This window comes from Triticum aestivum, chromosome 2D (genome assembly GCF_018294505.1).
Source record: "Triticum aestivum cultivar Chinese Spring chromosome 2D, IWGSC CS RefSeq v2.1, whole genome shotgun sequence".
NCBI lineage: Eukaryota > Viridiplantae > Streptophyta > Magnoliopsida > Poales > Poaceae > Triticum > Triticum aestivum.
The window spans coordinates 26,470,819-26,542,907 of NC_057799.1; the positions used below are offsets into that span (position 1 = coordinate 26,470,819).

General features: G+C 46.9%; 2 protein-coding genes across 2 annotated transcripts; both read right to left on the reverse strand.

The window, feature by feature from the left end:
* Nucleotides 1-6,899: 6,899 nt before the first annotated feature.
* On the reverse strand, nucleotides 6,900-11,567 carry LOC123051221 (uncharacterized). Its single transcript, XM_044474032.1, has 7 exons — nucleotides 11,228-11,567; nucleotides 9,825-10,481; nucleotides 8,734-9,641; nucleotides 8,577-8,652; nucleotides 8,126-8,478; nucleotides 7,433-7,531; nucleotides 6,900-7,342 (listed from the first exon to the last, which is right to left on the reverse strand). The coding sequence occupies exons 2-7, from the start codon at nucleotides 10,399-10,401 to the stop codon at nucleotides 7,190-7,192; spliced, it is 2,166 nt and encodes a 721-aa protein (XP_044329967.1). The 5' UTR covers nucleotides 10,402-10,481; nucleotides 11,228-11,567; the 3' UTR covers nucleotides 6,900-7,189.
* A 44,745-nt stretch (nucleotides 11,568-56,312) lies between these two features.
* LOC123048440 (BTB/POZ and MATH domain-containing protein 1-like) lies at nucleotides 56,313-57,429 on the reverse strand. The gene is made up of 2 exons (XM_044471541.1): nucleotides 57,151-57,429; nucleotides 56,313-57,110 (listed from the first exon to the last, which is right to left on the reverse strand). The coding sequence occupies exons 1-2, from the start codon at nucleotides 57,391-57,393 to the stop codon at nucleotides 56,313-56,315; spliced, it is 1,041 nt and encodes a 346-aa protein (XP_044327476.1). The 5' UTR covers nucleotides 57,394-57,429.
* Nucleotides 57,430-72,089: the final 14,660 nt, after the last annotated feature.

The following is a 72,089-nucleotide window of genomic DNA, read 5'->3' on the forward strand; positions in this document are numbered from 1 at the left end:
TACCCAGGTGCTACTGCGAGCATTAGTAAGGTACACATCAATAACATGTATATCACATATACCTTTATTAACCTTGCCATCCTTCTTATCCGCCAAATACTTGGGGCAGTTCCGCTTCCAGTGACCAGTCTGCTTGCAGTAGAAGCACTCAGTTTCAGGCTTAGGTCCAGACTTGGGTTTCTTCTCCTGAACAGCAACTTGCTTGCTGTTCTTCTTGAAGTTCCCCTTCTTCTTCCCTTTGCCCTTTTTCTTGAAACTAGTGGTCTTACTGACCATCAACACTTGATGCTCCTTTTTGATTTCTACCTCCGCTGCCTTTAGTATTGCGAAGAGCTCGGGAATTGTCTTATTCATCCCTTGCATATTATAGTTCATCACGAAGCTCTTGTAGCTTGGTGGCAGTGATTGAAGAATTCTGTCAATGACGCTATCATCCGGAAGATTAACTCCCAGTTGAATCAAGTGATTATTATACCCAGACATTTTGAGTATATGCTCACTGACAGAACTATTCTCTTCCATCTTGCAGCTGTAGAACTTATTGGAGACTTCATATCTCTCAATCCGGGCATTTGCTTGAAATATTAACTTCAACTCTTGGAACATCTCATATGCTCCATGACGTTCAAAACGTCGTTGAAGACCCGGTTCTAAGCCGTAAAGCATGGCACACTGAACTATCGAGTAGTCATCAGCTTTGCTCTGCCAGACGTTCATAACTTCTAGTGTTGCTCTTGCAGGAGGCCTGGCACCTAGCGGTGCTTCCAAGACATAATTCTTCTGTGCAGCAATGAGGATAATCCTCAAGTTACGGACCCAGTCCATGTAATTGCTACCATCATCTTTCAACTTTGCTTTCTCAAGGAACGCATTAAAATTCAACGGAACAACAGCACGGGCCATTTATCTACAATTAACATAGACAAGCAAGATACTATCAGGTACTAAGTTCATGATAAATTCAAGTTCAATTAATCATATTACTTAAGAACTCCCACTTAGATAGACATCCCTCTAATCATCTAAGTGATTACGTGATCCAAATCAACTAAACCATGTCCGATCATCACGTGAGATGGAGTAGTTTCAATGGTGAACATCACTATGTTGATCATATCTACTATATGATTCACGCTCGACCTTTCGGTCTCTGTGTTCCGAGGCCATATCTGCATATGTTAGGCTCGTCAAGTTTAACCTGAGTATTCCGCGTGTGCAACTGTTTTGCACCCGTTGTATTTGAACGTAGAGCCTATCACACCCGATCATCACGTGGTGTCTCAGCACGAAGAACTTTCGCAACGGTGCATACTCAGGGAGAACACTTTTATCTTGAAATTTTAGTGAGAGATCATCTTATAATGCTACCGTCAATCAAAGCAAGATAAGATGCATAAAAGATTAACATCACATGCAATCAATATAAGTGATATGATATGGCCATCATCATCTTGTGCTTGTGATCTCCATCTCCGAAGCACCATCATGATCACCATCGTCATCGGCGCGACACCTTGATCTCCATCGTAGTATCATTGTCGTCTCGCCAGCTTATTGCTTTTACGACTATCGCTACCGCTTAGTGATAAAGTAAAACAATTACATGGCGATTGCATTGCATACAATAAAGCGACAACCATATGGCTCCTGCCAGTTGCCGATAACTCGGTTACAAAACATGATCATCTCATACAATAAAATATAGCATCATGTCTTGACCATATCACATCACAACATGCCCTGCAAAAACAAGTTAGACGTCCTCTACTTTGTTGTTGCAAGTTTTACGTGGCTGCTACGGGCTTAGCAAGAACCGTTCTTACCTACGCATCAAAACCACAACGATAGTTTGTCAAGTTGGTGCTGTTTTAACCTTCGCAAGGACCGGGCGTAGCCACACTCAGTTCAACTAAAGTGAGAGAGACAGACACCCGCCAGTCACCTTTAAGCAATGAGTGCTCGCAACGGTGAAACCAGTCTCGCGTAAGCGTACGCGTAATGTCGGTCCGGGCCGCTTCATCTCACAATACCGCCGAACCAAAGTATGACATGCTGGTAAGCAGTATGACTTATATCGCCCACAACTCACTTGTGTTCTACTCATGCATAGCATCAACGCATAAAACCAGGCTCGGATGCCACTGTTGGGGAACGTAGTAATTTCAAAAAAATTCCTACTCACACGCAAGATCATGGTGATGTATAGCAACGAGAGGGGAGAGTGTTGTCCACGTACCCTCGTAGACCGAAAGCGGAAGCGTTAACACAACGCGGTTGATGTAGTCGTACGTCTTCACGATCCGACCGATCAAGTACCGAACGCACGGCACCTCCGAGTTCAGCACACGTTCAGCTCGATGACGTCCCTCGAACTCCGATCCAGCCGAGTGTTGAGGGAGAGTTTCGTCAGCACGACGGCGTGGTGACGATGATGATGTTCTACCGACGCAGGGCTTCGCCTAAGCTCCGCTACGATATTATCGAGGTGTAATATGGTGGAGGGGGGCACCGCACACGGCTAAAATATCGTATATCAATTGTGTGTCTAGAGGTGCCCCCCTGCCCCCGTATATAAAGGAGCAAGGGGGAGGCCGCCGGCCTAGGAGGTGTGGCGCGCCAGGAGGAGTCCTACTCCTACCGGGAGTAGGACTCCCCCCCTTTCCTTGTTGGACTAGGAGTGGAAGAGGGGAAGAGGTGGAGGGGAGGAAGGAAGGGGGGCGCCGCCCCCCTCTCCTTGTCCTATTCGGACTGGGGGGGAAGGGGGGCGCGGCCCTGCCCTAGCCTCCTCTCCTCTCTTCCACCTAGGCCCACTAAGGCCCATTAAGTTACCGGGGGGTTCCGGTAACCTCCCGGTACTCCGGAAAAATCCCGATTTCACCCGAAACACTTCCAATGTCCAAACATAGGCTTCCAATATATCAATCTTTATGTCTCGACCATTTCGAGACTCCTCGTCATGTCCGTGATCACATCCGGGACTCCGAACAACCTTCGGTACATCAAAACATATAAACTCATAATATAACTGTCATCGTAACTTTAAGCGTGCGGACCCTACGGGTTCGAGAACTATGTAGACATGACCGAGACACCTCTCCGGTCAATAACCAGTAGCGGAACCTGGTTGCTCATATTGGTTCCCACATATTCTACGAAGATCTTTATCGGTCAGACCGCATAACAACATACGTTGTTCCCTTTGTCATCGGTATGTTACTTGCCCGAGATTCGATCGTCGGTATCTCGATACCTAGTTCAATCTCGTTACCGGCAAGTCTCTTTACTCGTTCCGTAATACATCATCCCGCAACTAACTCATTAGTCACAATGCTTGCAAGGCTTATAGTGATGTGCATTACCGAGTGGGCCCAGAGATACCTCTCCGACAATCGGAGTGACAAATCCTAATCTCAAAATACGCCAACCCAACAAGTACCTTTGGAGACACCTGTAGAGCACCTTTATAATCACCCAATTACGTTGTGACGTTTGGTAGCACACAAAGTGTTCCTCCGGTAAACGGGAGTTGCATAATCTCATAGTCATAGGAACATGTATAAGTCTTGAAGAAAGCAATAGCAACATACTAAACGATCGAGGGCTAAGCTAACGGAATGGGTCAAGTCAATCACGTCATTCTCCTAATGAGGTGATCCCGTTAATCAAATGACAACTCATGTCTATGGCTAGGAAACATAACCATCTTTGATTAACGAGCTAGTCAAGTAGAGGCATACTAGTGACACTCTGTTTGTCTATGTATTCACACATGTATTATGTTTCCGGTTAATACAATTCTAGCATGAATAATAAACATTTATCATGATATAAGGAAATAAATAATACTTTATTATTGCCTCTAGGGCATATTTCCTTCACTAGCGGCAATAATAAAGTTGTTATTTATATTTCCTTATATCATGATAAATGTTTATTATTCATGCTAGAATTGTATTAACCAGAAACTTAGTACATGTGTGAATACATAGACAAACAGAGTGTCCCTAGTGTGCCTCTACTTGACTAGCTTGTTAATCAAAGATGGTTAAGTTTCCTAGCCATAGACATGAGTTGTCATTTGATGAACGGGATCACATCATTAGAGAATGATGTGATGGACAAGACACATTCGTTAGCTTAGTACTATGATCATTTAGTTTATTGCTATTGCTTTCTTCATGACTTATACATGTTCCTATGACTATGAGATTATGCAACTCCCGGATACCGGAGGAACACTTAGTGTGCTATCAAACGTCACAACGTAACTAGGTGATTATAAAGATGCTCTATAGGTGTCTCCGATGGTATCTGTTGAGTTGGCATAGATCGAGATTAGGATTTGTCACTCCGAATGTCGGAGAGGTATCTCTGGGTCATCTCGGTAATGCACATCACTATAAGCCTTGCAAGCAATGTGACTAATGAGTTAGTTGCGGGATGATGCATTACGGAACGAGTAAAGAGACTTGCCGGTAACGAGATTGACCTAGGTATGAGGATACCGACGATTGAATCTCGGGCAAGTAACATACCGATGACAAAGGAAACAACATATGTTGTTATGCGGTTTGACCGATAAAGATCTTCGTAGAATATGTAGGAGCCAATATGAGCATCCTGGTTCCGCTATTGGTTATTGACCGGAGATATGTCTCGGTCATGTCTACATAGTTCTCGAACCCGTAGGGTCCGCACGCTTAACGTTCGATGATGATTGGTATGATGAGTTTATGTGATATGATGTACCGAAGGTTGTTCGGAGTCCCGGATGAGATCACGGACATGACGAGGAGTCTCGAAATGGTCGAGACATAAAGATTGATATATTGGACCATGTTGTTCGGACATCGGAAATGTTCCGGAGAGTTTCGGATAAAACCGGAGTGCCGGAAGGGGTTACCGGGAGAACTAATGGGCCTTAGTGGGAAGAGAGGAAGGGCCAGGAGGGGCTGGCCGCCCTCCCCCTCCTTGGGTCCGAATTGGACTAGGGGAAGGGGGCAGCGCCCCCCTTTCCTTCCCTTCCCCCTCTTCCTTCCTTTCCCCTCTCTCCCTCTTGGTGGATTCCTACTAGGACTTGGAGTCGTAGTAGGATTTCCCTCTTGGGGCGCGCCATAGGGGTCGGCCGGCCCTCCCCTCCTCCCTCCTTTATATACGGGGGAGGGGGGCACCCCATAGACAGACAAGTTGATCTTTAGCCGTGTGCGGTGCCCCCCTCCACAGTTTTCCATCTCGGTCATATCGTCGTAGTGCTTAGGCGAAGCCCCGCGCCGGTAACTTCATCATCACCGTCACCACGCCGTCCTGCTGACGAAACTCTCCCTCGGCCTCAGCTGGATCTAGAGTTCGAGGGACATCACCGAGCTGAACGTGTGCAGATCGCGGAGGTGCCGTGCATTCGGTACTTGATCGGTTGGACCGCGAAGACGTTCGACTACATCAACCGCGTTACTAAATGCTTCCGCTTTCGGTCTACGAGGGTACGTGGACACACTCTCTCCGCTCGTTGCTATGCTTCTCCTAGATAGATCTTGCGTGGTCGTAGGCAAATTTTTTAAAATACTACGTTCCCCAACACATAACACCAGACCCCAAGGGATGGCCTTCCGCCACCGACGCCGCTATAGCTATGTGCAACACCACCAACACAAAAGGCAGGAAGAAGACCACAATTCCAACACGAGGACACGCAAAGCCCCCGCCCAGATCCGAAGGACCCGACACGGCAGAAACACCGACTACAAGATCCAACACCGATAGCCAAGAGAATGACTGCTCAATGGGAGATTTGTAGGAAATTGTTTCGTCCTGCCTTCGCCACCACTAGAGCTGAAGTCATATACAACCAAAATTCTATCTAAGACACCTAGACTATTGTGCAACCGTGGAAACAAGCTTTCATGGCTCCCCTTCCTCCCACCGCCGCCTAGGAAACTTTTTCGTCCTGCCTTCGCCACCACCAAAGCGTAAGTCATGGACAACCAAAATTCTAACTAAGATACCTAGACTATTGAGCGCCCACGAAAACAAGCTATCATGGTTCCCCTCCCGCATGGCGTCGCCGGCGCATGCGACAGTGGTGAGGGAACCATAATGGCACTGAAATATGGGGTGTGTGCTTGCTCCTCTCGTTGGGTCTCCTCTAGGTGCTACACATAGGGTTTGTTTATGTCCAGGTTGACTGGTTTTCTTACAGTCTTTTTTTTGCGAATAATGGTTTTCTTAAATTCAAATCAACCCAGAAAATAAAATCCAATTTTAATTCAGTGAAAAGTGTATCTTGCAATTTTTCATATACATTTCTAGAAAAAATTGGAAGTTGCACTTTTATTACTAAACTAAAGTATCACTTTTCAAAGTTGATTGAGACTGAGAATCAAAAATCTCACTCAACTCAGAATTAGGAAAATCGTTACACATATTCACACATGTGATTGTTTTTTTATTAAATATGAAAAAAAATAACTTAGTATGTCTATTTTCTTTTCTTTTACATTTACATGGGTGAATAACTTACTACCCCTGCACAGTTAGTTATCATCATCAATACCGTTAAGAATTAATTAACTCTAATCACAAAAAAAGAATTAATTAACTCTGGTTAATTAGCAATAACTCATGTTTTCCCTCTAACCACTGGCTGTCACAATTTAGATCCCACAACTTTATGAAGTGCCTTTTGAATTCAACGAGCTAGTCAGAACAATACTTTTACAGATAAAGTATACAAGAAACAAGGTTACGGCCTGAGCAACCGGTATTTCTACTCTCAGCCCAAGACCACTCTTGTTGAATGATGAACGATTGACCCCCTGTAGTGCGCACCAGCAATTCAAAAACAGTGTCATGGCTAAAACAGAGGAATCCACAAACATAGTGTCATGGCTAGAACAGAGGAATCCACATGGCTAAACAATCAGTTGTACAATCAAATTGCAGAAGTTGATTCTTGTCTACAAATTACAGCAAGTGGAGCTTTGATGGAACAGTTTCAGAAGCCACTTCATATGGACTCTAGCATCTAAACATACAGCGGGAGGGAAACATTCCCCAGTTACTTGGTTCCCGACTAGGGCCGCCTATCTCTCTTTTGAAAAAAATAAAAACAGGGCCATCTTGTTTGATTCTTCATTGTCAAAGATCAACTTATTACAACAAAATTGCCTGATGCAATCAGCCCAAATAATGTTTATGACTCACCCTCGCATGCAGAAGGGGAGGTCTGTACATCACTAAACACATTAACATAGCAGAGCGTTCCTCCAGCTTCATCCGCGAACGTTATCTTCCTACGTTTCCTCGGCAATTCTGGATGCGAAGCAGCCTTCTTTCCCTCTAGTGTCTGTCATTAAGATTTTAACAATGTAAGCTGATAGTTCAGAAAACACTTCAATACTATGTATTAAACAATCTTAAAAGCAGAGATACCAACCAATATTTTACAAAAACGATTGCAATCTTTGTTCATTATTGTCAACCATTTCCTTGTAGTTCTCTCCACCTTTAATGCGTCCTCGGATGCTGCTCTCATCTGTGAATGATAATCGTAAGATATCAGTCAAATATCTGACCAGACTAGAGTTGGGCCTCATCTACTCATCAAGCAGCTGTGAACTTCAGACAGTAATTCATGATCTTACAATATCTTAAGCTCTGATAAGCTAAACAAGTCCCACCTAATTCAGAGGGAAAAAGGTAGAATTGCGCTAATTAATGCACAGACAGGAGAAAGCACATATTAAGTAGGAGTAAATCAATAATTGATAAGGCGTGTGATCTTTTCAGTTCAAACATATGGTTTACATGAGAACCACAAATGTAAATCAATAGTAATTCTGCTGTACAAGAAACTAACTTTGTACAGATCATAGCATCAAATTACTAGTAACAGAAGGAGCTTTAGCCTTATATTATGTACTATTATACATAGAAGCAGCTGACAGGAAAAAACAGAGGAACACAGAAGACAAATCTTAAATACATCTTTTTGTGCTCCGAAGTCAATATATGGTGTAACTTCATCAAACAACAATTTTTTGTGTTATTTTGTTGTATCATCAATCAGTTGCACAGCAGTAAAATCAAATGAGCTCACAGGTAACTGTTATATTTAATAATATCTCACCTCAGCAGTGTTAAAATTGGGAAGCAAAGAATGTGCTTCTGACGACAAATTTTCGTCCACTAAACTTCTCATGTGCTTCAAGCTCCTGATAAGATTTGCTGCAATGCTCTCCATATCATGCATCTGCCTTTGTGAAAACTCAACAGCTTTCTCAGTGTCCAAAAGAACAGATGAACTTATCAGCTCAGGAGATGGGGATTCAGTTGACTTAAGAACTCCTTTGCTTGTAAAGGAGATAGAAGTTCTGCTCTTAAGTTTCCTGTCTGTGGTTAATATAGATCGGTATTGCTTGTTTGTTGTCTGAGGTAATGATTGATTACTTGCATCACAATCTTCAAGATTAATCTTTCTCTCTGAAATCAGCAATGGTAACATGAACAATAAGAAATACTATAATAATTAACCACTTTGCTAAAAAAACAAAACACTACAGATGGCATAGATTGCTTACCAAGCCTTTGGACTCCACACAAATCAATACCAGCCAAAGCATTGCAAAACTTCTCCTGAGAAGTTGGCGACATAATCTGAAGAAAATAGAAGGATAGTTTGATGAGAAACTAGTTCATAACTATTCTTTGAAACTTGATTTAAAGAGCTCTGCAGACCTTTCTCTGGGACAACAGTTTTTTTGGAGTATGATCTTCAATTGATCCTTCGTCAATGAAAAAATCAGACGCCCTAGTTTGCCCATTAGAAATTTCTTGTGTTTCTTCAGGATTAGAGGAGCTATCTGATATTGCATGTCCAGTTTTGCCCATGTTAACACAAGCCTGGAATAACTTTTGTTGAACAACATATGCTTCTCTTGATTCTTGATCATTAACAGATCTACAAATGTCAACATTCACTGTACCACTTAAGTGATTCATATCCTTTGACGACCCCTCCATGTTGGCAAGTAAGAGGCGACCATTATGTGAAACTTCTGTTGGAGTCACAGCAGTATCTGGAACTCCGACAGAAGCTTTTGTTTCAAAACACTTCCGCTGCACATTATTATTCATAGCACCATAAACTATATTTTCTAGCCGCCCATCTTGAGTGTCAAAATTGGCAGTATGAGCCAAATCAAGAGTCTTATCAAAAGCAAAATTGTAGCCTGTGGCTGCTTGTTCAACATTCATATGCGGTAATATATCCTTTGTTTTCACACCATGGCAGACTAGTGAATCTAATTGACCCTCCACCAGCATCTGCACAACCTCCTCATGCGAAGTGCAAATCCTGTCTGTGCTTCCACATAAATCAGGTTGGATGACCACCGATGTGCACCTCACATCTGTGTAATTACTTGTATCATCTAAAGATTTATGATGGTTGCTCACTTCATCAATGGGACCTAGTGAAGAAAAATTGTTATTAGTCTTTTTCTGTTCCACACTGTCATACAAATGCGCTTTGGCTTCAGAAACATCTGCTTCAGTTGGTTGGGTGATGAAACCAGGCTGCTGTCCACAGTTATCTTCGATGGGAAACTGATGCAGCACAACAGATGAATGGTCACAGGTGTGTTCTGCAAGTACAGAACAAAAACAATATATATCAATGTTTATGAAAAAGCGATCCAAAAAAGGCGAACTTCAAGAAAAAAGTACTAGCTGAATGACAGAAGTCGCTGTGAGGATTGATCTTCAATATTGAGATAACAAAGAACTGGAATATAAGAATTGTATTTTGTTTGGCTAACAATACTCACCAATAGCAATTCTCGAGTGCTCTTGATCTACAGCTCTTCTTTCAAGCTTCTGTGTCACTAAGTCATGCAGTTTTGACTCGAATAGGGAAGTTTGTACAAGACTAATTTCATCTCTCTTTGTTGATGTATCTAGTTTTGTAGCATGTGGAGAAGATGATGTATCCGTCTTTCTTTTCGCCTTAGAAGGGGGTATCTTTTCTTTCTTCTGTTTCAAAGCAATAAGAGGCTCATCAAGATCAACTTCCTCGTTTGATCTTTCAATCCCAAGACCCCCACACTGAGACTGATCCTTAGTGCCAGATCCTTCAGAAATAGTTTTTGGAGCCTTCTTATTCTTAACTTTAAACCGAGTTCTTCGATCCTTGCGAGACACATTGCGAGAATCTTCTTCATCGGAACTATCATCAACCGAAGCAACATTAAGTTCTGAGGGTGAAGGAGAGGCAACTTCTTCAGAATCAGTTATCTCAGTCTCGGAATCTTCTTCATAATCATCATTGTATATTACACGGGTGTTCTTGCATCTTTCAGATCTTCTGAGAGTCGAAACTATTTTGTGAGCCAAATCTACAGACATTGTGGCCAAATGACAGTCTACAGATTGAGTGCCTTATTTGCAGCCAAATCTAGTCAGAGAAGTGAAGGTTAAAAGGATCCCTGCAGACATGAAAACAACAGCTGTTATAATCAAGTAAATGTTGCATAAAAGCATCAATATCTTCACTAGAAATGAAGTCATCTTTGAGAAACAGACACCACATTATGATATTCATGCAAGCATCTTTTACACCTGAAGCATCACAATATGTTTGAGAACATTGCAATTAGCTTGTGTGTTCTTCGTAAGAGAGCAGAAGAAGAAGAAATAGCTTAACACAACATTAAAAAAAAACAGAACATACAAGTAAAATCTTGTACTACAAATAAACTGTGCTTCCAGTGGGGGGGGGGGGGGGTGAGTTGAGAACATGGAACAGACAATTTATATAGAAATGGACAAAGTTGCAGCCGTTTATTATCAAAAATCACGAATTCCCCTGTGGTCGTCAAGAGGGAAATCCATCAAATTTGCAGCATCAATCTTACAAGTAGAAAACAGTCAATAATCACGAATTCCTCGACAAGCCGCCCTGCTCTGAGCTAAGAAGTGTGCCTCCAGAGCCTGCTGTCAGTCCATGACCCACCCACCCACCCACCCGCCTAGAGTGCTTGCTACGTACTCCCTCCCTCCCTACGTACTAAAGTTAGTACAAAGTTGAGTCATCTAATCTATTTTGGAACGGAGGGAGCAGTACTAACTATGGCAGATTGAGAGTCAACGCAGCCCACACACAGATCTGCTACGATTCATTTCATCGGCCTGAGACGCGAAAAATAAACACAGATCTGGACCCTGCCGGTACCTGAACCTGAAGAACCCCCGGTCCCGGGTAAATCGAGGAAAAAGCCGCGGGACGGCCGGTGACGAACTGGAAGAGGGCGACCGCCCGCTCCGTCAGGGGAGGCGCTGACCTTGAGGTTGAGGAGGGAGGGACGGAGGGAGCGGCGGCGGCGGCGAGCGGAGATCTCGGTGTCGGAACTGGAACCCTACTCTGCTTCTCGACTCCCGATATCGGCGTATGTATGAGGAGGATGCCTGGCGCGGAGGGAGGCAGAGCGAGGGAAAGTTGGCGCCAGGAGGAGAGGGGGTTTGGTGTTCGCTGGCGGGAAAGGGGAGCAAAATTTTGTGGCGGCTGGCGGCAGCGGCGCGCTTCGACACGGTTTTTTGGACTTTGGCGGAGAGAGACGTGGAGGGGGGAGGAGGAGAGCGCCCGCCGGGCTACACGTCAGCCCAACTCACTGACTTTGGGCCGGTTCTGCATTTATATTTATATGGTTTTAACAAGTTATCTTCTTTTTTCTTTTTCTCCGACACATGTCCACGTTTTTTATATGCATTATACAGTTTTCATACATATCAGAAAAAATCAATTATACATTTTTTATTTAAAAAAATACGTGATTATCATTTTTTTAATATCTACATTTTTAATATACATTTTACATTTTCTTATACATATAAAACATTTTTATATACATTGAGCATTTTTAAATACCTGAATAACATTTTTCGAATATTTTTTTGAACTTTTTTATACATGTTAAACATTTTCTAAATACCCATTCAAACAAATGTATGATACAGAACATTATTTGAAAACTGTGCCAACACTTTTTTACGAGCCATACCAAAAACGAGCGAGCGACTGAACTAGTGAGGAAGTGACATCGCTAACGGGTCCCTCCTATACGCGTGAGCCCTTTAGGCGAGACGGATGCTAGTCTTGCTTTTTTTTATAAACACCTGTAACTTTATTCATGCCCATAACAATTACAGGTAGTCTTGCTATAAGCAAGATATAACATCCGCGTCTCGTTAGAGTCTTTTAGCCTCTTGCATGCGAGCATGGCGGGCCGTGGCCCAACTTGGTGCTACGCCTGGCTAGACTCACTTGCCTGTCTGGCTTACTATTCTAAGAAAAAACTACTCGTTTTCAGCAAAACAAACGACCCTCTGGTTTTCTATAGATTAAAAAGTTGTAAATTCAATTATTTTGCATATATACATTTTTTTTTGAAATTTTGAAAAATACTTGCGAATTTAAAAAATAAGTTTGTAAAAGATGCATTTGAACAAGATCATAATCTGAAGGGAAAAATGAACTTGAAAATAGTTCACGATTTGAAAATGTTTATGAATTTGAGAAAGTTTCTCAATTTGAAAAAAGTTCACGGACCTAAAAACCATTCAAAAAATTAAAACAACGAACAAAAAGAAAAAGAGAATGCAAATATGGAATAGAAAAAAAAACAAACATAAAACTATAAGAAAAAAAACCCTATTGGAAGCTTCTGAAAAACAGTCAGAAGCTTCCCAAAACCGGAATCAGTTTCTACCATTTATGATCAGACCCATTTACTAGGGGGGGGGGGGGGGGGTGTGCCCCGTACGGAAACATCTATAACTGGGCCTTAAATGCCAAATATCGTTTACTGGTGTGGATTTTGTCGTGTGGTGTTCTGGACATATACACAGTTTTAGTTTCTAACTTTCTATGCGTGGGTTGTTTTCATCATCCTTTACCTGCGTTCCCTTCTCTTGCAAGAAGGCCAAAGACCGTATATTAAAGACGATCAACTTTATTAGAACATCCTTATGGAAATTAAAAATTATGTTGGAGATCGTTGCAGAAATTAAAAAATTTCTACGCATCACCAAGAACAATTTATGGAGTCTTCTAGCAACGAGAGGGAAAGGAGTGCATCTACATACCCTTGTAGATCGCGCGCGGAAGCGTTCAAGAGAACGGGGTTGATGGAGTCGTACTCGTCGTGATCCAAATCACCGATGATCCTAGCGCCGAACGGACGGCACCTCCGCGTTCAACACACGTACGGAGCGGGGACGTCACCTCCTTCTTGATCCAGCAAGGGGGGAGGAGAAGTTGATGGAGATCCAGCAGCACGACGGCGTGGTGGTGGAAGTAGCGGGATCCCGGCAGGGCTTTGCCAAGCGCAAGCGGGGAGGAAGAGGTGTCACGGGAGGGAGGGAGGCGCCAGGGCTTGGGGTGCTGCTCCCATGCGCCTCCCCACTATATATAAGGGTGGAGGGGGCTGGTTTCTTGCCCTCCAAGTCCATTGGGGCGTTGGGCAAAGGTGGGGGAAAGAAATCCCATCATTTCCCTTCCCACCGATTGTTATCCCCCTTTTTTAGGGATCTTGATCTTATCCCTTCAGGATATGATCTTATTCCTTCTAAGGTAGGATCTTGGTGCGCCTTGACCAGGGGCGTGGGGCCTTTCCCCCACTACCCACGTTCATGTGGGTCCCCCATGCAGGTGGGCCCCACTTCGGAACCTTCTAGAACCTTCCCGGTACAATACCGAAAAATCCCGAACATTTTCCGGTGGCCAAAATAGGACTTCCCATATATAAATCTTTACCTCCGGACCATTCCGGAACTCCTCGTGACGTCCGGGATCTCATCCGGGACTCCGAACAACTTTCGGTTAACCGCATACTAATATCTCTACAACTCTAGCGTCACCGAACCTTAAGTGTGTAGACCCTACGGGTTCGGGAGACATGCAGACATGATCGAGACGACTCTCCGGTCAATAACCAACAGCGGGATCTGGATACCCATGTTGGCTCCCACATGTTCCACGGTGATCTCATCGGATGAACCCACGATGTCGAGGATTCAATCAATCCCGTATACAATTCCCTTTGTCAATCGGTACGTTACTTGCCCGAGATTCGATCGTCGGTATCCCAATACCTTGTTCAATCTCGTTACCGGCAAGTCACTTTACTCGTACCGTAATGCATGATCCCGTGACCAAACACTTGGTCACATTGAGCTCATTATGATGATGCATTACCGAGTGGGCCAGAGATACCTCTCCGTCATACGGAGTGACAAATCCCAGTCTCGATTCGTGCCAACCAACAGACACTTTCGGAGATACCCGTAGTGCACCTTTATAGCCACCCAGTTTACGTTGTGACGTTTGGCACACCCAAAGCACTCCTATGGTATCCGGGAGTTGCACAATCTCATGGTCTAAGGAAATGATACTTGACATTTGGAAAAGCTCTAGCAGACGAACTACACGATCTTGTGCTATGCTTAGGATTGGGTCTTGTCCATCACATCATTCTCCTAATGATGTGATCCCGTTATCAATGACATCCAATGTCCATAGTCAGGGAACCGTAACCATCTATTGATCAACGAGCTAGTCAACTAGAGGCTCACTAGGGACATGTTGTGGTCTATGTATTCACACATGTATTACGGTTTCCGGATAACACAATTATAGCATGAACAATAGACAATTATCATGAACAAGGAAATATAATAATAACCATTTTATTATTGCCTCTAGGGCATATTTCCAACAAATTACACATAGGTCTTTGAAGAAATCTACGTCATCTTCCTCCTGCTGTTGTAGGCACGTTGTGAGTGAAATTCAATACTGCCTCTGGACCTCCGAAGCACCATCAGAGTTAGGAAAATGATGTTGATGCAGCAGCTAGAAAGTCGTCGGTTGGAGCCAGAAGACGTGGCGACAACGATGTGGAACACATCGCCCTTCATGAGAAGAAGGAGACAAACTGGATTGGACAACCAACCGAGAGCCGATCAGACAGTTTCAGGGGGACCTAACTTCACAAGTTGCACAATGATGCATAAATTGGCTGAACATCAACAGATTGGGAAGGAGCTTGAGGCCCAAGAAACACGAAGTGACGTCATCCGCTCCACCAGAATACGCCTTCGAATTACATGCATGACACAAAGACACAAAACAAATCCACCACTCTAGAAGAAGAACGGACAAACAATCCCATGCCCTTATGTATGATGTCGACAAGAACATCGCCGCGTGAGGTGGACGAGGAGTTGGGGAAACCATATTCTTGATATGCACGACACCACCATCGTCTCCACAACGCCACCACTGGGAAACCAAACTCAAACCCGAAGGGAGTAAACTATAGCGCCCAACACAAATCCGAGGTCCCCGGTCCCTTTGGCATAGGCCCCTCCACGACCACAGAAGGAGCACGTGTAGCAGTAGCAATGTAACATCCCAAATTTTTTAAAAATTGAGAATGTTAATTAGTTAAATTAGAAAAAAAGTAAAACTTGCCTGTGTTTCTTCAATATTAAACAAGAGAGAATTGAAGGTCTTTCCCAAATATTAATTTTGGATCTTATTTGGATTTTATTATTAGAAAAAATCCACCTCAAGAGAAAAAATAAATGAGAGAAGGTAATATGACTAATTCATTATAAAAAGGTCGGAATGTTATAATATTATTTAAATATTTGTTTGGGAGTTCAAAAATATTCTGGGCATTATTTAGAACACTAAATTAATTTATAGGGAAGTTTTATAAAGCTCAAAATACAGTTTATAAAAAAATTATATATGTTTTAAATAACTTTTGGGCTGGAAGTGTATTCCTAAGCTCTAATTATTATGCCGTATATATGTGTGTTTTTGTTTAACTTTCCAATATGTGAAGGTTTGATTTAAAGTCAGAAGTAGAAAATAAAAAGGACATTAGAAAACCTAAATTTTGTCACTCGGGTCGCAACCCAGTACTGCAAGCCCGCAACTCGTAGCTTTTTTTTGTTTTTGAGAAACACCTATAATTTATTCATGCTCATAACAATTATAGGTACACTGATTTGGATCTAAGATCCAAGAAAATACAAAGTAACACCTATGACTAAGAGTTATAATGAAATCTCCTGGAAACACTATCTTCACTGTATCAATCTCTGCTAGAAGAAATACTCCAAAAACCTCGGTAAAAAGGCTGCAATTGAACTGGAGCAACGATGTTGTCATTCATTATGAACATTACCAATTATTATTTTTAAAACTTGTAGCTATTCACCGCGTGCCTGCAGCGCAGCCGCAGATCATATTTGACGCTTGCAAGCCTCAAAACGACGTGGCTTCGCTCAAGCTCGGCCTCCCGACCCCCAGTTTGGGCCGGCCAACGGTCGCTCAGCTGTTTCTTTTTCTTTCTCTTTCTCTTTTCCTTTTTTCTCTTTTTTATTCTTTCTTTCATGTACTATTATACAAAGTTCATTGCGTTTTTATATACAAAAATGTTCATCGTATATATTAAGGAAATATTCAGCCTATATTAAGCAAATGTTCAAGATATTTAAAAAAATGATCATTGTGTATTTCAAAATTATTCAGCGTATCTCACAAAAATGTTCATTGCGTACTTTAAAATTATTCAGCGTATATCACAAAAATGTTCAATGTGTAAATATTGAATATTGTTCAGTGTATATCACAAAAGAAATCAATGCATTTCTAAATATTGTTCAGCATATATCACAAAAATGTTCAGAGTATATTTTAAAGATTGTTCAGCGTATATCACAAAACTATTCAATATATATTTAAGAATTGTTCATCATATATAAAAAATTCAATAAATGTTTGCAATTTCAAAGGATTTTTTTGTTCTTGTTTCTCAATTTTTTGATCACTTCTTCCAAAAATGTTCATGTTTTGTAAGTTTGTTTGAATTCAAAATTCACTTGCTAATTTCCAACATTGTTCACGTTTTTTTAAATTGTTCACAATTGTTTTCCAAAAAATGCTGAGAAATCTGAAATAAACTGAAACTGCCGCTGAGCTTAGTCCTTAAGTTTAGTATTGCATTTTAGCCACAGTCAGTCGCCGTCTCTACTCGCTAGCAATGCAGCTATCCATCAGGAGGTCAGGAGTTCGACTCCCACCCGTACCATTTCATTTTTTTAGACATTTGTACATTCGTTCAACGCCTGCAAATGGGCCTGCCCTTTTGCGCTCCTCTTCAGCGAAAGCTCACCTATTGGATGCAGATGGGCGTCCAGTAGGAGCTCTCGCAGCAACCCAACCAACCCTCTCTTCATTTCCATCGACCCACAGCCCATTTCCAATCCTAGTACTATGAATTAATAAATTTTGCGGTGCAGCGATTAGGATTGATGGCCTAAATCCAATACAAAATTTGTATGAATATTTTAGTATAGATATCGTTTTTTAGACATTTGTACATTCGTTCAACGCCTGCAAATGGGCCTGCCCTTTTGCGCTCCTCTTCAGCGAAAGCTCACCTATTGGATGCAGATGGGCGTCCAGTAGGAGCTCTCGCAGCAACCCAACCAACCCTCTCTTCATTTCCATCGACCCACAGCCCATTTCCAATCCTAGTACTATGAATTAATAAATTTTGCGGTGCACCGATTAGGATTGATGGCCTAAATCCAATACAAAATTTGTATGAATATTTTAGTATAGATATCGTTCTCTAGATTTGCCACGAGCCACGCCTAGTGTTTATTTATAGTCTTTACGACAGATGAAGTGCTGTAGGGTGGAACCCTAGATGGAGATCTTTCACAAATTGGAGGGGAAGTCCCCAAGAACACGAAGAACACAAGAGAGGGAAACACTCAAATTGACTAGATCCAATCACACATATGCTAGATCCAATCACACAAAGAGAGATACAATGATTCAAAGACAACAAAGGAAAGATACAAGGTACTAGTTTATCCCAATCCTATGAGGAATGAGGTCTTGAAGGGGGCCACCCATGAGGGGGTCTTGAGGTTGGTCACTCCAAGAGGAGGTCTTGATCTCCTAGTCGAGTGGATCCATGGAGCAAAGCTCACATATGTCTGTCATATACTTTGCTATCCTCTAAATGAGCTAGGTGGGGGAGGGGGGGTACTTATAGTCTAGGGGCGAAATAAGAGGTGGAGATGGGTACATGGGCAAAAGCCCAACAAGGCACGCAGGCCCTCGGAGTGGTCCGGGCACCCGGGGGTCCTAGGCCCGGGCACCCGGGGTAGACGCAGGGGCCTGGGCGGTCGAGGCCGGGCACCCTGGGCCATTCGGCCGGGCACCCGGGGCCGGCTGAAGAGGGGCGGGGCACCCGGGCAGGTGGCAGCAGCACCAACGGGAGGGGGCCGGGCACCCGGAGGGCGGCTGGGCGCAGGCGGCCGGGCACCCGGGGGCCAAGGCCGGGCACCCGCGGGTGGCTGGGGGCAGCGCCGGGTGTTGGGGAACATAGTAATTTCAAAAAAATTCCTACGCACACGCAAGATCATGGTGATGCATAGCAACGAGAGGGGAGAGTGTGTCCACGTATCCTCGTAGACCGAAAACGGAAGCGTTAGCACAACGCGGTTGATGTAGTCGTACGTCTTCACGATCCGACCAATCAAGTACCGAACGCACGACACCTCCGACTTCAGCACACGTTCAACTCGATGACGTCCCTCGAACTCCGATCCAGCCGAGCTTTGAGGGAGAGTTCCGTCAGCACGACGGCGTGGTGACGATGATGATGTTCTACCGACGCAGGGCTTCGCCCAAGCACCGCTACGATATGACCGAGGTGGATTATGATGGAGGGGGCACCGCACACGGCTAAGAGATCCAAGGGATCAATTGTTGTGTCTCTAGGGGGTGCCTCCCTCCCCGTATATAAAGGAGTGGAGGAGGGGGAGGGGCCGACCACCCTTGGCGCGCCCCATGAGGAGTCCTACTCCCACTGGGAGTAGGACTCCCCCCTTCCATGTTGGAGTAGGAGAGGAGAGGGAAGGAGAGAGAGGGGGAAAGGAAAGGGGGTGCGCCGCCCCCCTCCTTGTCCAATTCGGACTGGGGGGGGGGGGAGGGGCGCGCGGCTGCCCCTTGGCCGCCTCTCCTCTTCCACCACTTGGGCCCATGAGGCCCAATAACCTCCGGGGGGGGGGTTCCGGTAACCCCCCGGTACTCCGGTATATATCCGATAACCCCCGGAACCATTCTGGTGTCCGAATATAGTCGTCCAATATATCAATCTTCATGTCTCGACCATTTCGAGACTCCTCGTCATGTCCGTGATCACATCCGGGACTCCGAACTACCTTCGGTACATCAAAACACATAAACTCATAATATAACCGTCATCGAACTTTAAGCGTGCGGACCCTACGGGTTCGAGAACTATGTATACATGACGAGACACGTCTCCGGTCAATAACCAATAGCGGAACCTGGATGCTCATATTGGCTCCCACATATTCTACGAAGATCTTTATCGGTCAAACCGCATAACAACATACGTTGTTCCCTTTGTCATCGGTATGTTACTTGCCCGAGATTCGATCGTCGGTATCTCAATACCTAGTTCAATCTCGTTACCGGCAAGTCTCTTTACTCGTTCCGTAATACATCATCCCGCAACTAACTCATTAGTTACAATGCTTGCAAGGCTTATAGTGATGTGCATTACCGAGTGGGCCCAGAGATACCTCTCCGACAATCGGAGTGACAAATCCTAATCTCGAAATACGCCAACCCAACAAGTACCTTCGGAGACACCTGTAGAGCACCTTTATAATCACCCAGTTACGTTGTGACGTTTGGTAGCACACAAAGTGTTCCTCCGGTAAACGGGAGTTGCATAATCTCATAGTCATAGGAACATGTATAAGTCATGAAGAAAGCAATAGCAACATACTAAACGATCAAGTGCTAAGCTAACGGAATGGGTCAAGTCAATCACATCATTCTCCTAATGATGTGATCCCGTTAATCAAATGACAACTCATGTCAATGGCTAGGAAACTTAACCATCTTTGATCAACGAGCTAGTCAAGTAGAGGCATACTAGTGACACTCTGTTTGTCTATGTATTCACACATGTATTATGTTTCCGGTTAATACAATTCTAGCATGAATAATAAACATTTATCATGATATAAGGAAATAAATAATAACTTTATTATTGCCTCTAGGGCATATTTCCTTCAGTCTCCCACTTGCACTAGAGTCAATAATCTAGTTCACATCGCCATGTGATTTAACATCAATAGTTCACATCTTTATGTGGTTAACACCCATAGTTCACATCGATATGTGACCAACATCCAAAGGGTTGACTAGAGTCAGTAATCTAGTTCACATCGCTATGTGATTAACACCCAAAGAGTACTAAGGTGTGATCATGTTTTGCTTGTGAGATAATTTAGTCAACGGGTCTGTCACATTCAGATCCGTAAGTATTTTGCAAATTTCTATGTCTACAATGCTCTGCACGGAGCTACTCTAGCTAATAGCTCCCACTTTCAATATGTATCCAGATTGAGACTTAGAGTCATCTGGATCAGTGTCAAAACTTGCATCGACGTAACCCTTTACGACGAACCTTTTGTCACCTCCATAATCGAGAAACATATCCTTATTCCACTAAGGATAATTTTGACCGCTGTCCAGTGATCTACTCCTAGATCACTATTGTACTCCCTTGCCAAACTCAGTGGTAGGGTATACAATAGATCTGGTACACAGCATGGCATACTTTATAGAACCTATGGCTGAGGCATAGGGAATGACTTTCATTCTCTTTCTATCTTCTGCCGTGGTCGGGCTTTGAGTCTTACTCAATTTCACACCTTGTAACACAGGCAAGAACTCTTTCTTTGACTGTTCCATTTTGAACTATTTCAAAATCTTGTCAAGGTATGTACTCATTGAAAAAACCTTTACCAAGCGTCTTGATCTATTTCTATAGATCTTGATGCTCAATATGTAAGCAGCTTCACCGAGGTCTTTCTTTGAAAAAACTCCTTTCAAATACTCCTTTATGCTTTCTAGAAAATTCTACATTATTTCCGATCAACAATATGTCATTCACATATACTTATCAGAAATGTTGTAGTGCTCCCACTCACTTTCTTGTAAATATAGGCTTCACTGCAAGTCTGTATAAAACTATATGCTTTGATCAACTCATCAAAGCGTATATTCCAACTCTGCGATGCTTGCACCAGTCCATAGATGGATCGCTAGAGCTTGCACATTTTGTTAGCACTTTTAGGATCGACAAAACTTTCTGGTTGCATCATATACAACTCTTCTTTAAGAAATCCATTAAGGAATGTAGTTTTGATATCGATTTGCCAGATTTCATAAAATGTGGCAATTTTCTAACATGATTCAGACAGACTTAAGCATCGCTATGAGTGAGAAAATCTCATAGTAGTCAACACCTTGAACTTTGTCAAAAACCTTTTCCGACAAGTCTAGCTTTGTAGATAGTAACACTACTATCAGCGTCCTTCTTCCTCTTGAAGATCCATTTTATTCTCTATGGCTTGCCGATCATCGGGCAAGTCAACCAAAGTCCACACTTTGTTCTCATACATGGATCCCATCTCAGATTTCATGGCCTTAAGCCATTTCGCGGAATCTGGGCTCATCACCGCTTCCTCATAGTTCGTAGGTTCGTCATGGTCAAGTAACATGACCTCCAGAACAGGATTACGGTACCACTCTGGTGCGGATCTCACTCTGGTTGACCTACGAGGTTCGGTAGTAACTTGATCTGAAGTTACATGATCATCATCATTAGCTTCCTCACTAATTGGTGTAGGAGTCACAGGAACAGATTTCTGTGATTAACTACTTTCCAATAAGGGAGCAGGTACAGTTACCTCATCAAGTTCTACTTTCCTCCCACTCACTTCTTTCGAGAGAAACTCCTTCTCTAGAAAGGATCCATTCTTAGCAACGAATGTCTTGCCTTCGGATCTGTGATAGAAGGTGTACCCAACATTTTCTTTTGGGTATCCTATAAAGAGGCCCTTCTCCGATTTGGATTCGAGCTTATCAGGTTGAAACTTTTTCACATAAGCATCGTATCCCCAAACTTTAAGAAACGACGGCTTAGGTTTCTTGCTAAACCATAACTCATACGGTGTCGTCTCAACGGATTTAGATGGTGCCCTATTTTAACGTGAATGCAGCTGTCTCTAATGCATAACCCCAAAACTATAGTGGTAAATCGGTAAGAAACATCATAGATTGCACTATATCCAATAAAGTACGGTTATGACGTTCGGACACACCATTATGCTGTGGTGTTCCAGGTGGCACGAATTTGTGAAACTATTCCACATTGTTTTAATTGAAGACCATACTCGTAACTCAAATATTTGTCTCCGCGATCAGATCGTAGAAACTTTATTTTCTTGTCACGATGATTTTCCACTTCACTCTAAAATTCTTTGAACTTTTCAAATGTTTCAGACTTATGTTTCATCAAGTAGATATACCCATATCTGCTCAAATCATCTGTGAAGGTCAGAAAATAACGATACCCGCCACGAGCTTCAACACTCATCGGACCGCATACATCAGTATGTATTATTTCCAGTAAGTCAATTGCTCGCTCCATTGTTCCGGAGAACGGAGTCTTAGTCATCTTGCCCATGAGGCATGGTTCGCAAGCATCAAGTGATTCATAATCAAGTGATTCCAAAAGCCCATCAACATGGAGTTTCTTCATGCGCTTTACACCAATATGACCTAAACGGCAGTGCCACAAATAAGTTGCACTATCATTATTAACTTTGCATCTTTTGGCTTCAATATTATGAATACGTGTATCACTACAATCGAGATCCAACAAACCATTTTCATTGGGTGTATGACCATAGAAGGTTTTATTCATGTAAACAGAACAACAATTATTCTCTAATTTAAATGAATAACTGTATTGCAATAAACATGATCAAATCATATTCATGCTCAACGCAAACACCAAATAACATTTATTTAGGTTCAACACTAATCCCGAAAGTATAGGGAGTGTGCGATGATGATCATATCAATCTTGGAACTACTTCCAACACACATCGTCACCTCGCCCTTAGCTAGTTTCTGTTCATTTTGCAACTCTCGTTTCGAGTTACTACTTTTAGCAACTGAACCATTATCAAATACCGAGGGGTTGCTATAAACACTAGTAAAGTACACATCAATAACATGCATATCAAATATACCTATGTTCACTTTGCCATCCTTCTTATCCGCCAATTACTTGGGGTAGTTCCGCTTCCAGTGACCAGTTCCTTTGCAGCAGAGGCACTTAGTCTCAGGCTTAGGTCCAGACTTGGGCTTCTTCACTTGAGCAGCAACTTGTTTGCCGTTCTTCTTGAAGTTCCCCTTCTTCCCTTTGCCCCTTTTCTTGAAACAAGTGGTCTTGTCAACCATCAACACTTGATGTTTTTCTTGATTTCTACCTTCGCCGATTTTAGCATTGCGAAGAGCTTGGGAATTGTTTTCGTCATCCCTTGCATACTATAGTTCATCACAAAGTTCTACTAACTTGGTGATGGTGACTAGAGAATTCTGTCAATCACTATTTTATCTGGAAGATTAACTCCCACTTGATTCAAGCGATTGTAGTACCCAGACAATCTGAGCACATGCTCACTGCTTGAGCTATTCTCCTCCATCTTTTAGCTATAGAATTTGTTGGAGACTTCATATCTCTCAACTCGGGTATTTGCTTGAAATATTAACTTCAACTCCTGGAACATCTCATATGGTCCATGACGTTCAAAACGTCTTTGAAGTCCCGATTCTAAGCCATTAAGCATGGTGCACTAAATTATCAAGTAGTCATCATATTGAGCTAGCCAAACGTTCATAATGTCTGCATTTGCTCCTGCAATAGGTCTGTCACCTAGCGGTGCATCAAGGACATAATTCTTCTATGCAGCAATGAGGATAATCCTCAGATCACGGATCCAATCCGCATCATTGCTACTAACATCTTTCAACGTAGTTTTTCTCTAGGAACATATCAAAAATAAAACATAAGGGAAGCAACAACGCGAGCTATTGATCTACAACATAAATATGCTAATACTACCAGGACTAAGTTCATGATAAATTGAAGTTCAATTAATCATATTACTTAAGAACTCCCACTTAGATAGGCATCCCTCTAATCATCTAAGTGATCACGTGATCCAAATCAACTAAACGATAACCGATCATCACGTGAAATGAGTAGTTTTCAATGGTGAACATCACTATGTTGATCATATCTACTATATGATTCACGCTCGACCTTTCGGTCTCAGTGTTCCGAGGCCATATCTGCATATGCTAGGCTCGTCAAGTTTAACCTGAGTATTCTGCGTGTGCAAAACTGGCTTGCACCCGTTGTAGATGGACGTAGAGCTTATCACACCCAATCATCACATGGTGTCTGGGCACGACGAACTTTGGCAATGGTGCATACTCAGGGAGAACACTTTTATCTTGAAATTTAGTGAGAGATCATCTTATATTGCTACCGTCAATCAAAGCAAGATAAGATGCATAAAAATAAACATCACATGCAATCAATATAAGTGATATGATATGGCCATCATCATCTTGTGCTTGTGATCTCCATCTCCGAAGCACCGTCATGATCACCATCGTCACCGGCGTGACACCTTGATCTCCATCGTAGCATCGTTGTCGTCTCGCCAACTATTGCTTCTACGACTATTGCTACCGCTTAGTGATAAAGTAAAGCAATTACAGGGCGATTGCATTGCATACAATAAAGCGACAACCATATGGCTCCTGCCAGTTGCCGATAACTCGGTTACAAAACATGATTATCTCATACAATAAAATATATCATCATGCCTTGACCATATCACATCACAACATGCCCTGCAAAAACAAGTTAGACGTCCTCTACTTTGTTGTTGCAAGTTTTACGTGGCTGCTACGGGCTGAGCAAGAACCGTTCTTACCTACGCATCAAAACCACAACGATAGTTCGTCAAGTTAGTGCTGTTTTAACCTTCTCAAGGACCGGGCGTAGCCACACTCGGTTCAACTAAAGTTGGAGAAACTGACACCCGCCAGCCACCTGTGTGCAAAGCACGTCGGTAGAACCAGTATCGCGTAAGCGTACGCGTAATGTTGGTCCGAGCCGTTTCATCCAACAATACCGCCGAACCAAAGTGTGACATGCTGGTAAGCAGTATGACTTGTATCGCCCACAACTCACTTGTGTTCTACTCATGCATATAACATCTACGCATAAAACCAGGCTCGGATGCCACTGTTGGGGAACGTAGTAATTTCAAAAAAATTCCTACGCACACGCAAGATCATGGTGATGCATAGCAACGAGAGGGGAGAGTGTGTCCACGTACCCTCGTAGACCGAAAGCGGAAGCGTTAGCACAACACGGTTGATGTAGTCGTACGTCTTCACGATCCGACCGATCAAGTACCGAACGCACGGCACCTCCGAGTTCAACACACGTTCAACTCGATGACGTCCCTCGAACTCCGATCCAGCCGAGCTTTGAGGGAGAGTTCCGTCAGCACAACGGCGTGGTGACGATGATGATGTTCTACCGACGCAGGGCTTTGCCTAAGCACCGGTACGATATGACCGAGGTGGATTATGGTGGAGGGGGGCACCGCACACGGCTAAGAGATCCAAGGGATCAATTGTTGTGTCTCTAGGGGGTGCCTCCCTCCCCGTATATAAAGGAGTGGAGGAGGCGGAGGGGGCCGGCCACCCTTTGGCGCGCCCCATGAGGAGTCCTACCCCCACTGGGAGTAGGACTCCCCCCTTCCATGTTGGAGTAGGAGAGGAGAGGGAAGGAGAGAGAGGGGGAAAGGAAAGGGGGGGCGCCGCCCCCTCCTTGTCCAATTCGGCCTTGGGGGGAGGGGCGCGCGGCTGCCCCTTGGCCGCCTCTCCTCTTCCACCACTTGGGCCCATGAGGCCCAATAACCTCCGGGGGGGGGGGGGGGGGGGGTTCCGGTAACCCCCCGGTACTCCGGTATATATCCAATAACCCCCGGAACCATTCCGGTGTCCGAATATAGTCGTCCAATATATCAATCTTCATGTCTCGACCATTTCGAGACTCCTCGTCATGTCCGTGATCACATCCGGGACTCGGAACTACCTTCGGTACATCAAAACACATAAACTCATAATATAACCGTCATCGAACTTTAAGCGTGCGGACCCTACGGGTTCGAGAACTATGTAGACATGACCGAGACACGTCTCCGGTCAATAACCAATAGCGGAACCTGGATGCTCATATTGGCTCCCACATATTCTACGAAAATCTTTATCGGTCAAACCGCATAACAACATACGTTGTTCCCTTTGTCATCGGTATGTTACTTGCCCGAGATTTGATTGTCGGTATCTCAATACCTAGTTCAATCTCGTTTCCGGCAAGTCTCTTTACTCGTTCCGTAATACATCATCCCGCAACTAACTCATTAGTTGCAATGCTTGCAAGGCTTAAGTGATGTGCATTACCGAGTGGGCCCAGAGATACCTCTTCGACAATCGGAGTGACAAATCCTAATCTCGAAATACGCCAACCCAACAAGTACCTTCGGAGACACCTATAGAGCACCTTTATAATCACCCAGTTACGTTGTGACGTTTGGTAGCACACAAAGTGTTCCTCCAGTAAACGGGAGTTGCATAATCTCATAGTCATAGGAACATGTATAAGTCATGAAGAAAGCAATAGCAACATACTAAACGATCAAGTGCTAAGCTAACGGAATGGGTCAAGTCAATCACATTATTCTCCTAATGATGTGATCCCGTTTATCAAATGACAACTCATGTCTATGGCTAGGAAACTTAACCATCTTTGATCAACGAGCTAGTCAGGTAGAGGCATACTAGTGACACTATGTTTTGTCTATGTATTCACACATGTATTATGTTTCCGGTTAATACAATTCTAGCATGAATAATAAAAATTTATCATGATATAAGGAAATAAATAATAACTTTATTATTGCCTCTAGGGCATATTTCCTTCACCGGGGTGGTGCAGGCACCCGGGCCCTCCATGGCCGGGCACCCGGGGCCGGCTGGGAGCGGCGCTAGGGGAGGGGCCGGGCCTCCGGGGCCAAAGTGCCTGGGCACCCGGGCCCTCCATGGCCGGGCACCCGGGGCCGGCTGGGAGCGGCGCCAGGGGAGGGGCCGGGCCTCCGGGGCCAAAGTGCTCGGGCACTCGGGGTGTCCAGGACTCCTCCTTCTTCTCTCTTGTCGCGCGTCCATCTTCCTTCTCCTCCGTAGGTCTCCGGTGAACTTGGTGATCCCTCCGTGCTTTCTCATGACGATCTCCGGAGTACCTAAGAATGCATAATGTTTCCATTTGAGGTAGAATCCGACTCTCATGTGAATCCGAATGAAACTCGAAGAGGAAAGAGTTCACCTCGATTTCGATGGCGCGTGCACGAGCTCTCGTCGTATGTCCTCTCTGTGCTTGCGGTGGCGGTGTGACGTCCATGGGGATAGTCAAGGGATGCTCCGCATCATCTCCCCCCCTTGGGAGATATCCGTCCACGGATCGTGATCTTCATCACCATGGGAAAGAGCGGGCGTTGTCGTGTAGAAGTGGACAACCACCAAGCACTTGTCATGTTGAAGCTCGAAATGGTCACTCTCCAATGTCGCATCGTCTTGTAAGTCCTTCAAAAGGAGCAAAGATAACAAGCACTTGGAAAAACAAATGTGGTAGGCATTAAAGCAAAACCAAGCATTCAAGAGGTGATTCACCCAACAAGTGTTGTCATCAAGCATAGCATATGGTTTGACAAAGAAGTGTTCATGGCATTTAAGCATATAAATTGAGCACATGGAAGAGCATCATGGAAACAATCATGCAAAGGTGAGGAAAAGGTGCTAATATGTTGGACATGAGAATAAGCATATACCTCAAGCCCATAGCAAGCATGCATAAGACTCTCAATGAACGGTCTATGGTAGGCATAAGAGTCATTCACAACACCAAAGAAGATGATATGTCTAAACACATGCAAGTGCAAGACAATCCAAGCATAATGTGCATAGGGTGTAGTGAAAATCGAGTGGCACTCAACACAATAGAAAGAGCAATTGTTCATCATGTGTGAGGCAATCAAATCAATCATGTGACAAGCAATGGTACATGGCATATGTGAAGTAATGACATTGTTGCAACCAAACATATGATAGGAGCAAGTAATCCAAGAATTGGATGCAACATGAGAAAGCCTAGAAATCAAGTCGTGCAAGCTAGTAGTGCGAAGATGCAACATACTAGAAGAAATCATGGCAATCATGTCATGTGAGCGAATAATAGGCATAGGCAATGCACATGAAATATCACAAGCACGAACACAAAGCAAGATCATAGTATCATCATAGGCATAGGGCACAAAGGAAACATGGCAATAACAAGCAATATCTCCACCAAGCATGCAAACACACATACAAGTAGTAGAATCAATCATCATGTGTAATGCAAAGCATGGGTCACAAATGCATGGCAAAGGCATAGGAATGAGCATATCATGCAAAGTGAACATGGCAATATGTGCATATAATAGGTAATGGACAATAACCCAAAACCATGTGAGAGCCATGTAGAAGAAATGCGCGAAGTCTTTGCGCGAAGAGAGCGGTGGGAAAGACAATCCATGGGATCCCGAGTCATCATTGCTCTCTAGAGCTCGTTTTGTCAACTCATGGGATTGTGAGGTTGACAAGTATTCATGGGTACCTACACAAAAGAGACACAAACCAAAGAAGTTGTGTGCGTGGCAAATGTACACATCATCCATCATGATGTGTATGTGCATGTGTGAGTTAGCACGAGATAAGCATCGCTCAAAGAAATTTGATGCATGGTATAAGAACATGTCATCCATCATGAAAGAATAGTTGTTATGTATAACACGATGGGGATGCAAATTTAGCCTACAAGTATATGGCACATCACTAGCATGTTTATTCATGGGGAGCATATGGTGCACACAAGTATTGGGATCATGTAATGGGTAGGATGAATCAAAATCTCCTAAAATGTATGAGGAAACTATGGGGGTCTCCTCATGAGCAATAGTGGAAACATCATATGGAGAATATGAACAACATCCAAAACAATGCATATCCGAAGCTAGGTGGTCATGGCATGGCATATGAGATAAATGATGCAAAGGGAGCATATCAATATCATCACAAGAAAAACAAATGCCAATAACCATGGGCTTGTCATCTATGCCATATGTGCAAATTGGGTTTATGTTGATGGCATATGCATAGTCACTACGATGAGATTGCAAATATGACATATTGTTGATCTCATGCATAGCATATGACAAGTCAAGCGGATTGTCAAACATGATGTGACCGAGAGAATTATCACAAGAAATCCTATGTAACATGGCATCACGACGAATAGACTCGACATGGCAATCATCAAACTCATCATAAATGGGTAAATCATTGCATGGGGAAGTCGAACTAGCATGAAGCATGACAATAGGTGGATCAACATCATGCAAGCAATCAATGTCAAGAATGTCACTAGTGGGACAAGAGCATCACCTTCACCCATGTTACCTTTGTCGTTCCACTCAAGTGGTGTAGGTGAGGTGGCAAAGACCAAATGGTGGTCATCATCTTCATCCTGATGGAACCATGTGGGGGGTGCATCATATTCCACCATGGCCATCGTCTTGTCCAAAGGGATGACGAAGTCATCGAAGATCGGCGCATCATCATATATGGGACCTAGCACCAAATGAGAAGACACAATAGAGGAAGAGGTTAAGTTGTTAGAAATCGAAATGGCCTCACATGCCTTATCAACTACCTCACTCTCTCTATGTGGTGGTGGCTCACTCACTCCCTCAAGGTAGGTGCACTCAATGTTACATATGGTGGAGTCACTCATCTCACTCAAGTGGTGGGGGTTGTGGCTCTCCTCACAGGGGAATTGTGGCAACTTATCATATATGGGGCTAGTGGTGAAGGCGCTGTCACTCTCCATATGGTGGCCTAAGTCACTTAATTCATCATACGTCGCCGTGGTCGAAGGGAAAATCCCATGATCAATCATCTCGTTGTCGTCACCGTGGATGAAGGCCGAAGATGGCACCTCATCGCTCTCCTCCATGACCGAAGGGAAAATCCCATGCTCGATCATCTTCCTTGAGGGGCTTCCGAAGATGGAAGTGTCGCCCTTGCTCGTAGGTGATCGCCTTGTACTTGATGATGTCGAAGTAGGCGTACTCGTGGGAAGTAGGCGAAGATGCCTTACGTCCGAAGGCGAAGATGCCTTGATAACACTTGGCGAAGATGCCGAAGTAGGCGTGGTAGCCGGAGCTTCCTCTTGGTGGTGCTTGTCTCACGGTCTTCTCTTGTGCTCATGAAGTTTGGCCATAGCTTGATGTAGAGCTTTTTGGGACTTGTAGGTGTACGCATCGCGAGCATCTTCATCTTGATGGTGTTGTAGTGCTTGAGCTCGATGGCGTTCCTGAGATTGGCCACTTGAGCGTCGTCGCCTTGAAGATGACGAAGGGGAAGAAGACTTGTAGTTGGCCACCATGTCTCGTACTTGATCCCTTTGTTTGGCCAACTTGGTGTCGAGGTAGTACCTTATCTTTGCTTCGTTTTGGCGAATGTCGATGGAGAGTCGCTCAATGCCTTGCATTGCTTGTTGTAGTACGAAGATGGAAGTTTTGGTTATGTAGATGTTCGCGTTGTCGTTGTCGTGGAAGACCGGAGATGAAATGCCTTGCCTATCCATCACAAGACTCGAGCAAATGTGAGTGGTAGAAAGAAAAGAACTAGACCAATGTACCTTATCCAATGTTGAAGATGGATCAATGATCACTCAATAATGTAACAAGGAAATAGCACAATTGGTACCGGATCTTGTCAACTCTCACACCTACACAAGTAAGGCTTATGGTGGAGCTTGATGAGGATAGTGGCACAAAAATTTGATGCAAAATGTTAGCAAGAGTCAATAATGTTGGAAAAGATTCACAAATTCGCAAGTGAAACAAGTAGACCAATAGCAATATGTGGCACACTGAAACACACACACGGATAGATAAATGGGGTCGTGCAACCAAGGAATGAGCACAAAATGTGGAATCCACGGAAAACGCTCGTGTTGCACAACTCAAGGGAGATGCTAGCACGATTTCTCAATAGGCGGATACGACACTTGTGCACAACCTATTAGATGCAAAATGTATGAGCTTTCTATCCCAAGTATGATATGTGTATGATGTTCCCGTTGTTCTTCTCAAGATGATCCAAGATGATCGGCTATGACAATCTTATGTGCAATGTGGTATGATGCTATGGCACTTGCTTACAAGCTCTTTGCTCTCTTTTCTTTTGCTTAAAAGCTTATTCTCTCTTTGTTTTTTTATGGCCACTTATGCGAAATGCACAAACCAAGATAGCAATTGTGTATATGCGGGAACAATCTTGTGGCACAAGGGATGATATGATGATACCAAGATGATACCAATATGATATGGTATGTATGCAATGGAAGGTATGGATCACTAATGTGCACAAGTAACGTTGCCGGCAATACTCAAAGGCTAGTCTCGATAGGCAAGTGACGCAAAATGGGCTAAGGGGTGAACAATGTAATGGCAAGAATGTACAATGAAGGGATACCACGATACCAAGATGATATAGAGGTTACCGTTCTTGCTTACGGTTAGGTTGTCAAAATGGTGAAGTGGTCGATGTCGAAGACGACCTCGTGGCGATGATGAGTGGCGGTGTTCTTGATGTAGATACCAAGATGATGTAGACCCGTCCCTAAGTAGCCGAAACTCCTTAGGAAACGGTAAAACCGCAAACTCAAAATCTCCAAAGGCAAATGTCAAATGGTGGTAGCGGAATGCGATGGTGGTTCCGGAATTAGCAATGCAGAAGTGGTGTTGGTGGTAGATAGTCCTGGCCATCTCAGGCCCGGCCCTGACGGCCCACCCAGGCCCGAACCTAAAATCCAGGGCCTAGGCCCGATGGGCTTGCCCGTGGGCCGGGCTTGGGCCTGAGTTTTGAGCCCACCAGCAGGGCCTGGACGGGCTTGGGCTTGGCATATTGGCATTTTAAGGAAGAGGCCCGGCCCATGGCCCTAAGCCCTAAGGGCTTTTCAGTGCTTTTTACTGGATGGGCCGGGCTTGGGCTTGAAAAGTAGGCCCGATGGTAGGGCTTGGGAGGGCCTGGGCCTCAGTTTTTTGTCGTGGGCTTTTTTAGGCCCGGCCCAAGCCCAGCCCGGCCCGGCCCATGGCCAGATATAGTGGTAGATGACGAAGCAACCGTCCCTAAGTAGCCGAAACACCTTAGGGGACTAAAGTCACCATTCAAGTAACCACAAATGCTATATGGGTCAAAATTGGGTTAGGTTGCGGAAAGCTATGATGGTTTGGCGGATGATATGGTGGATGGTCTATGCAAAGATGCCAAATTTTGATGGAGTCTGTCGGTGTCAAAACCGGCGGATCTCGGGTAGGGGGTCCCGAACTGTGCGTCTAAGGCGGATGGTAACAGGAGGCGGGGGACACGATGTTTACCCAGGTTCGGGCCCTCTCGATGGAGGTAATACCCTACTTCCTGCTTGATTGATCTTGATGATATGAGTATTACAAGAGTTGATCTACCACGAGATCGTAGAGGCTAAACCCTAGAAGCTAGCCTATGGTATGATTGTTGTTGTCCTACGGACTAAACCCTCCGGTTTATATAGACACCGGAGGGGGCTAGGGTTACACAGAGTCGGTTACAAGGGAGGAGATCTATATATCCGTATTGCCAAGCTTGCCTTCCACGCCAGGGAGAGTCCCACCCGGACACGGGACGAAGTCTTCAATCTTGTATCTTCATAGTCCAACAGTCGGCCAAAGGATATAGTCCGGCTGTCCGAGGACCCCCTAATCCAGGACTCCCTCAGTAGCCCCTGAACCAGGCTTCAATGACGATGAGTCCGGCGCGCAGATTGTCTTCGGCATTGCAAGGTGGGTTCCTCCTCCGAATATTCCATAGAAGATTTTGAACACAAGGATAGTGTCCGGCTCTGCAAAACAAATTCCACATACCACCGTAGAGAGAATAATATTTCCACAAATCTAATCTGCTGACAGCTTCTCATAACATGACGTTCTGCCGTGGTCTGGTCATGACGAACCATTTTTCACAACCTGCCACTGCACGTGTTGCGAGGCGGTTTTATTGGCACATCCTGTCGAAGCAGAGATCGTGTCCCTCTTTTTACGGGATTCTCATCAATACGGTGTGGGTAACGCAACCGCGCCACCAATTACGGCGCTTGGGGGATAAGCGGTTTTACTGGGCAAGTGGGGAGGCGCAGAATACCTGCTGCCTTTATAAGGGGATAAGAACGCCCATTCACACCCACGCCTTCTTCTTCCCGATCCATTACCCTCCGCCCGAGCTCCAGCGCCCAAGCGTTCATCTCTTTTGCCCACAAAGGCCTTCCGAAAATGTCCGGATCCGGAGCAGGAGGCAAATGGATGGCCTCTACCGTCCAAGAGAAGGATATCAAAAAGCTTTGGGAGGTCGGGTATCTGACCAAGAAAATCAGCCACCGTCTCCCGACGGCGGGACAGATCGTCCCTACTCCGGAACCCCACGAGAGGGTTGTATTCCTCCCTCACTTTGTCCGTGGGCTAGGGTTTCCCCTCCACCCGTTCGTTCGCGGCATCATGTATTACTATGGGATCGTTCTTCACGATTTGTCCCCTAATTCCTTCCTCAACATCTCGACATTCATTGTCGTGTGCGAGGGTTTTCTCCGCATCTCGCCACACTTCGGCTTATGGCTGAAGATTTTTAATGTGAAGCCCAAGGTAGTGGGCGGCGAGCACGCCGAGTGCGGGGGCGCTATGGTGAGCAAGATGCCCAATGTCATATGACCAACAGGCACCTTTAACGATTCTGTCAAGGAGTGGCAACAGCAATGGTTTTACATCACTGAGCCGCGTGGCACGGAATGGGCCGCTACTCCTGAGTTTTGATCCGGTGCCCCCCTGCGGCTTACATCATGGGTCAAGAAGGGCCTGAATTGGTCCTCGTTCGATGAACTGTCGGTGCTCCAGACACACGTTAAAGATATGGGAGACAAGAACATTGAACTTGTCAATGTAGTCCAGGTGATGTTAGTTCGCCGGATCCTGCCTTGCCAACACCGGACTTGCAATCTATGGGAATTCGATCCGACCAGGCACCAAACCTTACGAGAGCTTTTTGGCTCCTCGCACAAGGACATCTGGAAGGTGCTTTTCAAGTCCAGCAAATCATGGCCGGACTCCACTAAGGACCGCGGGTACCAACTGTCCCGTCCTGCAAGTTCGGTAAGTCATCATACTTTCTATCCGCATAACCCAAAGGAAGCGCTTAACGTGTTTTCTACAACTCTCCCAGGGCTGGACGAAGAAGGTGGAGCGGATCCATTGTCCGGCCCCGCTGCCCGAAGAACCGGCCGTCCCACTTCTGACGAAGATGCTGGTCCCGGCGCCTTACAAGGTGCCGAAGAAGACGGCCAAGAAGGAGGCCAAAAAGACCCGGGGTGGTCTTCATCGCCGCGGCACTTCGGACACAATATCTAAAGGCTCTGATGCCCGTTCCGCCTCCGAAGAGGAGGAGGAGGAGGAGGAAGATGAATCCCCTACGGGAGGAAGAAAAAAGAGGACGGCCTCCGTACACTTGGAGGCCAAGCCACCCGAAAGGGGAAAGGCTCCTCTTCCGGAGGAGTCCACTGCCGCCGCCGACAGCGGCCCGGCATGGGATCCCAGGGCCCAGCCCCTGGGGAACTCGTGAGTATATAAAATATGAGTACGTTTATGCGTCCAGACTCATCATGGCATAGTATTTCAACCTGAGCCATATTTTTTGTAGTCCGGCGAGGTCCCGTACCAAACAATCCTCATCAAAGGATTCGCTGAGCTCGGATGCTATGGAGAGCGGGACGCCCCCAAGGGCCCCTTCCTCCAAATAGGTGAATAGCATCGAGGCTTCGTCCCAGAAGGACCCCGGCCAAGGAGGAGAGGAAAAGACCGTGAAGGCGGTGCCTGGAGGTCAAACTTCAGGGGCCGGACACATGGGGGAGAAAATCCCCATGGGAGCTGACGGCGGGGGCCATCTGGAATTCGGCTCCCAGCCGGATACAGTTCCGGAGACCAATACGGCTCCAGAATCAGGCAGGCAGCCTCTCTCAGCTGGAGGGGACATGCCTGTTCCACCGGCAACCTCTGTCCAACCAGAGGTGTCGGATGCTTTGTTGGTGGCGCTGAAGAGCGCCTCCATCGTCAATGAACACCGTGCCCTTATGGGTGCGGTGATTGAGAAGATTCAGTCTGCTGAGAGTGGACTGAATGGAGCCTGTATTAGCCTTATAAAAGGTTTTGAGGTATGTTTTATGAGTTTCAAAGAGTGTCATGGTATGGATAGTAGCCCCTGATACACTGTTCGGTGAAAGAAAGAACCGGACAGAGGATCAAATTAATGTTCGCAGGAAGACTCATTGAATGACATCTTTTCCTCTTCTGTTATAAGCAGGCGTCTGTTGCCTCTCATACTGCGGAGATCTCCGGACTGAATCAAAGTCTGGAGCGGGCCAAAGAAGAACTTGGCCAATTGAAAATGCAGTTGGGAGATAAACAAGGTATGCACAAGTCTTGTTCGCGTTTATTGTGAATGAATTTTCAGTATGATGAAATAAGCTTCATGATTTGCACTAGGGATGGTGACCGAAGTCGAGGCTCTTAAGAAGGCTGTGGCCGAGGCCGAGAAAAAGGAAGCCACAGAGCAGGCTCTTCGCGAGAAGCACGAGGCCAGGGTTATTAAAGCTGAGCAGGAGCTGCAAGAGGCCGTGAGGAAATGCGAGACCTTGGAGCAGAGTTTAACGGAGAAAGAATTCGAACTCACCAAGGCGCATCAGGCCACGAGCGATGCCCAGGGGGAAACCCAAAGCGCCCTGCAGGGGATCCAAGAGGCGAGAAAGATCGCGACGGGTAAGGCTTTTTCCATGTAAAGCAAGTATTTGAGGGGAAAATTATGTTTCTAATTTTGAATTCAGATTTCTCAGGGGTATTTGCCGAGCTGCCCCGCAGCATATCAGATGCCGCCCAATTCTACCGAGCCGAAGAAAAGAACACTGCGGAGAAGCTCTTCTGGTTGCAGTATTTGGCACCGAATTATCCGGTGCCCTTTGTCGATCAACTGAAACAGCTAATCGAACTGCATAAAGCAGCGGAACTGGCCATGAAGGATATGATTATCCGGCTATGGCCCGCCGAGCCGATTCCAAGCAGCTACTTCGGGCTCGTGAAGCGGCTTGTGAGTGGCTGCCCTCGACTTGATGTCATCAAGCGGTCGGTTTGTATAGAAGGTGCGCGAATGGCCTTTGCCCGCGCAAAGGTGCACTGGGGGAAGATGGATGCTGAAAAGCTGATGACCGAAGGACCGCCAGAGGGGAAGGAGCACCGCAAGCCCGAATTATATTATGAGAGTGTCCGGAAAGGATCCTACCTTGCAGCGGAGTTATGTACCAAGGACATTATATTTCCATGAATGCAAATCATGTTGTCCTTTGTAATGTTTGAACAAGGTCATTTATATTATTTATTGCTTGTTATATAAAAGTTTATCCTCCTGCGCGGCCGTTTTATATATTGATCCTGAGAGTTGGCCAGTCGTCGGCTTCTGCCCCCACGTAAGAAGTACGGGGGTGTTCGGGATAAACCTGATCACTCTTTATCCCAGTTTTGGGTCCTTCAAAGGAGGTGTTCAGCACAACGAACCAGGCAATCGGACTATAAGGCTTTATCACTCTCACTTAGCCATAGGAGCTTTAGGAAGGTAGGCGCAGCCCCTGGTGTTCGGAAGACCGCACGAGGGGCTCTATAAGCACCTGATCAGAAGAAAAACCGATCCATCGCACGCTGCATTGGTTATGGCATTATGCGGGAGAAATCCTTAAAGATTTTGTAACCTCTCGAACAGCTGACCAACTCTCGCCGTATCATGACAGTCAATTTTCGTCTTTCTCTACTGAGGTGCTCGTCCGGAAGAACCGGGACACAATCACAATAGTTCTCCCAGTGCTACCTTAGCCGATATAGCGGAACGTAAGGTACCAAAACATGGGAGCCGGGCAAACCTAACTATTGACCCAAGACATGATTCGGAGCTGATGCATATAATGCTATAGGTTTGGGGTGCCGAACTTCCGTGAAGGCGTTCAGACTTTATTGCCGTGTTATGGGTAAAACGAAGCCCCTGGCATATTTTAAGGCATATCGCTGTGTACGGATGCCACTTGACAAAAGAATTTCAATAAGAAATAACAGCAGGTAAGCGTCGTATAAATCCACATGTTGTATTTGAATAGTACATCTATGCGTATGAGTACAGGTAATGTGATAAAAAAAGGAATATGACTGCGGAACCTGCTGAGACCGGGGGGGGGGGGAAGCTGAGTGCGGATCCGGAGTATAGCCGGATGGTCATTGCGGGGAATGTCTAAGGATTCCCTTGCGCATTCAAGCTGCCTCCGTATCGCCCGTCCTGGTCGGCGCAAAGGTGAACCTGCGAAGGAAATATAAGAAATGTTTGCGTGCCGGAGAGCGGTTGAGCCGCCGAGTGCGGCCTGTCCTGGCCTTCGCCGGAGTTTTTAATCGAGCTCTGGATGAGTCAGGCTATCCTTCCGCGAAGTAGTTCGGAGTCCCTTGACGGTGTCCGGGAGCCTGGACGTCGACTCGAGGTTCGGCTGCGAGGTGCTGCTCGTTGCTTCTGCTGTTAAGGCGGCGGTGTACTTGTTGGTGCCGAGGGAAGGTTCGGACTTGCCATTAAACGTGATGACGCCGCGTGGACCGGGCATATTGAGTTTACGGTAGGCATAATGTGGCACCGTGTTGAATCGAGCGAACGCGGTTCGTCCGAGCAGTGCCTGATAATCACTGCGGAAAGGGACGATTTCGAAGATTAACTCTTCGGTACGGTAATTTTCTGGTGATCCGAAGACTACCTCAAGGGCAATGGAGCCTGTACAGCTGGCTTCCACACCTGGTATAATGCCTCTGAAAGTGGCTTTAGTGGGTTTGATCGCCGAATGATCGATGCCCATCTTGCGCACTGTGTCCTGGTAAAGCAGATTTAGACTGTTGCCTCCGTCCATAAGGACTCGTGTGAGGTGGAACCCGTCAATTATTGGGTCGAGGACTAGTGCGGCTGGATTGCCCTGATTGGCGTTAACCGGACGATCCGTGCGGTTGAAGGTGACCGACCCTAGTTTATATTGTGGGACGACTAGTTCCGTTAAGTCGGCATCCCTAAGGGTGCGTATCCGATCCGAGTTGGGAATTTGGGTGGTGTTTACCACATTCACCGATTGAATATGCGGGGGAAATTTCTTTTGCCCTCCTGTGTTCGGTGATCTAGGCTCTTCGCCGCCATCATAGCTTTGAGACCCCCCTTCTCCGTTTTTGGCACCTGCCCTGCCGGCTTGTTTGAAGACCCAGCATTCTCTGTTGGTATGGGTGGCTGGCGTTCCTGGGGTGCCATGAATTTGGCATTGGCGATCGAGTATGCGGTCCAGACTGGATGGACCCGAATTGTTATTTTTGAGTGGCCCTTTCCGCTGACCGGACTTTGAGCCCCTAAACCTGGCATTAACTGCCGTCTCTTCGGCGTTTTCACCATATTTGCGGCGCTTGTGTTTGTTGCGTCGTGGTTTGCCGTTGCTATCCCTAGCCTCTGATGTGCCAGGTTTGCTTGCTGTATTGTTACTACGAGCCAACCAGCTATCTTCGCCCGCGCAAAAGCGGGTCATGAGTGTCGTGAGGGCTGCCATGGATTTTGGCTTCTCTTGGCCGGGGCGCCGGGCGAGCCATTCGTCACGGATGTTATGCTTAAATGCCGCTAAGGCCTCTGCATCCGGACAGTCGACAATTTGGTTCTTCTTAGTTAGGAACCGGGTCCTGAATTTCCTGGCCGATTCCCCTGGCTGCTGAGTTATATGACTTAAATCGTCAGCATCCGGCGGTCGCACATAAGTGCCCTGGAAATTGTCAAGGAATGCATCTGCCAGGCTCTCCCAACTTCCGATGGAGTTTGCCGGCAAGCTATTGAGCCAATGCCGGGCCGGCCCTTTGAGTTTTAGCGGGAGATACTTGATGGCATGTAAATCATCCCCTCGGGCCATGTGAATGTGGAGGAAGAAGTCTTCTATCCATACCGCGGGGGTCTGTAGTACCATCATATGATTCAATGTTTATGGGTTTAAAACCCTCTGGGAATTCGTGATCCATTACTTCATCAGTGAAGCATAGGGGGTGTGCGGCGCCTCTGTGCCGGGCTATATCACGACGCAGTTCATACGAGTCTTGTCTGCTGTATTCGGCCCGGACGGATTTGCTTTTAGTATATCCGGCGTGACGGTCATCGTCCCGCGTTGGGGTGCGCCCCCGTGATTCGTAGATCGATCTTGCATGTCCTGCTTTGTTTTCCAATACGTCTCGCAGGTCCCGCGTGTTGCCCCGAGCCTTGGTATTTTTGTTTGAATGGCGGCGGGGTGCGGGCTGGACTTCGGGCTGCTATGCCCCTCTGTCTCGGCCACGATGTGGCCGATCAGCCGCATCATACGTTGGTGATGTAGATTTCAATGCTTCCTCCTCGAGTTGGGGTAGCAACCTGCGCTTTGGGTAACTCTTGGTTGGGCGCTCGAGTTCGTATTCCTCGGCCGCCAGGACTTCAGTCCATCTATCCGCTAGCAGATCTTGATCAGCTCAAAGCTGTTGTTGCTTTTTCTTCAGGCTGTTTGCTGTGGCTATAAGCCGGCGCTTGAAACGCTCTTGCTCGACGGGATCCTCAGGCACGATAAATTCTTCGTCGCCGAGGCTCACTTCGTCTTCGGAGAGAGGCATGTAATTGTCATCCTCTGATTCTCCATCTGCTGCCTATTCTGGAGGGCTAGCTTGTTCATCTTCCCGCTCGAGGTCTGGCTGGAGGGGATTTTCGTCGTCTTCGGCACTATTCGGAGCGTTATTGTCTCTTGGGCCGGTATCACTGCTATGGCGGGACTTAGAGCGGCGCCGCTGACGTCGGTGCTTGCATTGCTTCTTGGAGGGATTATCCACCGTTGTCTTATCGCCTTCTTTGGGGGTGTCCATCATGTATATATCATATGATGAGGTGGCAGTCCAGCGCCTTGTGGGCGGTGGTTCCTGTTCGTCTCCTGCATCGTCGTCCATAGCGTCGATGTCTTCGGAGCCGAAATTGAGCATGTCGGTTAAATCGTCGACAGTGGCTACTAAGTGGGTGGTGGGTGGGGAGCGAATTTCTTCGTCGTCCGCATCCCATTCTAGCCGGACATAGTTCGGCCAAGGTTCTCCTGACAAGGAGAGAGACCTTAATGAATTTAGCACATCGCCAAAAGGCGAGTGCTGAAAGATATCCGCGGAGGTAAACTCCATGATCGGCGCCCAATCAGATTCGATAGGCATGGACGCAGGCGGTTCGGGGCCTGTGGCCGGGGATGAATCCGAGGATCCGGCGACACAGGTCTCATAGGGGGTGAAGTCAGTATTCGGCTCTATCGCCGCTAAGTTTGTGGCCTCTGAGGCGGGGTCCATCCACCCGTCCTCGGACGGCGTACTCGACTCCGGATCTAGGGCCGGAGTAGGCATGGGTGTGATCTCCCGAACACCGTCCGGCGGCAGAGCTAAGTCGTGCTCGTCGTGACTGTGCGGCGCACCTGACATGTGCTTGAATCCGTCGAAGATCAAGTCTCCGCGGATGTCGGCAGTATAGTTCAAGTTTCCAAACCCTGACCTGATGGCCAGGGGCGTAGCTCTCGATCTGCTCCAGATGGCCAAGCGAGTTGGCCCGCAGTGCGAAGCCGCCGAACACGAAGATCTGTCCGGGGAGGAAAACCTCACCCTGGATCGCATCGTTGCCGATGATCGAAGGGGCCATCGAACCTTGTGGTGACGGCACAGTGGAACTCTCAATCAAAGCACCAATGTCGGTGTCAAAACCGGCGGATCTCGGGTAGGGGGTCCCGAACTGTGCGTCTAAGGCGGATGGTAACAGGAGGCGGGGGACACGATGTTTACCCAGGTTCGGGCCCTCTCAATGGAGGTAATACCCTACTTCCTGCTTGATTGATCTTGATGATATGAGTATTACAAGAGTTTATCTACCATGAGATCGTAGAGGCTAAACCCTAGAAGCTAGCCTATGGTATGATTGTTGTTGTCCTACGGACTAAACCCTCCGGTTTATATAGACACCGGAGGGGGCTAGGGTTACACAGAGTCGGTTACAAGGGAGGAGATCTACATATCCATATTGCCAAGCTTTCCTTCCACGGCAAGGAGAGTCCCACCCGGACACGGGACGAAGTCTTCAATCTTGTATCTTCATAGTCCAACAGTCCGGCCAAAGGATATAGTCCGGCTGTCCGAGGACCCCCTAATCCAGGACTCCCTCAGAGTCAAATGGTGGTAAAACCAAGATGAGCAGCTCGGGCATGTCGCTAGCTTTTCAACGAGCCAAAGAACACCCAAATCGGAGTTCGGGAGTGAAAGTTATGAGTGAAAACGTAAAGTGCACGCGGCTGATTCTGGGGGGTGCGGGTGCCCGGGGGTGGAAGGTGCGGGCACCCGGGGTGGTCCGAGGCAAACAGCCCGGGGGTGCCGGTGCCCGGGGTTTGGGGTGCGGGCACCCGGGGTGGTCAGCGGGGGTGGGAGGGGGGGTCCGGGTGCCCGGGGTTTGAGGTCCGGGTGCCCGGAGGTGTCTGATTTGGGCGGAAATTCGTGGGAAAGTGGAAGAAATTGGTGGATTTCGTGGAGGGAAAGGTGGAGATGGATGGGGGAAGGCTAGATCCACTCGAAACCAAGCAAATCCATGGATCAAATCCAACAAAACCTTATCAAACCAACAAATCACAAAAAAATTTGGGGCTATTTTTGGTGGGGAATTTTCGAAATTGGGGAAGAACGGCTAGAGAACAAGAAGGGAGGCTCCAATTTCGTGAGAAACCATGGCTCATGATACCAAGATGTTGTAGGGTGGAACCCTAGATGGAGATCTTTCACGAATTGGAGGGGAAGTCCCCAAGAACACAAGAGAGGGAAAACACTCAAATTGACTAGATCCAATCACACATATGCTAGATCCAATCACACAAAGAGAGATACAATGATTCAAAGACAACAAAGGAAAGATACAAGGTACTAGTTCGTCCCAATCCTATGAGGAATGAGGTCTTGAAGGGGGCCACCCATGAGGGGGTCTTGAGGTTGGTCACTCCAAGAGGAGGTCTTGATCTCCTAGTGGAGTGGATCCATGGAGCAAAGCTCACATATGTCTATCATATACTTTGCTATCCTCTAAATGAGCTAGGTGGGGGGGGGTACTTATAGTCTAGGGGCGAAATAAGAGGTGGAGATGGGTACATGGGCAAAAGCCCAGCAAGGCACGCAGGCCCTCAGAGTGGTCTGGGCACCCAGGGGTTCTAGGCCCGGGCACCCGGGGTAGACGCAGGGGCCTGGGCGGTCGAGGCCGGGCCCCCGGGGCCATTCGGCCGGGCACCCGGGGCCGGCTGGAGAGGGGCCGGGCACCCGGGGGTGATGGCCCGGGTACCCGGGCAGGTGGCAGCACCACCAGCGGGAGGGGGCCGGGCACCCGGGGCCTCAAGGCCGGGCACCCGGAGTGCGGCTGGGCGCAGGCGGCCGGGCACCCGGGGGTGGCTGGGGGCAGCGCCGGGTGTTGGGGAACGTAGTAATTTTAAAAAATTTCCTACCACACGCAAGATCATGGTGATGCATAGCAACGAGAGGGGAGAGTGTGTCCACGTACCCGGCCTTGAGATAAATGATGCAAAGGGAGCATATCAATATCATCACAAGAAAAACAAATGCCAATAACCATGGGCTTGTCATCTATGCCATATGTGCAAATTGGGTTTATGTTGATGGCATATGCATAGTCACTACGATGAGATTGCAAATATGACATATTGTTGATCTCATGCATAGCATATGACAAGTCAAGCGGATTGTCAAACATGATGTGACCGAGAGAATTATCACAAGAAATCCTATATAACATGGCATCGCGACGAATAGACTCCACATGGCAATCATCAAACTCATCGTAAATGTGTAAATCATTGCATGGGGAAGTCGAACTAGCATGAAGCATGACAATAGGTGGATCAACATCATGCAAGCAATCAATGTCAAGAATGTCCACTAGTGGGACAAGAGCATCACCTTCACCTATGTTACCTTTGTCGTTCCACTCAAGTGGTGTAGGTGAGGTGGCAAAGACCAAATGGTGGTCATCATCTTCATCCTGATGGAACCATGTGGGGGGGGGGTGCATCATATTCCACCATGGCCATCGTCTTGTCCAAAGGGATGACGAAGTCGTCGAAGATCGGCGCATCATCATATATGGGACCTAGCACCAAATGAGAAGACACAATAGAGGAAGAGGTTAAGTTGTTAGAAATTGAAATGGCCTCACATGCCTTATCAACTACCTCACTCTCTCTATGTGGTGGTGGCTCACTCACTCCCTCAAGGTAGGTGCACTCAATGTCACATATGGTGGAGTCACTCATCTCACTCAAGTGGTGGGGGTTGTGGCTCTCCTCACATGGGAATTGTGGCAGCTTATCATATATGGGGCTAGTGGTGAAGGCGCTCTCACTCTCCATATGGTGGCCTAAGTCACTCAATTCATCATACGTCGCCGTGGTCGAAGGGAAAATCCCATGCTCAATCATCTCGTTGTCGTCGTCGTGGATGAAGGCCGAAGATGGCACCTCATCGCTCTCCTCCATGACCGAAGGGAAAATCCCATGCTTGATCATCTTCCTTGAGGGGCTTCCGAAGATGGAAGTGTCGCCCTTGCTCGTAGGTGATCGCCTTGTACTTGATGATGTCGAAGTAGGCGTACTCGTGGGAAGTAGGCGAAGATGCCGTACGTCCGAAGGCGAAGATGCCTTGATAACACTTGGCGAAGATGCCGAAGTAGGCGTGGTAGCCGGAGCTTCCTCTTGGTGGTGCTTGTCTCGCGGTCTTCTCTTGTGCTCATGAAGTTTGGCCGTAGCTTGATGTAGAGCTTTTTGGGACTTGTAGGTGTACGCATCGCGAGCATCTTCATCTTGATGGTGTTGTAGTGCTTGAGCTCGATGGCGTTCCGAAGATTGGCCACTTGAGCGTCGCCGCCTTGAAGATGACGAAGGGGAAGAAGACTTGTAGTTGGCCACCATGTCTCGTACTTGATCCCTTTGTTCGGCCAACTTGGTGTCGAGGTAGTCCCTTATCCTTGCTTCATTTTGGCGAATGTCGATGGAGAGTCGCTCAATGCCTTGCATTGCTCGTTGTAGTCCGAAGATGGAAGTTTTGGTTATGTAGTTGTTCGCGTTGTCGTTGTCGTGGAAGACCGGAGATGAAATGCCTTGCCTATCCATCACAAGACTCGAGCAAATGTGAGTGGTAGAAAGAAAAGAACTAGACCAATGTACCTTATCCAATGTTGAAGATGGATCAATGATCACTCAATAATGTAACAAGGAAATAGCACAATTGGTACCGGATCTTGTCAACTCTCACACCTACACAAGTAAGGCTTATGGTGGAGCTTGGTGAGGATAGTGGCACAAAAATTTGATGCAAAATGTTAGCAAGAGTCAATAATGTTGGAAAAGATTCACAAATTCGCAAGTGAAACAAGTAGACCAATAGCAATATCTGGCACACGGAAACACACACACGGATAGATAAATGGGGTCGTGCAACCAAGGAATGAGCACAAAATGTGGAATCCACGGAAAACGCTCGTGTTGCACAACTCAAGAGAGACGCTAGCACGATTGCTCAATAGGCGGATACGACACTTGTGCACAACCTATTAGATGCAAAATGTATGAGCTTTCTATCCCAAGTATGATATGTGTGTGATGTTCCCGTTGTTCTTCTCAAGATGATCCAAGATGATCGGATATGACAATCTTATGTGCAATGTGGTATGATGCTATGACACTTGCTTACAAGCTCTTTGCTCTCTTTTCTTTTGCTTAAAAGCTTATTCTCTCTTTGTTTTTTATGGCCACTTATGCGAAATGCACAAACCAAGATAGCAATTGTGTATATGCAGGAACAATCTTGTGGCACAAGGGATGATATGATGATACCAAGATGATATGGTATGTATGCAATGGAAGGTACGGATCACTAATGTGCACAAGTAACGTTGCCGGCAATACTCAAAGGCTAGTCTCGATAGGCAAGTGACGCAAAATGGGCTAAGGGGTAAACAATGTAATGGCAAGAATGTACAATGAAGGGATACCACGATACCAAGATGATATAGAGGTTACCGTTCTTGCTTACGGTTAGGTTGTCAAAATGGTGAAGTGATCGATGTCGAAGACGACCTCGTGGCGATGATGAGTGGTGGTGTTCTTGATGTAGATACCAAGATGATGTAGACCCGTCCCTAAGTAGCCGAAACACCTTAGGAAACGGTAAAAACCGCAAACTCAAAATCTCCAAAGGCAAATGTCAAATGGTGGTAGCGGAATGCGATGGTGGTTCCGGAGTTAGCAATGCGGAAGTGGTGTTGGTGGTAGATGAGGAAGCAACCGTCCCTAAGTAGCCGAAACACCTTAGGAGACTCAAGTCACCACTCAAGTAACCACAAATGCTATATGGGTCACAATTGGGTTGGGTTGCGGAAAGCTATGGTGGTTTGGCGGATGATATGGTGGATGGTCTATGCAAAGATGCCAAAATGCCAAATTTTGATGGAGTCAAATGGTGGTAAAACCAAGATGAGCAGCTCGGGCATGTCGCTAGCTTTTCAACGAGCCAAAGAACACCCAAATCGGAGTTCGGGAGTGAAAGTTATGAGTGAAAACGTAAAGTGCACGCGGCTGATTCTGGGGGGTGCGGGTGCCCGGGGTGGAAGGTGCGGGCACCCGGGGTGGTCCGAGGTAAACAGCCCGGGGGTGCGGGTGCCCGGGGTTTGGGGTGCGGGCACCCGGGGTGGTCAGCGGGGGTGGGAGGGGGGTCCGGGTGCCCGGGGTTTGAGGTCCGGGTGCCCGGAGGTGTCTGATTTGGGCGGAAATTCGTGGGAAAGTGGAAGAAATTGGTGGATTTCGTGGAGGGAAAGGTGGAGATGGATGGGGGAAGGCTAGATCCACTCGAAACCAAGCAAATCCATGGATCAAATCCAACAAAACCTTATCAAACCAACAAATCACAAAAACAATTGGGGCTATTTTTGGTGGGGAATTTTCGAAATTGGGGAAGAACGGCTAGAGAACAAGAAGGGAGGCTCCAATTTTGTGAGAAACCATGGCTCATGATACCAAGATGTTGTAGGGTGGAACCCTAGATGGAGATCTTTCACGAATTGGAGGGGAAGTCCCCAAGAACACGAAGAACAAGAAGAACACAAGAGAGGGAAAACACTCAAATTGACTAGATCCAATCACACATATGCTAGATCCAATCACACAAAGAGAGATACAATGATTCAAAGACAACAAAGGAAAGATATAAGGTACTAGTTCATCCCAGAGGAATGAGGTCTTGAAGGGGGCCACCCATGAGGGGGTCTTGAGGTTGGTCACTCCAAGAGGAGGTCTTGATCTCCTAGTGGAGTGGATCCATGGAGCAAAGCTCACATATGTCTATCATATACTTTGCTATCCTCTAAATGAGCTAGGTGGGGGGGGGGTACTTATAGTCTAGGGGCGAAATAAGAGGTGGAGATGGGTACATGGGAAAAAGCCCAACAAGGCATGCAGGCCCTCGGAGTGGTCCGGGCACCCGGGGGCCAAGGCCGGGCACCCGGGGGTGGCTGGGGGCAGCGCCGGGGTGGTGCGGGCACCCGGGCCCTCCATGGTCGGGCACCCGGGGCCGGCTGAGAGCGGCGCCAGGGGAGGGGCCGGGCCTCCGGGGCCAAAGTGCCCAAGCACCCGGGGTGTCCAGGACTCCTTCTCTCTTGTCGCACGTCTGTGACGCCCCCAATTCGACCGTACACTAATCATACACGCAAATGTGTACGATGAAGACCAGGGACTCACGGGAAGATATCACAACACAACTCTAGACACAAATAAAATAATACAAGCTTCATATTACAAGCCAGGGGCCTCGAGGGCTCGAATACAAGCTCGATACACAAGAGTCAGCGGAAGCAACAATATCTGAGTACAGACATAAAGTTAGACAAGGATGCCTTAAGAAGGCTAGCACAAAAGCAACACGATTGAAGAGGCAAGGCCTCCTGCCTGGGACCTCCTAACTACTCCTGGTCGTCGGCGATCTCCATGTAGTAGCATCCGTCGGCGGTGGCATCTGGCTCCAAGGATCCACCATCTGGTTGCATCAACCAGAAATAAGAAGGAAGGGGGAAAAGGGGTAGCAAAGCAACCGTGAGTACTCATCCAAAGTACCCGCAAGCATCAGGTCTATGCTAAGTATGCATTGGTATCAAATGGAAGGGTTGTATCTGTGGACTGAACTGCAGAATGCCAGAATAGAGGGGAAGGCCTAGCCTATCGAAGACTAGCATCTTCAAGCAGCTCCAAGCATCTTGCAGCATGTAGAAGAGTAAAGAATAGCAGTTTATATTTAACAAACATGTTGTAGCATTAACGCCTAGAGATCCTTCCTCGACTCCCTACGAGAAAGCAATCTCGGAGCCACATATCCATCTCATGTCTCAAGTATCCATTTCTAGTTGTATAAGATCAGGATACAAGTCTGAACGTCCATTACCGTGGACACGGTATTCGAAATATATATCTTCCCTGCAGGGGTGCACCACGTTTTCCAACACGCTCGATCACTCTGGCCGGACACACCTTTCTGGGGTCAATGTCCGGCCTCGGAAGATCAACACGTCGTAGCCCTACCTAGGCTCAGCAGAGAGGTCCCCGCCGGTCTACATCCTAAGCACTCCGAGGTCTGGGCCCATCGCCCGTTGCACTCCGGGTCGTTGCGAGCAGGGCGGACCAGGCTCCACCACTACAGGATGGTGCCGGCCCAGCCGTGCCGCAATGCTGAACTGGACGTCTGACAAAGCTTCGGCTGATACTACGTCATCGAGGTCCATAACTATTCTCGTGTGGTAGTTAGTGCGTAAAGGCCAAAGGCCAATTCAGAACAAATACCCAAAACGGTTAGTGCATTAACAATTAAAGTAGTGACGGCTGTCGGGACAAGTCCGGAGCTATCACCCCCTCCTGGGTGATATCGCTAAACAGCCAGCCGCCACCGTCACATCGCATGGGTGCTCTCCGGGCCCGCCCGGCTTTCACAACGGTCTCAAGTAAATTCAAAGTAACTGTGTGTCCAGACATCAAGGGGAAAACCCAAGGAATCACCCCCGGTGGATTCCACTCAATGTAATCATCAAGGTGAACGTAAGAGGGACCACCCTCGAGGTTCACACTTGAGGTGTTGCACGACAGAGCCGTATCGGGAATGGTGAAAGAGGAAACCGCCCTCGATTACCACGACCGAATAGCTACACTACAGAATTATCATCAGGAGTGCGTTATGAGGGATCACCCTCGGCACTCGATAGTAGCTCTGCAGAGTCAAGCAACAAAAGGGGCGTGATGTGATGTGAGGTGTCGGGCTCTGGTCGTCGATCACGTTGATCGAGTCGTCGATGATGAAGCAGGGGCAACAAGGACAAGGTGGGGGTCACTGATGGATCACTAGCCAACCTATACTAAGCAGTTTAGGATAAGCAGGTAGGTAACAATAAGCAGGTTACAAAAGCAGGCTATGCATCAGAATAGGAGCAATCAATAATAGTAGCAAAATCTAATGCAAGCATGAGAGAATGGAATGGGAGATATCGGGATGATCAAAGGGGGGGCTTGCCTGGAAGCTCCGATGAAAGGGAAGAAGGGTCGTCGTCGACGTAGTCGATCACACGTGCAGCATCAGTCTCGGGGTCTACCGGAGAGAAGAGGGGGAAGAAACAATAAATACAGAGCAAACAAGATGCATGACAAGTCAACAAGCAGAGCTAGGGGTATTCTAACACGGTGCTACGCGATACCGGGGAAGGGGGAAACATCCGGGAAAGTTTTCCCGAAGTTTGCATTTTTTGGGCAGATGAAACGAAGGGGAAGGTTGCATGTTCGCTATGCTAGGGATGTGTGGCGGATAAACGGATCGCGTATTCGCGTTCGTCTTATCGTTCTGAGCAACTTTCATGTACAAAGCTTTTTCATCCGAGTTACGGTTTATTTTCTATGAATTTTTAAAATTTTAAACACTATTCTTAAATTATTATTAATCCGAATTAAAAGGGGAAATTGCTATGTGCACCCAGCAGAGTGCACACAGCAGGGCCACCAGAGGCTGACAGTGGGTCCAGGGGTCCCTGTTGACTCAGTCAACAGTGCAGTCAACAGTCAACTGTTTGACTATTGACTGGTCAAAACTGTAGATGGGGCCCAGATGTCATTCACACATATCTTGCATTTTCTTTTTAAGTGGATATTTAGAGGGGGTCCACCTGTCATTTGCACTATACCTAACAACCGATTAGACTAACTAGTAGGAGTACTAATTAGCTAACGGAGAGCCGGCCGGCCACCACACACACATAATACACACACGCATACACAGTGCTAGGGATTAATTCTATTTTCTGTTGAGAAAAGATAGCATTTTGTGATTTTCATAGGAATTAATCCATGCATCAAATTGATTTGGTCCAATAGAAACATTTGAGCTTTGACAAGTGTTCTACCTAGTCAAATTATTTTTACTCCTGTTAACCGTGGTTTTGCCGCAGTTTAGGGGCTGTCCAAAGGGTTAGTTAGTGTAAAATTTGAAAAGCTAGCTAGCACTAGCTACAGTACTAGCATCAGTACAACAAGTAGCGGCGGGAGCAAGCGGGCGGGAGCGCTGCAGGCGTGCGAGGCGCAGCAGCAGCCATAGGTAGAGCAGCGGTAGCACGCGGCGACGGCGACGTGCAGCGCGGCGCGGTGGCGTGCGACAGCGGTGGATGCGGTGCACGCCACGGAGCAGAGCAGGTGCGGTAGCGGCGTCATCAGGCAGCTGTAGCTGCTGTAGGCAGCAGCGCAGCACGCAGCTGCGGGCGGTAGGGCCACTCGTGGGCATCGCCGGAGCGGGGCGCGGGCGCAGTCGGGCAGGGAGGTGTGGGGCATGGTCGGGCTGGGCGCGATGCGGGCGTGGACGCGGACGGCGTGGTCGGGGCCGCGGGCGAGCAGGGGCTCGGGCGCAGTGAGTGCGGCCCGGACGCAGTCACGGCGGCAAGGCAGTGAGTAGAGGGCCACGGCGCAGCGCAGCCGAAGCAGGGGCTCGTACGTGCGACGCAGCGCAGCGAGCGGGTGCGCGGGAGGCGAGGAGCACGAGGCCGTGCTCATGGACGAGCCTGGCCGGCTATGGCTGCGGTGACGAGGGGAAGCAACGACGGCGAGCTCGGCTACGTGGCGTCTACAACTTCGGGCGACTGAAGACGACGCCAAGGGAGGGAAGAGAGCGGGAGCTCACCGGGCGGCTCACGGAGGCCGGCGTCAGATTATTAGCTGCAGGGGTGGCCGGAGGTGAGGAAGGTCAACGGCGAGTTCGTGGTGGCCGACGGAGAAGAAGAAGAAGCAGACGGCTTGGTGGCTGCTCCCCGGTTCGTCGGCTCGGCGTAGTCGACGCAGTCGTGGACGATGGGGTCCATGGACGCCTCGGACACGGACAGCGATGACGGTCGCCGCGGTGGTCGACGGTGGCGGCCACAGCAACGCTCGTCGATGGCGGATCTGGAGAGGGAGGTGGAGCAGGAGGGAGAGGATAGTGGAGTGGGTGAGTGGGGAGGCAGGAGGAAGTGGGAGAGGGGATCGAGGGGGCGCGAGCTGCTGCCCTTATCCCCTCCCGGCGCTGCCGGCGAGAGGGTGCGGTGGAGACCGCGGGCGCGGTCGGGTGCGCCCGAGGAACAGGGGAGGGGAGCACCTGGTGCGGGGGGAGCTGGGCCGGCCCAGGGGAAAGGCGGGGCCTTATCTTTTTTTCCTTTGCGTTTCTTTTGTTTTCTCTTTCTCTTTTATTGCTCTAACTTAGCTTTTAGCTTTTGTATAAAATATAGCACTAGCCCCTAAATTAGTATTTAGAATTATTCCAAAAGTTTGGGCACCTATTTAAAACCGTTTAATATGTTAATAATCATAAAAGGCATTTACATAATTCTTTAAGCCACTGATTTAATTATTGTAGGGCATTAAACCACATTGCAAAAATGTTTGGTCACCACCATAATTGGTTATGGAATATTTGCCACAGTTTTCACATTTTAGTTTTGACATTTTGAAAACTTTAAACTCTGACTTTATTTTAAGTGCATCAAAATGCGGCAGATAAATTGTCGCTGAATTTTCAGTGCATAAATATGTTAGAATTAGTTCCTAATGTGCAGCCAGTGCGGCAGATAAATTAACTTTTCTGCCGCAACAACATATCATATACTGTTGCTCCTTGAGATTTGGCTATTTCGGCGCTACAAAATCCTTCATGCTCCTGTTACAACTTTGTTCCTGCTAGCTAGGACACGTTCTAGCTTAACAGTTGCACTGGACTAATCTTTTGGCGGGCTTGTGAGAAGTAGTTGCATTTCAGATCCTCCTTGTTTCCATTGAAAACCGATGAAAAAGGAGAGATTAAGAAAAAAATACTGCTCATATATACATTATTTGTTCATATGGACGTTCTTCTGTGCTAAAAAACATATTTTTTTTGTGATTTGTCACTGCTCAAAAGAAAGACAGTAAAAAAGATCTAACTTTTTGTTCCTGCTTTTCCTTTTTTACATTCTCCCTAATTTATTTTACCTTCTACTTACAATATATAGGCTATGTCGCCACATGTGTGTTTCCTGTAATGGCTTAGATTATCTTGAAATTTTTAACTTCAAAGGGTTCCCTGACATAGCTTTATCATATTCCACATTGCTACTCCAGACAGAATACATGTCAATTTTGCTTGAAAGGTTTTGAGTTTTCACTGATGGGCATGCTGTCCAATGGCAAAACCAGCCAGCCAGTATAGAACTCTTCTAGTCAAAGCATAGTGATCTGTTTGTATAGATTGTTTTTCTAATTAGATGTTGTGTGTGCCAGGCTTCTACATAGTCTTAGGAGTCGTTTGGTTCGCACTCTGGTATCGTTTTCGACTTTCAGTATCAGGAAGCGCTGCTTACTATATTCTCTACTGAATACGTGTTTTGTTTGGTTCGGGCGTGAGCGAATGCGGAGCAGAGAGGATTCTATATCCGGACGGATCGGACGTTTTCGCGGATGTGAAGCATTGTATCAAATTATTACTAGGGATCTTCTGCAATCTTTGTCGGTTTTGTTTGACTACCTATCATGAATCCATTTCTTTCGTCTCATTGATTTAGCGAGCAATAATTTATTCTGGAATGGCAGAAGGTACAGCTTCATATATATACCATTTCTTTCCTTTTCAAGAAAATAGGCCATAGCTTGAATGCCAGGAGAAGTAATGGACCATGGATGGAAAAGTTTGGTCAGATTCCCTCCTATACATACGTGGTATAATTTAAGAATCCCCTATTCACTTGTAGTTAATTATTAATATCATTTGTATTACCTACATTGTAGCCCAAATTCATGGACCCGCATCTCCGTCTCGCTCGTTTCATCCTCTGTTCTCTTTAGCTAGCCCATCTGGATGGATCGGTGGGTGGGTGACACAGTCAGCCGCGGGAGTAGGCGTGCGACGACGTTAAGGGAGATTCAACCGTGGATGACCTGGGGATGCTACCGGACAAGCGTGCGGAAGCCGTCGGGGACGCCGTTGACATGCTGCAGGACGCACCGTCGAGGTAGCCATTCAACTGCTCACGAGCCGCTAGGGATGCCACCAATTGCATATGCCTCTTCCATGGCTCCATCCGCTACGTGTTGATTTTCACGCCGCTGCTTCTCTTCCTTTGCGAGCTTTGTCTTAATTTATCTTTTTGCCCCTTCTTGGGTTAGTCTTTTTGCAACCCCAACAAGGTCATGTCTGTTCTGTATACATGTACACATGATTTTTATGATTAGAAATCGAGTATTTAGTTAATTTCTAAGGCGATTGAACTATATGAGCTATTGTATTTCTTTTGCTACAATGGAACCATGTTGACCACAAGTTGAGCTATGTGCCACCATGCATGATATCAGCATCTTTGTATTAGCTTTAGATCTGATCACTAATGCTTACTGACTATAGTTGTAGTTTCAGCAGTAGCATGCTAGCAGTTATCATATATTGGCTAAGTTGCACTTGTCTTGGGTACATCAAGATGAAAATCAAGAGAATTCCGATGAAAGGCATCATGTTGATTCTGATGTGAGACACTGAAAGGTGTTCTTTCTATTTTGTTCCTTAGTTGTCAGATGATTATTTATATCAATGTCATGTGTTCTGATGCATGCCATTTTCTGTTGTAGGAGGAGCAGTATTCAGGGTGCGAGAGTTAAGAGAGAATCTGCTGAAACTGAGGTGACAACAGATCAGGTGCTTTACTTCTATTTTAACTCACATTGATATTGATTCAATAGTATACACATAAAATTAATTATTTTGGTATATAATGCATACTTGCAGACATCTAAGTAGCAATACCTTTGTTCGTACCCGTTTCCCGGTGCTGTCTGGCGGGTCACTGCTTGGGCGCTCTTCAATGCCTTTGTTTCTGTTGTCTCCTACGATCTTTCGCTACACACTCGACCACTACCACATCCCCTGCTGTAAGGTAACTAATTACTACCATCCTTGCTTGTGCTTGTGCTTGTACTAATTTTGAATTATTTCATTCCAGTTTGAGGCCGGCCGCAGCCACGATATCGACGGCATCCATCAATCCTGGATCCTTCGACATCTGGATGGACCATTGCTCCCTCATTGACTACGACGATGGGCTCATCAATATCACCTGCCACAACATCGACATCAGTCTCCATGTCGTTCTGTTGTTTGTCCCTGCTACCAAGTCACTCAATGCTTGGTTTCTCTCAACAAATTTCACTCATTACATTGGATCATTGTGTGTACTGGTGAAAATAATTGTGTGTGTATGTGATTGCATTTTTTATATGATTGATGTTATGATGGTTAATCACATTGTACACTGGGCGATCAAACTAATATCCATATATCTTGCATCAATATTGTAGTTATTGATGACATAACTTGTGAGGAAAGGACATGGTAAATGAAGAGACAACATTACACAAGCTTCTATCTCTGTGAGGTCAGTAGCAATATGGTCATTTTGATGCCACAAACCAGAGGAACAAGTCCGGGTTCATCAATCATAGCTTTGAACCAAACACGGAGATGCAGAAATGGTTAGTTATATTGTACTACTTATTCTATATCTTCGTTGATAACCCTGATATTTGCTAATAGTATCATGTTATTTCGGGACTGTAGATGGATAGACCAGAGTTGGAATTTTTGCTGTTTGTGACATAGAGAGATGGGAGGAGCTGACCTATGACTATAAATATGTTCATTCAGTTTCATGGTTACTTTATAAGTCTTTTTTCATTATAGACAAATTTGTTTCGTCCACCTTACTTTATTGCATTGTGTGCATAAAACTGTTGCTGCTTCTAATTGATGTCCTTGTCTACATATTTGTCCAGTTTGGAGCAGATCAAGATTGTCATTGTGAATCTTGAAACTGCAGAAAAATGGTTGGCACGTCTAAGTCGGTCAAGTCATTTGTTCTCCGCAATGGCAACTCATCAAGCTCACAAGATCAGCACGACATGAAGAAAAGAAAGACATCTCAGGTAATTGTATCGGTGAGATCATCCGTTTACGGGATCAATGGGACAAAATGTATGACTTCACAACTTCAAATCTGGTTGATGACGTTAGATGTCCTTTTCTGCCTTTCAGGTATGTCCCAACAGTTCTACATGGCTATGATGAGTGGACTGGAATGCATACAAGCTGGCAAGGTTTTTTGGCCTTTGATGTTCAGTACAGACATATTTGATACTTATCATGTTGAAAATTCACCCTTATGGTTTTCTACCCTTCTGCTTCATGTTCTGGTCTCATGTGTGCTCCTTCCTGTAATTTGTTTTTCATATTTTACATTTGTTTCCTTATTATGTTTCATAGGTAAATTTATTAAAGAAGTGATGTGCAACCAAACTATTTTAAATCATTTGAGCTCTCTTTCCCATTGGTTATACTTTGAGGTGATCAAAGATTAAACTGAACCATAAGGGTGAGCTTGTCTGTTACTAGCGTTCTGTTACTATGAAAACGTTGTGAGTGATGACTTGTGTTCTTTAGAGTTTTTTATTTTAAGTGAGTAAAATGAATGCAGAGGACGGGCCGAGGTACTCAAACAATACAAGTGCGCATAGGGGAGTTGGCGTCCTTAATTTCTCAAGCAAATGGAGGTCCAGTGGCATGAGAGCGAGATTGTTAAAGGTCCAAGTCTGTGTAGGTCCGTAGTTATCTTTCTGGCCAGGAGAAGGAAGAAGTGTTGCTTGACTGGAATGAGATTGCAGAGAAATTTGGTATGTCATTTGCTACATTAAGTAGTCTGGTGTGATCTCCACATTCACACAAAATATACTTATGTGAGGTTCAATTGTATAGTTTAGGCTTGCTCTACTTTATGAAAGGACACTTTTTCTGTTGTAGTTATATTATCGTGCCTTTCATTTCTGACCACTAACATGTAATTGTCGCTCTCGCCAAACTAAGCCTACTGTCATACAAACACGTTAACAAATACGATAGCATGATTTGTGCGCACAATCCCGTCTCAAGAGGCGCCACCAGGTGGCGCCCCAACCACTAGTTACATTCAAATGTAGACCATATGGGTACAAAATTCTCAATAACGGGAGCACAAAAGAAAGACAAGTTTTGCTGAAGATTAACAGCAACTTTCATGCAGTGACAACCTTTAAACTCGGCAAGAAAGCACTCGGTCTGTATATTCATCCCATCCATGGATAAAATCAGCAACCTGATAAATTGAACTTCAAGACTAAACTAATCGTTGACAGGTTCAATTTCGGATGGGCTGATCTAGGAAAACTAGCTCGCCATTCATAAACTTGAGAATCCACATGAGCTGACTATCCTGATAATAATGTTAACATGCGATTTAACAAAAACACATATATAGGTCAGAGAAAACAATTCAGTACTGATGTAGAAACTCAACCTATATATGATGATGAGCAAGCCTTTGTTGTCCTCTCCAACAGATCCACTATGAGAGACGGGTCAGCCACTTTGAGATTCTTATAGCCTTGGGTTTCCACCACAGCATCCATGGCATTCGAACAAGCGATGTACTCAAGGCAAGCATCCTTAAGCTTGTCGCAGCTATGCTGGTCAGCCAAAGCCCATGTGGTTGCCACGGTGTCCATGTTCAGATTCTCGCAAAGGATACTTTGGCAAGCCAGCTTGAGCCTCTCCATGGCATATCTGTCTGCAGCCACCAGTAAATGCTGGATCATATCAGTATTTTTATCACCATCGGGCAAAGAATCGGTATATATGAAATGGAGGAGGGCACTGAAAACACCAGGTTGCATGTCTTTGATGGTAACGCGCCGCGGTGTCCTCGCCTCCTTCATCGGCCCAAAGAGCTCCGCTTTGAAGACAGGTGATCGCGCGGCGAGTATGGACCTGTGAGCTCCGATGGTCTTTCTTCGAACACAGAAAGTGACATCGAATCCCTCGTCGTCTTCCAGAAGCTTGCCGATATGCTCGGCGATATCGGAGGGTGGCACTGGCACCTCGATTTTGGGGAACGGTTTGGATTCGGTCACGTGTGGGTCTTTGATAACAGTGACGATGCATTCGATTGTGAGGCGATCGTTCGCGAGGAACGCAGACTCAACATCCCCTCTCTTTTTGAAATTACTAGTCTGTGGAGCAAACCTACTGAGGTCAGCTGGATCAAAAGTCCTCAGCTCTGTCTTGTGCACCGAAGCCGACATTCCGGTGCTCTGGTCGACCAACCTCAGGTCACACACAGGACCCCCGCACCTTGGCTCCCTTGCTCATGAGCTCGAGATAAACTGAGATGTAATCCTTCTCGACTTTATCCGTGCTGTACCCGTCCGGGTAGAAGCGGATGGACCAGTCGTGGCCGCCGACGGAGAAAGTACCGGACCTGATGAACTTCTCGTTGCCCATGCCCCTGTGATTGCTGTAACCGAAGATGTCGAACACGTGGGTGACTTGCACCGAATTCGGGGTGCACATCGAAATCGACTTAGATTGCTCCATGGCGCGACGGCGGCGGCAGTGCCCTAGATTGGTATTAATCTGATAGCTGGGAAGAACAACACATTACTTATCAAGGGGATGGAGAGGGGAGAGCAAAGGACGTGGTGAAGTCGACCAAACCTTGGGAACCCAGCATATGACCGGAGACGGCGGCGGCGGCGGCGGTGAAGACGGACTATTTTTAGCCAACGGTGAAGACGGAGATGAAGCCGACTCAGCTTCCTTTTTTCTTTGGAGTTGATGGGCCTGAGTTAGCTTGATTGTGCTGGCTGGATCTTATCTTATCCCATCTCATGCGTGCACTCGCGCGTCCTGGGCCTTTTTCTTTTTCTTTATATATACTCCTTTCATTTCTCTCCCTTTTGTTCTTTCTTTTTTATGTTTTTACATTTTGCAACCATATTTTGGGAAACGCTTGCCATCAGCCTACCGATCGCGTGCGCGAGCGTCCGTCGCCTCTGTCCGTCGGATTGACTCTTCATCATACGGTCGAGAGCAATCCCCTCTGTGTTCACGTTTTCTACAACTGAGCCTTTGTTTCAGAAAAGAGAGTTTGCAACTCGCCACCAAAGAGGGGTTAGATCCTACAGAAGCAGAGACTCGTGCGGCTGGGAGGGTGACTACGGCGAGGATTCCAGCCGGATATCACCGGCTCATGCGACATAATCACAACAGGACCACGTGGTTAGTGGGTCGGCCCGCTACCGGTTCCTAGCAGGTAACACGGTTTGTTGTCTCGCACGAAGCAAGACATAGACACGCACGAGAGCGCCTCTTCATCGTTCGTCCTCCTATTGGATGCCCATGTGCATAAAAAACTGCACCTGACGCCCGACCGAGAGCAAAATAGGCCGATGGCTTTGCGATGGCCTCTGCGAGCTGCTCCCGCGACCCCGAGGGCGGGCGACGGCGGCCCCGGCTCAGGCGAGCTCCTCCTCTGCCGCCCCGGCCCCGGAGTGCCCCTCCCCAGCTGCACCCACTACTGCTGCGCCACCCGACAGCCCCCTCCCGCTCTCCCCCGCGGCCCCGAAGGCTCCGGCGCCGTGCTGGGAGGATATTGCGGAGGCCGACGACATCGCCGCTGGCCGGCTGGTCGTTCGCCGGGATCCCCGGCTCGCCTGGCCGTGACCTACGCGGAGAAAGGGCGGTCGCCGTGTCATGACAACCCGGCTCTCTCGCGGTCGCGCCGGCGTGCCGCGGCGCTCATCCCGCCGACGTCGCTCCAAAATGCCTCCTTGGGTTCAAGGACTGCTCGCCGCCGCCGCGCTACGGTGTGGGGCGTCGCAGGGCGGTCCGACCAAGGCTGCGCTCGCCGCTCGTGGCGCTCCGCCGTCCCCTCCGCTGGTGTCCTGGCCCCTTGCCCTCCACCCCAGCAACTGGCCACTGCGCCGACGTGGCCTCCGGCCTCTCTCCGTCGTTCCCCCTTCAGACCCTTCATCGCAGCATTCGGTTCCTACGCTCTTTGTTTCTCGCCCAACATGCCCTTGCACCGCTCATGGCTCGCCGTGGCATTCGCGTCGGCGCCGGCACCGGCCGCGGTGGTGGTTGCGGCGACAGGGGAAACCCTACCAGCTACAACCCTGCCCCGCTGGCTGGGTCGCGCTCCAGTGGGCCGCGCGCTCGTGGGCCACGCTCTGAATGGGCCTGCACCTTGCGTGCCGGTGTTGGGGATGTTGGAAATATGCCCTAGAGGCAATAATAAACTGGTTATTATTATATTTCCTTGTTCATGATAATCGTTTATTATCCATGCTAGAATTGTATTGATAGGAAACTCAGATACATGTGTGGATACATAGACAACACCATGTCCCTAGTAAGCCTCTAGTTGACTAGCTCGTTGATCAATAGCTGGTTACGGTTTCCTGACCATGGACATTGGATGTCGTTGATAACGGGATCACATCATTAGGAGAATGATGTGATGGACAAGATCCAATCCTAAGCCTATCACAAGATCGTGTAGTTCGTTTGCTAAGAGCTTTTCTAATGTCAAGTATCATTTCCTTAGACCATGAGATTGTGCAACTCCCGGATACCGTAGGAATGCTTTGGGTGTACCAAACGTCACAACGTAACTGGGTGGCTATAAAGGTGCACTACAGGTATCTCCGAAAGTGTCTGTTGGGTTGGCACGAATCGAGACTGGGATTTGTCACTCCGTGTAAACGGAGAGGTATCTCTGGGCCCACTCGGTAGGACATCATCATAATGTGCACAATGTGACCAAGGAGTTGATCACGGGATGATGTGTTACGGAACGAGTAAAGAGACTTGCCGGTAACGAGATTGAACAAGGTATCGGGATACCGACGATCGAATCTCGGGCAAGTAACATACCGATTGACAAAGGGAATTGTATACGGGATTGATTGAATCCCCGACATCGTGGTTCATCCGATGAGATCATCGTGGAACATGTGGGAGCCAACATGGGTATCCAGATCCCGCTGTTGGTTATTGGCCGGAGAACGTCTCGGTCATGTCTGCATGGTTCCCGAACCCGTAGGGTCTACACACTTAAGGTTCGATGACGCTAGGGTTATAGGGAATAGATATACGTGGTTACCGAATGTTGTTCGGAGTCCCGGATGAGATCCCGGACGTCACGAGGAGTTCCGGAATGGTCCGGAGGTAAAGATTTATATATGGGAAGTCCTGTTTTGGTCACCGGAAAAGTTTCGGGTGCTATCGGTAACGTACCGGGACCACCGGGAGGGTCCCGGGGGTCCACCAGGTGGGGCCACCGGCCCCAGAGGGCTGCGTGGGCCAAGTGTGGGAAGGGACCAGCCCCTAGGTGGGCTGGTGCGCCTCCCACAAGGGGCCCAGGGCGCAGGAAGGGGGGAAGGGGGAAACCCTAGGCTCAGATGGGCCTAAGGCCCACCTAGTGGTGCGCCCCCCTCTCTCCCCCCTTGGCCGCCCCCCAAGTCCATCTAGGGCTGGCCGCACCCCTTGGGGGGGAACCCTAGATGGGGGCGCAGCCCCTCCCCCTCCCCTATATATAGTGGGGGTTTTGGGGCTGCCATAGACATGAGAACTCTCTCTCTTGGCGCAGCCCTACCCCTCTCCCTCCTCCTCTCTCCGCGGTGCTTGGCGAAGCCCTGCAGGATTGCCACGCTCCTCCATCACCACCACGCCGTCGTGCTGCTGCTGGACGGAGTCTTCCCCAACCTCTCCCTCTCTCCTTGCTGGATCAAGGCGTGGGAGACGTCACCGGGCTGCACGTGTGTTGAACGCGGAGGCGCCGTGGTTCGGCGCTTAGATCGGAATCAACCGCGATCTGAATCGCTACGAGTACGACTCCTTCATCCGCGTTCTTGCAACGCTTCCGCATCGCGATCTACAAGGGTATGTAGATGCACTCCCCTTCCCCTCGTTGCTAGATTACTCCATAGATTGATCTTGGTGATGCGTAGAAAATTTTGAATTTCTGCTACGTTCCCCAACAGTGGCATCATGAGCTAGGTCTATGCGTAGTTTCTATGCACGAGTAGAACACAAAGTAGTTGTGGGCGTCGATTTTGTCAATTTACTTGCCGTTACTAGTCTTATCTTGATTCGGCGGCATCGTGGGATGAAGCGGCCCGGACCGACCTTACACGTACACTTACGTGAGACAGGTTCCACCGACTGACATGCACTAGTTGCATAAGGTGGCTAGCGGGTGTCTGTCTCTCCCACTTTAGTCGGATCGGATTCGATGAAAAGGGTCCTTATGAAGGGTAAATAGAAATTGGCATATCACGTTGTGGCTTTTGCGTAGGTAAGAAACGTTCTTGCTAGAATCCCATAGCAGCCACGTAAAACATGCAACAACAATTAGAGGACGTCTAACTTGTTTTTGCAGGGTATGCTATGTGATGTGATATGGCCAAAAGGATGTGATGAATGATATATGTGATGTATGAGATTGATCATGTTCTTGTAATAGGAATCACGACTTGCATGTCGATGAGTATGACAACCGGCAGGAGCCATAGGAGTTGTCTTAATTTATTGTATGACCTGCGTGTCAATGAAAACGCCATGTAATTACTTTACTTTATTGCTAACCGTTAGCCATAGTAGTAGAAGTAATAGTTGGCGAGACAACTTCATGAAGACACATGATGGAGATCATGATGATGGAGATCATGGTGTCATGCCGGTGACGAAGGTGATCATGCCGCGCCTCGAAGATGGAGATCAAAGGCGCAAGATGATATTGGCCATATCACGTCACTTTATGATTTGCATGTGATGTTTGTCATGTTTACATCTTATTTGCTTAGAACGACGGTAGCATAAATAAGATGATCCCTCACTAAAATTTCAAGAGACGTGTTCCCCCTAACTGTGCACCGTTGCGAAGGTTCGTTGTTTCGAAGCACCACGTGATGATCGGGTGTGATAGATTCTAACGTTCGAATACAACGGGTGTTGACGAGCCTAGCATGTACAGACATGGCCTCGGAACACATGCGAAACACTTAGGTTGACTTGACGAGCCTAGCATGTACAGACATGGCCTCGGAACACAAGAGATCGAAAGGTCGAACATGAGTCGTATAGTAGATGCGATCAACATGGAGATGTTCACCGATGATGACTAGTCCGTCTCACGTGATGATCGGACACGGCCTAGTTTGACTCGGATCATGTATCACTTAGATGACTAGAGGGATGTCTATCTGAGTGGGAGTTCATTAATAATCAGATGAACTTAATTATCATGAACATAGTCAAAAGGTCTTTGCAAATTATGTCATAGCTTACGCTTTAGTTCTACTGTTTAAGATATGTTCCTAGAGAAAATTTAGTTGAAAGTTGATAGTAGCAATTATGCGGACTGGGTCCGTAAACTGAGGATTGTCCTCATTGCTGCACAGAAGGCTTATGTCCTTAATGCACCGCTCGGTGTGCTGAACCTCAGCGTCGTCTGTAGATGTTGCGAAACATCTGACATACACGTTTTGATGACTACGTGATAGTTCAGTGCGTAATGCTAACGGTTTAGAATTGTGGCACCAAAGACGTTTTGAAACGTCGCAGAACATATGAGATGTTCCGAAGACTGAAATTGGGATTTCAGACTAGTGCCCACGTCAAGAGGTATGAGACCTCTGACAAGTTTCTTAAGCCTGCAAACTAAGGGAGAAAAGCTCAATCGTTGAGCATGTGCTCAGATTGTCTGAGTACCACAATCGCTTGAATCGAGTGGGAGTTAATCTTCCAGATGAGATAGTGATGGTTCTCCATAGTCACTGCCACCAAGCTATTAGAGCTTCGTGATGAACTATAACATATCAGGGATAGACATGATGATCCTTGAGCAACTCGCGATGTTTGACACCGCGAAAGTAGAAATCAAGAAGGAGCATCAATTGTTGATGGTTAGTAAAACCACTAGTTTCTAGAAGGGCAAGGGCAAAAGGGATACTTCATGAAACAGCAAATCATTTGCTGCTCTAGTGAAGAATCCCAAGGTTGAACCCAAACCCGAGACTAAGTGCTTCTGTAATGAGGGGAACGGTCACTGAAGCAGAACTACCCTAGATACTTGGTAGATGAGAAGGCAGGCAAGGTCGACAGAAGTATATTGGATATACATTATATGAATGTGTACTTTACTAGTACTCCTAGCAGCACCAGGGTATTAGATACCGGTTCGGTTGCTAAGTGTTAGTAACTCGAAATAAAAGCTGCGGAATAAACGGAGACTAGCTAAAGGTGAGATGACGATATGTGTTGGAAGTGTTTCCAAGGTTGATGTGATCAAGCATCGCATGCTCCCTCTACCATCGAGATTGGTGTTAAACCTAAATAATTGTTATTTGGTGTTTGCGTTGAGCATAAACATGATTGGATTATGTTTATCGCAATACGGTTATTCATTTAAGGAGAATAATGGTTACTCTGTTTATTTGAATAATACCTTCAATGGTCTTGCACCTAAAATGAATCTCGATCGCAGTGATACACATGTTCGTGCCAAAAGATATAAAATAGTAATGATAGTACCACATACTTGTGGCACTGCCATTTGAGTCATATTGGTATAGAACGCATGAAGAAGCTCCATGTAGATGGATCTTTGGACTCACTCGTTTTTGAAAAGATTGAGACATGCGAACCATGTCTATTGGTATATATGCATGAAGAAACTCCATGCAGATGGATCGTTTGGACTCACTTGATTTTGAATCACTTGAGACATGCAAATCATACCACATGGGCAAGATGACTGAAAGGCCTCGTTTTCAGTAAGATGGAACAAGAGAGCAACTTGTTGGAAGTAATACATTTGATGTGTGCAGTCCAATGAGTGCTGAGGCACGCAGTGGATATCGATATGTTCTTACTTCACAGATGATTTGAGTAGATGCTGAGAATATTTACTTGATGAAACACAAGTCTGAATTATTGAAAGGTTCAAGTAATTTCAGAGTGAAGTTGAAGATCGTCGTGACAAGAGGATAAAATGTCTATGATATGATCATAGAGATATCTGAGTTACGAGTTTGGCACACAATTAAGACATTGTGGAAAGTGTTTCACAATTAATACCGCCTGGAACACCACAGTGTGATGGTGTGTCCGAACATCATAACTGCACCCTATTGGATATGGTGCATACCATGATGTCTCTTATCGAATTACCACTATCGTTTATGGGTTAGGCATTAGAGACAACCGCATTCACTTTAAAAGGGGCACCACGCAATTCCGTTGAGACGACACCGTTTAGAGAAACCTAAGTTGTCGTTTCTTAAAAGTTTGGGGCTGCGATGCTTATGTGAAAAAGTTTCAGGCTGATAAGCTCGAACCCAAAGCGGATAAATGCATCTTCATAGAATACCCAAAACAGTTGGGTATACCTCCTATTTCAGATCTGGAAGCAAAAGTAATTGCTTCTAGAAACGAGTCCTTTCTCGAGGAAAAGTTTCTCTCGAAAGAATTGAGTGGGAGGATGGTGGAGACTTGATGAGGTTATTGAACCGTCACTTCAACTAGTGTGTAGCAGGGCACAGGAAGTTGTTCCTGTGGCACCTACACCAATTGAAGTGGAAGCTTATGATAGTGATCATGAAACTTCGGATCAAGTCACTACCAAACCTCGTAGGTCGACAAGGATATGTACTACTCCTGAGTGGTACGGTAATCCTGTCTTAGATATCATGTTGTTAGACAATACTGAACCTACGAGCTATGGAGAAGCGATGGTGGGCCCATATTCCGACAAATGGTTAGAAGCCATGAAATCCGAGATAGGATCCATGTATCAGAACAAAGCATGGACTTTGGTGAACTTGCCCGATGATCGGCAAGCCATTGAGATAAATGGATCTTTAAGAAGAAGACGGACATGGACGGTAATGTTACCGTCTATGAAGCTCGACTTGTGGCAAAGAGTATTTTCACAAGTTCAAGGAGTTGACTACGATGAGATTTTCTCATCCGTAGCGATGCTTAAGTCCGTCGGAATCATGTTAGCATTAGCTGCATTTATGAAATCTGGCAGATGGATGTCAAAACAAGTTTCCTTACCAGTTTTCGTAAGGAAAGGTTGTATGTGATACAATCAGAAAGGTTTTGTCGATCCTAAGGATGCTAAAAGGTATGCTAGCTCCAGCGATCCTTCCATGGACTAGAGCAAGCATCTCGGAGTCAGAATATACGCTTTGATGGAGTGATCAAAGTTTTTGGGTTTATACAAAGTTTGTTAGAAACTTGTATTTACAATAAAGTGAGTGGGAGCGCTACAACATTTCTGATAAGTATATGTGAATGACATATTGTTGATCCGAAATGATGTAAAATTTCTGGAAAGCATAAAGGGTTGTTTGAAAGGAGTTTTTCAAAGGAAGACCTGGATAAAGCTGCTTACATATTGGGCATCAAGATCTATAGAGATAGATCAAGACGCCTGATGATACTTTCAAAGAACGCACACCTTGACATGATTTTGAAAGAGTTCAAAATAGATCAGCAAAGAAGGAGTTCTTGGCTGTGTTACAAGGTGTGAGTATTGAGTAAGACTCAAGACCTGACCACAGCAGAAGAGAGAGAAAGGACGAAGGTCGTCCCCTATGCTTTAGACGTAGGCTCTACAGTATGCTATGCTGTGTACCGCACATGAAGTGTGCCTTGCCATGAGTTGGTCAAGGGGTACAATAGTGATCCGGGAATGGATCACATGACAGCGGTCGAACTTATCCTTAGTATCTAGTGGACTAAGGAATTTTCTCGATTATGGAGGTGAAAAGGAGTTCGTCGTAAAGGGTTACGTCGATGCGAACTTTGACACTAATCCGGATGACTCTGAGTAGTAAACCGGATTCGTATAGTAGAGCAGTTATTTGAAATGGCTCCAAGTAGCGCGTGGTAGCATCCACAAGATGACATAGATATTCGTAAAGCACACACGGATCTGAAAGGTTCAGACCCGTTGACTAATAACCTCTCTCACAAGCATAACATGATCAAACCAGAACTCATTGAGTGTTAATCACATAGTGATGTGAACTAGATTGTTGACTCTAGTAAACTCTTTGGATGTTGGTCACATGGTGATGTGACCTGTGAGTGTTAATCACATGGTGATGTGAACTAGATTATTGACTCTAGTGCAAGTGGGAGACTGTTGGAAATATGCCCTAGAGGCAATAATAAATTGGTTATTATTATATTTCCTTGTTCATGATAATCGTTTATTATCCATGCTAGAATTGTATTGATAGGAAACTCAGATACATGTGTGGATACATAGACAACACCATGTCCCTAGTAAGCCTCTAGTTGACTAGCTCGTTGATCAATAGATGGTTACGGTTTCCTGACCATGGACATTGGATGTCGTTGATAACGGGATCACATCATTAGGAGAATGATGTGATGGACAAGACCCAATCCTAAGCCTAGCACAAGATCGTGTAGTTCGTTTGCTAAGAGCTTTTCTAATGTCAAGTATCATTTCCTTAGACCATGAGATTGTGCAACTCCCGGATACCGTAGGAATGCTTTGGGTGTACCAAACGTCACAACGTAACTGGGTGGCTATAAAGGTGCACTACAGGTATCTCCGAAAGTGTCTGTTGGGTTGGCACGAATCGAGACTGGGATTTGTCACTCCGTGTAAACGGAGAGGTATCTCTGGGCCCACTCGGTAGGACATCATCATAATGTGCACAATGTGACCAAGGAGTTGATCACGGGATGATGTGTTACGGAACGAGTAAAGAGACTTGCCGGTAACGAGATTGAACAAGGTATCGGGATACCGACGATCGAATCTCGGGCAAGTAACATACCGATTGACAAAGGGAATTGTATACGGGATTGATTGAATCCCCGACATCGTGGTTCATCCGATGAGATCATCGTGGAACATGTGGGAGCCAACATGGGTATCCAGATCCCGCTGTTGGTTATTGGCCGGAGAACGTCTCGGTCATGTCTGCATGGTTCCCGAACCCGTAGGGTCTACACACTTAAGGTTCGATGACGCTAGGGTTATAGGGAATAGGTATACGTGGTTACCGAATGTTGTTCGGAGTCCCGGATGAGATCCCGGACGTCACGAGGAGTTCCGGAATGGTCCGGAGGTAAAGATTTATATATGGGAAGTCCTGTTTTGGTCACCGAAAAGGTTTCGGGTGCTATCGGTAACGTACCGGGACCACCGGGAGGGTCCCGGGGGTCCACCAGGTGGGGCCACCGGCCCCAGAGGGCTGCGTGGGCCAAGTGTGGGAAGGGACCAGCCCCTAGGTGGGCTGGTGCGCCTCCCACAAGGGGCCCAGGGCGCAGGAAGGGGGGAAGGGGGAAACCCTAGGCTCAGATGGGCCTAAGGCCCACCTAGTGGTGCGCCCCCCTCTCTCCCCCCTCTGGCCGCCCCCCTAGATGGATGTAGGGCTGGCCGCACCCCTTGGGGGGGAAACCCTAGATGGGGGCGCAGCCCCTCCCCCTCCCCTATATATAGTGGGGGTTTTGGGGCTGCCATAGACATGAGACCTCCTCTCTCTTGGCGCAGCCCTACCCCTCTCCCTCCTCCTCCTCTCCCGCAGTGCTTGGCGAAGCCCTGCAGGATTGCCACGCTCCTCCATCACCACCACGCCGTCGTGCTGCTGCTGGACGGAGTCTTCCCCAACCTCTCCCTCTCTCCTTGCTGGATCAAGGCGTGGGAGACGTCACCGGGCTGCACGTGTGTTGAACGCGGAGGCGCCGTGGTTCGGCGCTTAGATCAGAATCAACCGCGATCTGAATCGCTACGAGTACGACTCCTTCATCCGCGTTCTTGCAACGCTTCTGCATCGCGATCTACAAGGGTATGTAGATGCACTCCCCTTCCCCTCGTTGCTAGATTACTCCATAGATTGATCTTGGTGATGCGTAGAAAATTTTGAATTTCTGCTACGTTCCCCAACAGGGGAACGTAGCATGCAATTTCAAAAAATTTCCTACGCTCATAACAACGAGAGGGCGAGAGTGTGTCCACGTACCCTCATAGACCAAAAGCGGAAGCGTTTGTTAACGCGTTGATGTAGTCGAACTTCTTCTCGTTCCGACCGATCAAGCACTGAACGTACGGCACCTCCGAGTTCTGCACACGTTCAGCTCGATGACGTCCCTCGAACTCTTGATACAGCAAAGTGTAGAGGGAGAGTTCCGTCAGCACGACGGCATGGTGACGGTGATGGTGAAGTGATTCGCGCAGGGCTTCGCCTAAGCACTACGTGAATATGACCGGAGGCGTAAACTGTGGAGGGGAGCACCGCACACGGCTTGGAACAATTGATGTGTGTTCTAGGCGCCCCCTCCCCACGTATATAAAGGAGGGAGGGGGAGGAGGCCGGCCCTAGGTGCGCCCCAAGTAGGAGGAGTCCTACTTGGGCTCCTAGTAGGATTCGGCCCCCCTTTTCCTTTTACCGGAGGGGGAAAGGGGGAAAGAGAGAGAGGGGGAGAAGGAAAGGGGGGCGCCGCCTCCTTCCCTAGTCCATTTCGGACTCCTTCCCTGTGGGGGGCACGCCACCCCTTTGTGGGCTGGTGTGCCTCCCTCCTATGGCCCATATCTTCCCCCGAGGGGTTCCGATAACCCCCCCGGTACTCCGATATGTACCCGATACACTCCGGAACACTTCCGGTGTCCGAATACTATCATCCAATATATCAATCTTTACCTCTTGACCATTTCGAGACTCCTCGTCATGTCCGTGATATCATCTGGGACTCTGAACAACATTCGGTCACCAAATCACATAACTCATATAATACAAATCGTCATCGAACGTTAAGCGTGCGGACCCTACGGGTTTGAGAAATATGTAGACATGACCGAGACACCTCTCCGGTCAATAACCAATAGAGGAACCTGGATGCTCATATTGGCTCCCTCATATTCTACGAAGATCTTTATCGGTCGAACCGTTATGACAACATACATTATTTCCTTTATCATCGGTATGTTACTTGCCCGAGATTCGATCGTCCGTATCCTCATACCTAGTTCAATCTCATTACCGGCAAGTCTCTTTACTCGTTCCATAATGCATCATCCCACAACTAACTCATTAGTCACATTGCTTGCAAGGCTTATAATGATGTGCATTACCGAGAGGGCCCAGAGATACCTCTCCGATACTCGGAGTGACAAATCCTAACCTTGATCTATGCCAACTCAACAAAACACCTTCAGAGATACCTGTAGAGCATCTTTATAATCACCCATTTACGTTGTGATGTTTGATAGCACACAAGGTATTCCTCCGGTATTCGGGAGTTGCATAATCTCATAGTCAAAGGAACATCTATAAGTTATGAGGAAAGCAATAGCAATAAAACTTAACGATCATTATGCTAAGCTAACGGATGGTTCTTGTGCACCCACTGGTGCGCGTCGGTCCTAAACAAACAGTTTTTAACCCCTTTCCGCGACGACATTTGGAACCGTCGCCAAGTGAGTGTGGGCGTAGGGGGGTTCTTCCCACACGACCCAGAAACCGTCGGGGATAGGGAGCCTTGATGCATATAGTTGTCCCTATATAACCGTTTTCGATATCTCGAATATCCCAAACGCTTCATCCTTGCTACTTGTTTGTGCTCACATTGCCATCGCAGTCGGAGTTTTGTGGTTTTGCCTAAAACCAGGTAGATTCCACGCACGGGAGTTTTCCAGGCAGATTCTAGGCATGGGAGTTTTACGATGCCTGGCACATCACAAACAGTTCATGATTATAAACCGTGTACGGTAGGTAGACAATCATACACATTTAGTTTTCCCGCACCGTATGTGATAGTGTCTGACATCACACACGCTTTGCAAACGGCAACTGTGTGCATGCTTGCACACGTTTCCTCTCTGTGAACCATCTCGGATTATGGTGTATATCGCAAACATTTGTGTTTTACCAACCATGTGTGCCGTAATGACCTGCACAACGTAATTTCGCCCTAATTTAATTGCTGCTATTTAAAATTGTACCTAATTTAAACTTGAAAGTAGGCTATAGCTTATCCATCAGGTTCAAACAACCAATGCATTATTCGATTCACAGGTACATATGTTTAAGAATTACATAAGCACCAAATAAAGAATGATGTACCAGGGTTCTATACTTGTACTATTACAGATGGTAAAGAAAGAGGCGACATACATTCCAATTGCTGAACAAGGTGAAGCGGAATGGCCCTATTGTGCTCTCCTGGATGCAGAAGGCATGCAGGACTCTAGTCCAACCCCTTGTGATGGCCGGCCGCCAATCATGTAGTTTGAGAGGTAATCTTGAGTAAACTGCTTCAGGATCCACTGCAAAATAAAAAAGATTCAGATATTGTCATCTAACACAACTCATTACGGGCAGTAAAAAGAAGGCTATAGGGTTCTTACTTACCATCCTGCAGTTCACTATTGTCTTGCATAAAAGTGTAAACAAATAGTTCGATTGACATCTTTTGACCCATTTAATAACAATCTTTATCAGTTTCCTCACTTGATGCCGGTTCATGAATATCTCATTGCCCAATACGCAGAAAGGGTCGAAGTGTGGATCTTTGGCAATGATATATGTACCTAAAAGCACCAAGTTAATATTAGAAGCTAAACAACAATTGAAAAATGATGTAGTACAACACTCCATCCATCCCATTATATAAGACTTTATTACATGTATATCTAGACATCATCAGAACATTAAGGTAACACTCTTCCTTGTTGCTATGTAGCCTGGAATTGCATATTTAGTCATTCAGTACAATGCATGTTGCTAAACAATAATTGAAAAACGAAAAGGCATGTTAACTGCAATATCCTTAACAACAACCAAATATCGTAATTCATAGTGGTATTGTTGAAACTGTTATTGATGAAATTGAACTGCACGGCAAATAGTTGCACATATAGAGCATCACATTGTGAAGAACTGAAATAAACAAGTCATAAGGACATCTCTAGGCGATCCTTAAAAAGTTAAAGGACTAAAACCCTTAGTGGATATATATATACTCCAGCAATTTTTGGCCTTTTCTAGTCGATCCCCTAAACTTAAGGTTGTAAACTTCAATTTGATCAAGTTCAAAGCAGGTTCAACCGAAAGTAGCATGCATTCAAACATAAACATAGATAGTTTTGCATAACCGAACATAAAACATAAATTTAAACTAAGCTAAACTACTTTCGGTCGAAGTAGAGGTCGAGCCAATCCTTCCTCGTCATGTACGGTGTGCTGCGAGCCGGGTCCGGGCTAGTACCGTCGTCAGGGTCGTTGGGGAAGGCACTCCTCCACTCGTGGACGTCGATCTCCTCGTCCTCGGGGCCCACCCCGACGCCATCCGCGCTGCCGTCGCCGCCGCCTTCGACCTCGTCATCAGAGGAGAGCGTGATAACCTCGCCGCCCTCCGTGCCGCCGTCCTCGCCGCCTTCGACCTCGTCATCGGAGGAGAGCGCGATAACCTCGCCGCCCTCCGCGCTGGCAAAGATCGCCCGCTCCGCCTCCACGAGCTCCGGGTGCTGCCGGCGGAGCTCTTGCATGTAGGCCTCGTCGGCGGCCTCAGCCTCGAGGCACTCCCACGCCTCGCGGTCCTCCCGCGCCATAGCCGAGCTCACCACCCTGGCTCCGGCGGAACGAGGTCGACCGGACGTGTGCTGAAGGGGAAATTGAGCCTAGCCGCCGCGCCGTGGTAGCAGACCTGCCAGCGGTCGTACTCTATGGCCGCGAGCTCGGCGTTGTGGAAGCTACCGAGCCACCGGCGGGTGTGGGTCTCTCGATCTGTAATCTCGGCGACCCACGTCCCCCACCGCCGCTGCCGGACCCCGAGGTAGGACTTCGTCGTCTGCCGGGTCTGAGGGAGGATGGGGAAGTCCTCGAACCAGTGTAGGGGCGCGACGGCGGGCGGATCGGGGGACCGACGACGGTGGATCGGGCCCGCGGAGGACGACGGTGACACCTCAGCGGCCACCTCACCGGCGTCGGGCGAAAAGGCCGCGATAAACCTCTTTTTGGCCATTGGCTCCTCGAGCTCCCCGACACACATGCAGAGGTTGAGGATGGAGGCGCCGGCGATGACGGCGACCTACCAATGGTTTCGAGGGTTGTGTGTGTCTGTGTGAGCAGAGGTTTTGGGGTGTGTGTGGAGGGGGGCGGGGGGGGGGGGGGGCGCAATGTTGTGTTTGAGGAAATGCTGCGACAACTGAAAATTTTACTAGGCGGGAGTAACAAGGCGGG

Bases quoted from the DNA above. Each gene is read 5' to 3' on its own strand.
- LOC123051221 (XM_044474032.1), bottom strand. From the start codon at position 10,401: ATGTCTGTAGATTTGGCTCACAAAATAGTTTCGACTCTCAGAAGATCT. The intron at 9,642-9,824 runs GTGAGTATTGTT...CTGTACTTGCAG, and splicing joins GCACTCGAGAATTGCTATTG to AACACACCTGTGACCATTCA. The intron at 7,343-7,432 runs GTTGGTATCTCT...TCTTAATGACAG, and splicing joins ATCGTTTTTGTAAAATATTG to ACACTAGAGGGAAAGAAGGC.
- LOC123048440 (XM_044471541.1), bottom strand. From the start codon at position 57,393: ATGGAGCAATCTAAGTCGATTTCGATGTGCACCCCGAATTCGGTGCAA. The intron at 57,111-57,150 runs GTGCGGGGGTCC...TTGGTCGACCAG, and splicing joins TCATGAGCAAGGGAGCCAAG to AGCACCGGAATGTCGGCTTC.